The sequence below is a fragment of the Arachis stenosperma genome, chromosome 5 (genome assembly GCF_014773155.1).
Source record: "Arachis stenosperma cultivar V10309 chromosome 5, arast.V10309.gnm1.PFL2, whole genome shotgun sequence".
Taxonomy (NCBI): domain Eukaryota; kingdom Viridiplantae; phylum Streptophyta; class Magnoliopsida; order Fabales; family Fabaceae; genus Arachis; species Arachis stenosperma.
This window is the reverse complement of record NC_080381.1, coordinates 131688704-131759394: the sequence shown is the minus strand read 5'-3', so window position 1 is coordinate 131759394 and position 70691 is coordinate 131688704. Positions and strand designations below refer to the sequence as shown.

The following is a 70691-nucleotide window of genomic DNA, read 5'->3' as shown; positions in this document are numbered from 1 at the left end:
ATGAGCGGTTTAATTTGGATCGATTTGGATTTGAACACCCCTATTGTGAAGGATTAGAGCATCCGTCGTGGGGTTGAATACAAGATGTTAGAGTCTGATCATCTTAAGTACCATGAAAAATGCAAGGAATTTGGCAAAGGTTGCACGTAGTTGATTCACATCTCACTTCATGCACGAAAAGGTACCTGGGAGGTTGGAAGGTATAATGGACCGCACACTTGCTTATCTACATCGATTCAAGCAATCACTAACAGCTTGATTACGACGTTATTTGTGCGAGGACCTTTCCATTGGTTAGAGTGGATGCTGTGGTTACGATAAAGGTGTTGCATGAAGCAACAAAAGCAACTTATGGATTCAAGCCTACTTACAGGAAGGTTCAGCTGGAAAAGTAGAAGGTAATAGCACAGATTTATAGTGATTGGGAAGAGTTCTACGATGAGTTGCCACGTTGGATGCTTGGAGTCCAATCCACTATGGTCGACACAATTGCTATGTTGAAGACTTCTCCGATTAGAGTTGAAGATCAGGTTGATGAATCTACAGTGTATTTTCAACGTATTTTCTGGACATTTCCTCTTTGCATTGAAGCCTTTCGACATTGCAAGTCACTAGTGAGTATCGATAGTACTCACTTTTATGGCAAATATGGGGTACCTTGCTTCTGGCTATAATGCAAGATGGAAACTCGAACATCTTACTGGTTGTATTTGCACTTGGGAAGGAAGAAAATGCGGAGTCGTAGTCTTTTTTCTTGTCCAACCTACGACAGCATGTGACGCTATAAGAGGGTATTCTTGTTATCTCCGACAGGCATAATGGCATCAAGGCTAGCTGGAGGCCCCTGATAGAGGTTGGCTAGCTCCACGTGCTTATCGAGCATTCTACATCGTCATGTGGTGGCAAACTTTTCGTAGAGTTTCAAGGGTCAAGATGCAAAAAAGCTACTTGTGAATGCTTCATATGCGAAGACTGAGGTGGAGTTTGGTTATTGGTTTGATATTATACCGACTGAAAATCTAGTTATGTGTGATTGGGTCAACCGAATGAAATATGATAAGTGGACCTAGCATCAGGATAGTGGGAGATGCTTTTGCCACATGACCACCAACATCTCTGAATGCATTAATTTTGTCTTAAAGGATACAAGGAACCTCCCAGTCGCATCGTTGGTGAAGTCTATGTACAGAAGGCTTGCAAAGTTGTTTATTATGTGAGGACAAACAACAGAGGCGCAATTGAGAATTGAACAGGCTTTGGTGAAAGCAATAGACTGCAACTTGAGAGATTCGAGATACTTCACCATCACTTTGTTCGACAGGCATCGTTTTGGGTATACTATGGCTGAGACGACTCCTACTGGTAACTTCTTGTTTGGCATATATCGAGTTTCACTTAGAGATCATACATGTGATTGTGGGTATTTTCAGGCTTTGCATTACTCATATTGTCATGTCATCGCATGCTGCACTCACTCGCAGTTGAACTGGGTGACATATGTTCATGATGTATACAGTATGAGTAGTGTTCAATGTATATAAGATGGGGTTCACATTGCCCATTCCAGAAGGGCTTTGGCTGCAATATGATGGTCCTACTATTATTCCATATCCTAATATGAGATGTACAAGAGAAGGGCAACCAAGATCTACCAACTTGTCTTTGCCGCTTAACACGCCTGTTATTAGGCATGTCCAGAACTTGCACCCTGGCACGTGTCGCAGTTGTCCCTCAGCGATGAGCTTCTGCCGAGATTTCAATCGGCCTAGGATCATCAAATGTGGCATCTGGGAAAAGAACCCTATGCGCCACCCAATGCCACCAGTCAAGGTACTCTGCAGATGGACCTGGATCAACAACTCTCTAGATTCTAAGAATGGAATCAACCTTATTATTCCAATGTAGAAGCCACGTCTGATAATAAGTGGAAAACCATCGATCTCCACCTCTACCATCATTCGCATGGAGCCAGTCTATGTTCAGAGCTGGCTAAGGTATATGATGTATATCACCAAGCTGCAATGCCACTCTATCAACTCGATGCCACTCAATCATGGCAAAATAGATCAAGCTCGTGACCACCCGCTGTAACCTACAGTGCTCCTCGGCAAGTATCTTTGGATGAACCACAGCTACTACCTCAGCAGTAGAATAAGGCTCCCATAAAAATTGTTAAGGACAATATAAGATTAGAAAACACCATAAAAAGAACCTTGTAAACTGTGTATGCTACAAATGTCAAACCTAAATAACTTACGTGTTGATCACGCAATCTGTCCAAAGCAAGACGCATTTGAATAATTCTTTGCTCCTTGGCATCAGAGATTGGTAGATACGTTGCCCACCTACAATTCACTCGTTATTAGCAGTGCATAAAGAAGGATACTACATTAAAATAAACATGTATGACGTGCAAAACATTAAAATTACCTGGATGCCAGTGGAAAACTAAATATGTCAAATCCATTCGGCCTCAACATGGGGAACTGCCAAAAAATCCAATACTGCAGTAGATGAAGTGGTCTGGCTAAATTAGTAACATTTCTATTGGCAACCCGACACATGGATCTATACAACCAGGCCAGTGTAGTTGAGCCCCAGCCATGATTGCCCACCTCATCAAGCCTCACTACAAACGGCAACCACCAAAGGTGAACCCGATTCACATTCTTGTCACAAAAAAACTGAGTGGATAGTAGCATCATAATGTAAGCACGAGCATATATACGTATCGTTTCCTCATTCGCATCGGCTAGGAGCGCTCTGAACCTCTCATGGAACCATGTGAATGGATCGTCATCTGCTTGACCTTATTCGGCATCGGTAACTTGCCGAATAACTTTTGAAACCACTCCCACGTTGGTCTCTCATCATCCATGAACTGTTCGAAGTCAGTGAGGCACCCACTAACAGCCTCCTCATCAACAGGCAACCCCAACTAATATGCCACATTCTGCAACATGATGGTGCACTCTCCAAACGGCATGTGGAAGGTGTGCGTCTCAAGACACCACCTCTCAATAAATGTACTCACCAGAGGCTCATCCACATAAAACCAATGAGTGTTTAGCCTAGTCAAGTGATACAAGTGAGCGATTTCCAAATAAGATATGATCCGCTCATGTAGAGGCATATTTTGTTGTCTCCTAACACTATAAATACACTTAGTCGACTGCATCATACAAAAAAATTAAATTACTAATCAAATTTTAGCAGAAAAAAGACTAACACCTAAATTATTTATAAATGAAATAATTCACAGATAAAAGACTAACACATAAATTAACAAAAAAATTAAATTAGTACTAATCAAATTTTAACAGAAAATAGATTAGGACCTAAATTATTTATGAATTAAATAATTCACAGATGAAAGACTAACACATAAATTAACAAAAAAAAATAAAATAAAATAGTACTAATCAAATTTTAACAGAAAATAGACTAGGACCTAAATTATGTATGAATTATTTAATTAACAGACAAAAAATTGACACATAAATTAACCAAAAAAAGTTAAATTGGTACTAATTAATTTTTAACAGAAAGTAAACTAGGACCTAAATTATATGAATTAAATAATTTACATATAAAAGACTAACACATAAATTAACAAGAAAAAAATTAAATTGGTACTAATCAAAGTGGCAAAAGATATGAACGCGGAATACCATAAAAACAATTAACATATAGAGAGAACAACATATAAACAACTAACCTCTTCATTGATGCTTCTAGCCACGTGAGCAACGTCATTCAATCGATACAAACGATTTTGTTCTTCTATGACCCCACCTCGCCAGAGTGTCGCTGTCGCGTGATTCTCTCCCAAATCCTCAACCCCAAACTAAACTCACACACTCAAGTATGCAATCCGTCATTAGCTATCACGATTTTATAATTCCACTATACATAAACCGCGCTAGGGGTCTCGTAGATTAAGCAGAGTTCTTCTCCTTCCTAAATCGCTAAAGGGTGTCGCGGTATATATGCATTTGCTGTTATTCATAAACTGCTACAGGGGTTCCACGTTTTATGGCCAGTTTGTGTTATTCATAAACTGATACAAGGGTGCCGCGGTTTATGTTTAGTTGGTGTTCTTCGTAAATCGATGCAGGAGGGCCGCCGTTTATGTTCAAATGGTAAAACGTGGTAGGCAATAGCAATTTGTATAGAATAGAACTAAGACATGGATGTAACCAGTTTTAGATTATTGCATTTGTGTAAATATAATTTTCAATTGTTTTATTTGTGTTATTTGTTCCAAAATTAATTATTGTTCTTGTAGAGGTTGACCGATGTATAGCTCGTCTGCCGGTGAATACTTGTAAGCTTTCCGTTAGGATGAGGTATACATTGACAATGAGAGAACAAGGGGTGGGTACCTGCAAAAGACACTCCGACACTCAAGTAAGTAAGTGAGTAATAAGCTTTGCAGAATGCAATGTGTCAAATAAACGTTTTATCTCCCTTTTATATTTTGGGATGAAGCATCGACAGTTATACTCTCAATAATTCGCATTAATGGAGAGTAATAGCATATCAAGGTTATAATATTTCTTTTGGTGCCCAATATTGATAACTGATCTATAACTTATATTGCCGAGTTATAGCATTAAGGACGAGTTATAACAGTCATATCACATAACTGATCTATAACGTATACTGCCGAGTTATAACATTAAGGACGAGTTATAACAGCCATATCACAGCCCCCAAGCTTAGCCTGGCTATATTTTGATAAAGCGGGTTGAGCTTTTTTAGTTATAACTCGACGGTATGAGTTATCGGTATGGAACTCCTAAATCAACTTACTTTATTAAAATAAAGAATAAAATAATTTGAATTTCAGATGTGATTTGAAGTTAACGTATATTGAAAAGTGTAGTAGTCTTGTCATTGATTGTGCCTTTGGTTTTTCCAATATAATTTTGAACCGTTGATTTAATAGATGCAACGATTAGGGTTTTTCATGGAATTAAATAGTTTCATTAAATGTGGCATTTGCTTTATATTTGGAATCCTAAAAAGATTCATAAAGGCAACATTGCTTTCTTATTGAAACATTTTGGAGTCTTAAAGGCATGAATAAAAGAGGTTAGTTTGTGTTACTACCACTATTTCTTCTTCTTCTTTTCACTTTTCTGAAAGAATTGTAGGTAAGGGAAAAAAATATAAAGTTGAGGATCATGACTCTTATAACTAGGTAAGTGAGGATGTGAGGATTTGGGGTTCACTGTTTGTTAATGAGGGTAGTGTTGGTGAGATTTGATTTGGTTTGGACTGTTTGAATTCGACTTGACAGATATCTGAGTAATTGATAGATTGATATTTGATTTAGGCAATAGTTGCCGTTGACATGTTAGTCCCTTATGTTTGTTAGGGATGTAATAGTAGAGAGAGAATATCCCGTCTTTGTTGAATAACTGAGTTAGACAATGACTTGTTTTAGATTGCCATTGATGTATTGGTCCCTGTTGCTGAGACGGGTTTGATAGAAGTGAATTGGTTAGGCGAGAATATCGTATTAGTTCACCTTTGTTTGGTGATCTGCTTAATGATTGAGTTTGATTGCGCACGTATAAAGAATGCGACTTTGAATTGAACAGTCATCACGAATGGATAAGTGTTTGTGCTTGTTTGATATTTGATTGAATTTGTTGACTGTTGATAGTCATATTTTGGAAGATAGTTGATATAGATCTGATGATAGTTGATACAGATTTGACAATGATTGATATAAATCTGATAATAATTGATATAGATCCGATAATAATTTATATAGATCGGATAATGATGGATATAGATCCGAATAGATTTGATACTAATTGATATCGATCTGAATAGATTTGGTAATGATTGATATAGATTTGAAAATAGAAATAATAAATATAGATGGGAAAACAGGGATAATAGATATAGATCGAAAAATTGGATAATAGATATAGATCAGAAAACTAAAACAGGGATAATAGATATAGATCGGAAAATAGAGATAATAGATATAGATCGAAAGACAGAGATAATAGATATAGATCGGCCTTTTTTCGGGCCATAATGATTTATTATACGACCTTTGTTTATAAAGGTGCAGGTAGGCTTGCCTCATTAAAATCTCTCAAAGCAAAACTCTTTTTGAAAAAAATCTTGTAAGTAGGAAAAAGAGTACAAGTTTGTCTCTGTCTTTTAGCTATAATATTGCTTTAAAGAATAAATATTCCAAGACTTAGGTAGCATTGTACCATCTATAGATTCAAAGGGTTTCTTGTTGGCCCGAGCTTTGTTGTTGTCCTTACTGTTTTGATTCTTTTCGGATTTCCGAGCTTGGCGTAGCTCTTCAATTTCCATTTGGCCTTTAGCCTTTTCGCAGAACTTGGACAAGGTTTTAGGTTTGGCCACTGTGAGGGTTTCTTGGAAGTTTCCTGGGCGGAGTCCACTCTATATAGCATGCAGGTACACCTTGGGGTAGAGATTTGGAATTCTCATTGCCACTTTGGTGAAACGAGTGATATAGTCTTTTAAACTTTCGTGCTGCTGTTGCTTGATGGTATTTAAATAGTCGGAATCATGTAAATAGATGGAAGATGCAGTGAACTGATCTTCGAATTGCTTGGCGAGCTCCTGAAAGCGTGAAATTGAATCTGCAGGCAAAGATGAAAACCAATCAAGTGCAGGGTCGTCTAAAATGGTAGGAAAACAACGACATAAAATAGGATCAGAAGCACCGTTTACGATCATCAATTCATCATAGATCGGAATTTCTTGATGTGTTTTTTTGGGTCTCCCAAGCCATCGTAGGGAGTCAATGTGAGCGGTAAGGTGAAGTTTTTAGGCAGTTTGAAATTCATAACATCGGCCGTGAATGGACCAACAACGTTGTCCAATTCGTCCTTGTCATTATTTTGTTAGTTTTCCTCTGGTTGTTGAGTTTTCGAGATATGCGTTGGATTAGAATGTTCTTCTTCATCTTCTGGACGCTCATTGTCATTATTTTCAATCCGAACATTGGTTAGCTCGACTATTTGATTTGACATTCGTTGATTTTCTTCTGCCATGCGCTGAGTAGCCTATTGTAACTCCGTTACCATTCGAAGAAGCTCGGATGGCGTGGGAGGAGGTAGGTCAGCAACGAGCAAGTATGGGAGTTTTGGGACCTATAGAAAGAAGGGTTTTTATTTCGAGTCCCCATAAACGACGCCAATTGTTCTTGTAGAGGTTGACAGGTGTATAGCTTGTTCGCTGGTGAATACTTGTATGCTTTCCGTCAGGATGAGGTATACGTCGGCAATGAGAGAATAAGGGGGTGGATACCTGTAAAAGGCACTCCGACGCTCAAGTAAGTAAGTGAGTGATAAGCTTTGCAGAATGCAATGTGTAAAATAAACGTTTTACCTCCCTTTTATATTTTGGGATGAAGCATCGGCAGTTATACTCTCAAACATTCGCATTAATAGAGAGTAATAGCATATTAGGGCATTATAATATTTTTTTTGATGTCCATTATTGATAACTGATCTATAACGTATACTGCCGAGTTATAACATTAAAGACGAGTTATAACGGTCATATCACATAACTAATCTAATTTATAACGTATACTGCCGAGTTATAGCGTTAAGGACGAGTTATAACGGTCATATCAATTATTATTATTATTTTAAAAATATATATAAAAGCTCCTAAAAGTTCTCTATTTTTTTAAATTAGTTGATTTATGTATAAAAAAAGTTTAAGTAAATATCGATTTTCTGAGAAATAAAAATTTAAAAACTAGTTTGATAAATAAAAATTATTAAAAACTAAGTATTTAACAAATAAAAATTTTTGGGAGAGAGGATAAGGATAGTTTGAGGGGGAAAAAGTGTGACTAATGAGCACTGTAAAAGTAGATTGTTCATGAAAGGTTTATCGAAGAGAGACATGTTAATGAAATGAATTTAATTAAAGAGTTAATTCCTTTACTCAATAATATCAACAGATTTTTTAAATTATTTTTATCCTAAATTCTAAATTTTATATCCAAAATTAAAAATTCGTAATCCTAATTTTAGACACTAATTCTTTTAAAAGATCAAAATTTTTTAAGAAATAATTTTACAATAAAAAATTACTAATATTAACTAATTAAAATTTTATTTTTTAATTAAAAACTTGTTTCTATTTATTCATCACGCCCTTATCTCATTTATAGTATAAACGAGATACGTACACTCTTATCTTATTTATGAGATACCGTTTATTTTGATAAAAATACTACAAATTGTATATTTTGAAAAATAAAATATTTATTTTATTTATTTAAAAAATTATAATTTTTGTTTATTTTTTTAAAGCGAAATATGATATAAAATTAATTTATCTAAAAGTTCAAAAACTAATTTAATAATTAAATTTTGTTGCAACTAAAGTATTCAACAATAAATTTTTTAGAAATTGCATTGGAGTATTACTATTGATAAATAATAAATTAGAGAATTTGATAGAAATTACCAAAAATTCTAACCAAGATGCGCAGCACCCTCTTCGCCTCGAGAATGGATCCTCTTCAGTGAAAAAAAATTGGATGGTATCCAGCGGAGAATCTCACCCTTCATTATTCTCTCTCTTCTATTTAATTTTAGTTTCACTTGTAAAATTAAAGGTAAAAGATCACACTTTATTCTCTCAAGTTTTAAAAAAAATGGAGAGGATCCATTTCCTCTTGGCCTCTCCTCTCTCAGAGTCTCACTCAGCCACTCTCCTCCTTCCTGTCATCGAGCTCCCTCGCTCCCTCACTTCCCTCTTTCTGGCCTCTGAACGAACACACCGAAGAACGCAGAGAAGAGAACTCGATCGCAGCTTGGAGGAAGCCCCGAAGCAGCCCTCTCTCGTCGCCGTTCCTCAAAGTCCAGCCACCGCCGCCATCCGCATTGCTACAGCTTCGGCGCAACGTCGCCCTTGTTCGCCGCGTGTCCGCCTCCTTTTTGGCCAACCCTTGTTCTCCCCTTTTTGGCCAACCCTTGTTCGAGCTGCTTAGCCCTCTGTTCGGTCCTCTACGCCGCGTGTTCGAGCCTCTGTTCCACCGCCTTTCAGCCACTGTTCAGCTTCCGTTCAACCATTTCCGTCGCGTTTTAAAGCTCCTCCCTTCCCTGTTCTGCTTGAATTTCAGAACTGCTCCATCCTAGGGTGATTTTTTTTTCCTTCTTCTTGTTCTTTCTTGTATTAATTATTCCAGTTATTGTTTTAAATGTTGTTTTCATGATTAGTATGTTTTCTAGTTCTTATTTTGTTGTTGGTTTGCTGGAGTTTAAAATTTTAATTGTTCTTGTTATTTTGATTTTCAGTTTTAATTGATCTTATTAACTTGTTAATTTGATAAATTATTGTTTTGGTGTTGTTCTTTACCTTTTGATTGTTATATTGTGTTTTGCTGTTGTTGATTTAATAAATTGTTCATTGAGTGGAAGATGAAAACCTGCCATGTTAAAACTGCTCCTGCCATGTTAAACCTGCCATGTTAAAACTGCTCCTATTGGTTTAGTATGGCTAAATCCCTGCTTCCAAAGAGATTCTAGCACCATGCTTGGACCTTCTCTCTGAGGTTGGCCCTGTGATGATTAAGGATGTAAATCTTGTGACCCACTTTAGGAATTAACTTTTTAGTTTCTTTTTTAAATTGGATATCGAAATTTTGTTTGTTGATGATAGTAATTTTGTTTGTTGATGTGTGGATATATTCTTTCATATTCCTCACTAAGTCGTAGTAATCTGTATGCCTTTGATCCCATAGCCTTTGTATTGTTGCATATTGGTAGATAGAACTTTTTATTTTCTTTTTTAAATTGGATATCGAAATTTTGTTTGCTGATGTTAGTAATTTTGTTTGTTGATGTGTGGATATATTCTTTCATATTCCTCACTAAGTCGTAGTGATCTGTATGCCTTTGATCCCATAGCCTTTGTATTGTTGCATATTGGTAGATAGAAGGTATCAAATTTTGTGACATATGGTAGTAACTATTAAGTAGAGTAGTTTATTCTTTTCTTTTCTATTATAGATATGTCGAATAGAACAATGTATATACTTTTGAAAACTAAATTGTTTCTTTTGAACCAAAATTTGGGTGATTACTCTTTTCTAAATATGCAAGCAATTCTATCTAGTTGGCCATGAAAGCTTTCATTTTCTTTCTAGTATTAGTTCGTGAATGACTTTGTTTTGCAAATAAAACAGTTGTGAAGTTACTGTGAAACAGTGGCATGGAATAGTCTCTCGCTCTTTCTCTAATTTATTTTCTATTTTTTCCTTTGGAAAATAACATATTAGGTATTTTCTTTGATTGGAATGTAGAAGATAGTATATCTTTTTATGGTTTTATTCTTTATTGTAACAAATTTTGAATAATTGTTTGTTAGTTAATCTGGAACCCTGCTGTAAGTTATTTTATTTATTATTTTATTATAAAACGGTTATTTCGGTTGAACCACGGTTGAACCGGTTGGACCAATAAATTAGAGTGGTTCAATGACCAGTTCGGTTTTCAGAACCTTGCTCAGAACCCTTTTTCCTGTTGCCTCTTCTTAGCCGCCATTCCCTTCTCATTAACGAAGAGGTAGCAGCTGCAGTAGCTGCCAAAGTTCTTTACCCTCGCCAACGAAGAGGTGGACACCATACGCTGTTCCGTCTTTTGTCGTTTCATCTCTCTGCAAACGACAACAATGAACTCCGTTTTGTTTGCATCGCGTTTTGCGTTTTGCATTTTGTCCCTTTTTTAAACTCGGCTCAATGGGAAGGGTTAGTGGAGCCGAGAAGCAAGAGTTCAGTGAGATGGAGAACGCTGAATTCTCTGATTTGCAGCTAATTTGTCATGTTAGAGATGCACTTTCAGCAGTCACTTTGGTACGTAGAGCAAAATATCATTCTAGAATCTTTTTTTTTTATTGTTTTTCTGAAAATTAAAATGGTGGATTTTACTCATTCTTAGGGTGATAGAGAGAATTATGACGAGCTTGTTGGTTATTTGCACCGGAAAGAGAGTCTTAATCCCGATGATATTGCTCTACTTGAGGTCAGTTCTTACATTAGAGCACGTGGAGATTGTGACATACATTTTTTATTTGTGCTAATAGATAGTGCTGACAATGATGTTGTGATAATATTTGATTTGATGATGGTTACAGACAACTTTGAAGGCACTCTCTGGAACAGTCTCATGCATAGATTCTGTTCATCATGAATCTCTTCTTTCTGCAGTAAGTTCTTTTTCACATTGGACTTGTTGCTTGTGTTTATGTTTATCTTGTGCTTGAAGTGTGGAACTTGTTAATGTTGGAAGGAAATGGACAATTTATAAAGATATAGTTGTTCTCACTGAAATTGTTTTTGCCAGGTTTATAGAATGAGCCTGTGGAATTATGGAACTTCTATTATGAATGCACTGATTGAGCTGATTGTATCCTTGGTACGTGTTTCCTTTTTGTTTTTTCCCCTTTTATCTGTGTTATTAGGAGCCATTTGCAGAGTTTTAATGTTCTATAAAGCTTGTTTGACTTTTCTTTTCTTTTTTACCCTATTTGAAGGCTGCTTCGAATGGGAAATATATTGATTGGTCTTTGGAGTTGCTTGTGAATAACTTCACTCCCCCTTATCACCTCATGGATAGTTTGAAGCAGGAGAGTGGAATTGAAAAGAAGAATAAAGTTCTGTCTCGTGTGCATGCTGCTTTTGAAGCCATAGCTGTTTTGGTGCCTCTTGCGCCTTTGCGACTGTCTCCAATAGTTGTCCAGAGGATGCCCTTAATCTACAGTAAGGGACCGGTGAGTTCAAATTCCACTTCCATCCACTGCCATCGGAAGTGTTTAAGCAACTGCTTTATGCTAGTTGCTGCTCCATTTTGTGAATTTCTTGTGTTGTATGTGATGGACTGTCAACTTGGTTGATGGCAATTAGCATCCATCTAAGCTTCATTTTTGTTTTACAATGTGGAGGCATTATTTACTCTTGCACTCTGAAATATGTCGGGTTGCTCCAGTAATCATTTACATGCTTTTGTTGTATGCATTTTGATGCCAAAACAATATAAGGAAACCAATATATTAATTTGAGGAGCATTTCTAATTATCAGATTTCTTTTATTTAGCTTTTCAACATATGTAAGAAGAACTAATTCAATAATTGCAGTATTTTGTCGAAGTTTAACTTGCATCTTATGATACTTGTAGGAGATTCTCATGTACGTGGAGAACATGTTAAAGCTGGAAAGTGGTGCAATTGGAGAAATTGTTGGCGTTACGATGCTGCCTGCTATTGTAGATAGGTTGATAGAACTTGATGTATGTTGGTTAAGTCACCCTTTAAGTTTTCGTTAAAAGAAAAGTGAGGGCAGTTGACCATTAAATTAATCTCATTTGATCTTTTTTCAGGTTGAAATTGGATGGGATGGCCTCTTGCAGGAAGATGCCAAAGGCATATTTGAAATGGAATTAGAGGATGCCGAATTTGCGGATGGGGATGGGGATGATAATATGGTATGGTCCAAAATTTTTAATTTTGGGTTCATCTTGATGTCTCTTTTTTTGTAAAATAGTATTTTGAAAATTAAGAAGATGCTCCTCTTAATTGGTTAGATAAAAAAAATGAAATTAAGATTTCGGCAGGGGGAATCTCTTACTCTGTTTAACATGCATTGTCTATGATATAGAGTGTGCGTTTGTGCGTTATCTATTAGAGTTTTGATAATTTGCATTCCACCTCTTATGCTTTGTGAAATGAAAAGATTGAATGAGGTTGTTATTATTGCCTCATAGTTCCATAGTCATCCATTGATGCTAGTTCATGCTGCTGAAATGGTGCTTGCTAGAGTAATATGGAGGTGTGAAAGACACTTCTTTTTGCAAATTCTCTGTCTGAAGTTTGATATTTCATCTCCTGCCTCTTTTTATTGGTTTTATATGTTGTGTCATGGAACATGGACAATGATCTGCCTGTAAATTTAATTAGCCATATATTCTTCTGATTAATTCAATCATTTCACTATTGGATGACCTGAAACACAATTACCCACCAAATTTTGTCTTCTTCAATACATCTGTTAGCAATTTCTTAGCAAGAGATTTAAGATGGATGGTGATCGGAAACAGGAAGATTGAAGTTTATCATTCTGAAATGCAAGTTGTGGTCAATCTGACATAGGTTGGTGTTTCGATGGTGATTTTGTCAGAGCATCCCTGTATGTATGTTTATAAGGCTGTGGAAGCAGCCATTAGCCCTATCAAATTATGAAAAGCCTTATTCTGGTGTTTGCCTGTTTCAGGCTAACATGTCAAGCTGATTGTATTCAGGCTTGGCTTGATCAGGCTGTGGGTGTAGTTAAGTGGCTTTGTGAAGTGGCAAAACTTCATATGGTGAACTCAGGTACTCTAACTCTCTGTATATCATATACCAAGTTGGAATCGAGTTGTCCATGATGAGTAATTTTTTAACCATACTAGATATGTCCTATACATGTCTCAATTGCAATGTTTTGAGCTGTCAATATGGAAGACTGAAATTTGTTCTGGTCATTGTGATATTTTCTAGATTTGAGATACGTGTAAAGATGTTCTGCTTTCGATTTTTTGTGAATCTATATACCACTGTTTTTTCTCCCGTATTTGGGAGCGGGGAGATAAATACTTCGTAACTTCATGCATTGTCACTTTGAATGGATTCAAACTTCTGAACTTCTACTGCACCCAATGTTCAAAGTCTAACACAACTCTTAGGCTTTGTTTGTTTGAGAAGAAAATGGAAGGAAAGAAAAGGGAGGAAAGGAAATTGGAAGGAAAATGATTATTTTCTATTGTTTGGTTGAAGAGAAAAATTGGAAGGGAAAAGTTGAATAGGATAAAAAAGTTGATGGGACCTGCCAAATTTTTTCTCTCCAATATTGGATGGAAAAGTGATGGAAAACATATTATGTTTCTCTACTTTCAATATTACCCTTTCTCTTTTTTCAATATATTTTATAATACAAGGATAAAATTGTCTTTTTATAACATTTCTTTCCTTCTTATTTTCCTTTCATCCAACCATATCTTTAAAGCACAAAGGGTTATATTACTACTATCTTTAGGCAAGAGGCACCAATACTGTCTGCTTGCTTAAGAAAGGTGTTGATATTGTTTAAAGAAAAATAGAGCCTCGTAAATATTGGCAGTTGTATTCAGAAAGTGATTAGAATGATTGTTTATATAGGAAAGAGACCAAGAAAGCAGCTCATCTCTTCTGCCATAAACTACAATTCCCAAGAAGGGAAGTCTTTGTGCAGTAAACTTGTAGTGGACAGGTGTTAGTGCTAAATACGTAGTATACAATTTGGAATCACATTTCCGTATACAATTTAGAAAAGTTACGATATGATACTAATTAGAGTTTTGCCAGTTCATCATTTTTCCTTTAGCAGTGATCATTTGAGCTCTCCCTTTATAGTACTCCCTCAGCTTTAAAGTTCATTAACCTAAGATCATGGATGAAACTCCTTCCTGTCATGGCAATGCCATGCTCATGCATTAGATTTGAATCTTTGTTCTGCAGTCAGCTCACTGTTAATTTTTCAGCCAACTTCTGTGTGAATTGCAAGGTTTTGAAAGATGAATGTAGTTAGGTTCTATTAGGCTATTGGCTCATCTATGAGCAATATATTTCCAACTTTTATTCATTATGTACTTCCTCAAATTTACAACATATGTTAGTTGCCAGTCTATATATCATTTTATTAATGGAAATATGTGTCCAAGATTTTGTCTTCACTTGTGTGTGTTTCACAATATCATATATCTTATGTGCTGCCTTGTGGTTGTTTTTTATTTTATTTACAGCCTGCTGCAGAATATTTAAATAGGAAAACTTTGGAGGGAAACACAATTGCTGAGAAATTAGATAGCTTGATTGAGCTTACTTTTTTGCATCTCGAGTCCTGTCAAAGCAGTGGCCGTTTGTCTGAGGTATTTTCTGGACATTACATATAGTTGCTTTAATTACTTTGTATTATATACTTAACATCTAATCATCTATATGTTCATTAAATTATTAATTAGGTATTTGATGTTCTACTGAGATCATTTCAAAGGACTATTTTGAATGCCTACAAGTCAAAGTTCACCCAGGTACGCTCTCTCTCTCTCTCTCTCTCTCTCTCTCTCTCTGCTGTTTAAAGTTGGTAATGCTTTGTGAAATACATTATCAATGCCTTTATTTTGTTGCAGTTTGTGGTGTTCTATGCATGTGCACTGGATCCTGAAGATTGTGGTGTGAAGTTTGCCATGGTTCTTACAGATATGTTTCTTAGCAATGTTAATCCCCCCAATACTAGGTAAAATTGATTTTACATTGTGGCCGAAACTTGAAATTAAAGTTCAAGTGCCTGTCAGCACCAATTGATGAACTCTTAAATTTTTTGCGCCCCTTTATTGTGAAGTGTCGTAATTGATGATAGTGTCGTCATTTGTATTTTTTATTTTTGATTGATCATTTTTTAACTGTAAATGATCTAATGCTTATCAAATGGGGCCCCTTAGCAGCTTATTATATAATTTAATTATTTAATTGAACTTAAAAGATTGACTGTTCTCCTTTTTATTGAATTATTTGTTGTTTTAACATCATTTTGTGAAAGATGAGCATTGTATAGACTTCACATATTAGTATATGACATTGCTAGTTGTTTTCATTTATCGCAGGATGAGTGCTGTTGCTTATCTTGCTAGTTATTTGTCCCGTGCAAAGTTTGTTTCAGCTGCATTGGTTGCTAGCATCTTACAAAGGTTTGGGATCTTCTTGTTTCCTTGCATTGCCAAATTTTTCCTGTCTTATCATATAACATAGGAATTAGAGCTAACTTGATGTGATTATCTTTCAATGAGGTTTCAGATTGGTTGATTGGTGTCTTAACTATTGCCAGTCACATGATTCCGTTATGAACCCGCGAGCACATCAAGTTTTTTATTCTGGTTGTCAGGTATGCCGATTAGCATTTGACCTTCTATTCTTGCACGTGGTGATGGAAGGGCTATAAATCTGATGTCTTGACATTAATTGGGCAAGTAATGCAGCAGGAATTATGTTATAACATTCTAAAAATTCTCTTTAAAACTAGGTATAATTAATTTCTAGAAATATTTAAAAGAATTCTTAATTTAGGAATTAAGGGGATGCATGGCCGAAATTGTTAGGAAGATAAATCATTTGCCATGGTTTGAAAGCTTCCTGTTAGTGTATCCTTTGATATGTGCTTTTGAGCCCTCAATCCTCTGCTGTTTATTGTAAGCAATTGGTTTGGTTTGGCTACCTTACAAATTATTTTAACCTGGTTAGAAAACCTAAGTATTTCTGTGAACAATCATTCATGTTGTTGCTATCATGTTTTTTTATTTTTATGCTTAATTTCTTTTGGTAGATAATTTGGATTTTGGTGTTCATAAGCTTGTTTTTGTGAGCAGGCTCTCATGTACATGCTGTGTTTTCGAATGAGATCTCTGATGGATGCTCCAAGGCTCAAAATGCAACTTCTAAATATGCCCATGGAGCCAATCTTGCAACATAAATTGAATCCTTTGAAGGTAATGAACTTCTCAAAAGCTATCATGGTTTATAGAGAGTATAACATGCTAAGATTTTATGGATAGTGATATAGTCGCTGAAGACTGGAATGATTTTGGTTAATTATTGTTATTTTGCTCCGACCTTGATTATTCTATCTAAAATGTATAATTAAGCTGACATTTTTCCAACAGGTTTGTCTACCTACTGTAGTAGTGGAATTCCTAAGACAAGCAAAGGCTGCTAAGCTCTTCATGACATCAGAATCATTTGCCTTTGATGATATGCTCGAATCTGATCTTTCGAGGGCATTTGGTGGGATAGATAGGCTCGACGCGTTCTTTCCTTTTGATCCTTGTTTACTGAAGAAAAGTGAAAGGTTTGTAAGCTAGTTCTATGAAGGAAAAAAATCGACAGATTTGTCCAAACTTTTTTCCTAGTTTAGTTGTTGATGCTGCTTCGTCTGCCTTCCACTCTAAATTCCGTTGCTGTTTACAGTTATATACGGCCACATTTTGCTCGCTGGTCAAAGATCAAATGTGATGGTGCCAATGATGGCGACCTCAGTGAAAGTGGCAGTGATGCATCCGATGACGAATTTGTCGACATGAATGAGAATGATATGATTGAAGATGACATGACAGTGAGTGTACAAGCAGGTTTGGATTTCGACCCCGACTTGAATAGAATGTCTATCACGCCCAAGAACAAGTTTCTGTTACATTTTCAACAGCAAAACGCAAGAATGCCCGCAAGAATCAGACCATCCACTAGTCCAGAGTCTTTGTAATGAAATTCTTGCAATGTTTTGGCGTGGCAGGATTAGGAAGTCTATGTTGGTGTTCTTTATAGTGAAGAAAACGGGGGAGCATTGTGCAATGTTTTGGGGTATTTTTCCCCATATTCAGGGCAATTGTAAGTGTAGTTTTTAACTTATGTTCACTTTGTGCTGCCTATTAAGAAAATGAGCAGAGTAGCCAACATTTTTAGGATTCCGCTCGTCGTCACCATCTTGTAAATTGTAATAGTAGTGTTTCAAAATTAACTTTTTTTTTTTTGGACGGGAAAATTAACTACTTGAAAGTAATATTATTTATTTACTTCAAAATATATGGGCCTTTTGCCTTAGAAGTTGTGCCGTTCGTTGGGTTTCGTATTTTTGGTACCCACAATAAAATTCTAGTGAAAGGAAGGAATACGTCCTTCTTTGAGATGTGGAAGTTCTACCTTCTTTTATTTACATAGCCGTACTTAATTTATTTTCTTTAGACCATTGTAGTCTTGTATTTGTGAAATTTTTAGGGTGTTTTGTATTTTTTGTATTTTTTCGCTAAAATTTCACTCTATTTTTGTTACGTAACTCAACCGATGACTTTAAAATATGTGAAATGCTAGTGGAAAAAAAAGTTGATTAGAGCTCAAATGTAAAATGAAAAATATAAGTATTGGTGAAAATTTACATCCAGTTGTTATCATGTAAAGCTTTTAGGGGAGAATTAGATAATTTGATATATTTAACTAAATTATTATCTAACGGATTTTTAACTATCAATTTTACATAAAATCAATTGCATCCGAGTCTTTATCACAAGTAAAAGACATTAATTATTTACCATTTTATCTTATTTCAGTTGCAAATAAAAATATATATTTTCAAAAACTTCAAAAATAAAAATATATAAAACCTCAAATAATAAAAGAAGCAATATCGTGTTAAACCAAATCAATTACATTACAAAATGATTTTTTTTTAAAGAAGAAAAGAACAAAAAAATGTTAGTATAATTATCTAGAATTATAGGAACAATTATAGATAGAGAAGATGATTTTTTTTTTAAATAAAGAAGAGCATAAAAAAATTATTAATAAAATTAGAATGACTTTCTAACATTTATTTCGAGTGTTTTTGAATTTGAGCTCGTTTTAAAAATATAAAAACTTTTGTTGAAAATAAGTGAATACAAAATAATGAATTGGGGTAAATTTATAAATAATTTTGGCAATTCCATTGAATGGAGCTCTCCATGAGAGAGTTCCATCAAATACTTTACCAACTTTCCAATATGGTGAGGATCATGAAAGTTGGGGTCTTGGGGAAAAAGAGATTTAAAGACATGTGGTTCGGTACCACTGCATAATTGTGATAAAATGGAATAAACCTTTTTGAAGCTTCCAATATTATGTAAAGGGTCTTGTACGCTCTTTTCGTCTTTTCTCTCTCTCACGTTTTTTCAAAAAAATTTTCATAGAAAAATACTACTCTTCTATAAGTAAATTTACTATTTCATACTTAATATTTTATTATTATTAGATGAATTGTGTTATTTTGTTCCTATTTGACTTAAATGACTATGCATACTAACTCAAAATTCATTCATCATCATTGTCGAATGAAATTTTAATAAGATTATATCAACATTTGAATTAAACAATAAATGAATTATCAGTCGAATGCATGAATATTATTTTCTTCTTTTTCTTTTTTCTTTCTTTCTTTTAATTTTTTAATTTTTATCTCTAGAATGATTAAAGAAGACCACCCACATAAAATTATTAGACCGAATTAAAGATAAATAAAGGAACAATTACATATATAAAATTATTAAGTTATCCAAAAAATATTTTTAAAACACATCCAAAATCATAAACCTAAAATTTAAATTTAAATTTAAACATTAAAAATAAAATTAATTTTTTATATCTTATTTGATTAAAGTTCATCTAATATTTTTTTTAATAGTTAGAATTTTTTCTTACTTATTTGAATATTAATGCTTTAAAAATTATTAAAATGTACGTAAAAATTCGTTTTTGTTTTCAATTGTAACACATTTAAAATTATTAAGTGAAACACAAAATATTTTTAAAATACATCTAAAATTATAAATAAAAAATTTAAATTTAAACGTTAATTATAAAATTAATTTTTTATATCTTATTCGATAAAAACTCATCTAATATTTCTTTTTTTTATTATTAGTTGGATTTTATCTTTACTTATTTGAACATTAACGCTTTTAAAATTATTAAAATGTATATTTGTAAAAATTGGTTATTTTTTTCAATTATTACACATATAAAATTATTAACTTATCTATAAAATATGTTTGAAACACATCCAAAATCATAAATCTAAAATTTAAATTTAAACGTTAAAAATAAAATTAATTTTTTTATATCTTATTCGATAAAAACGTATCCAATATTTTTTATTTTTTATTAACGTTTTTAAAATTATTAAAATGAATAATTAAGCTAAGTTTTTTAGATCTTATTCAATAAAAGTATATCTAACATATTAGTTTAAAATATGATCTCTTGTAGTGTGGGTTAATAATTAAAACCCTTAAAGATTTACTTTTTGGATTTTAACTTTTAAAAATGTTTTCACACCAAAACGGTATTTTTTGTTTTGAGACAAAAGTTTGAATCTTTCCTACTCGTTTATATATGTTTTTTTCTCATCTACATTCACCCAATGTATTTCTCTCGTTTTTGCCCGTTTTCTCTTCCTTTTTCCATATGTTTTGTTGTTAGAATATCTATTATTTACCTCCAATTTATACATACATCTCTTGAAAAGGTAATTTTTTTTTATTTTTTATTTCATCTGACCATTTCGATTTTTTATCTTAGGTTTAATTTTTGTATCTTTGAGTATATATACAAGGTAATTAAGGAAAAAATAGAACTTTAATTAAAATTAAAATATGTATTTATCAAGGTTCTGAAAACCGAATTGGATCGGTCGGTTGAATCGGTTTAACTGCGAACCGGTAGTTTAGGCGATTCGATTTATTAGTAGAAACCGCTATTTTAAAAACTGGATACAAACCGCTGAACCGGTCGAGAACCGGTCGGTCAAACCGGACCGAGACCCGGCCGGTTTTCAGGAAACGGCGCCGTTTTCATTTGTTGAAAGGAAAAAAGGGATTTCACGCGTTTGGCTCCCTTCTCCAACAGTCCAACTCCTTCCTTAGTCATCAGCAAAATGCCCTAGCGTCAACCAATCTTGTCGCCGTCTGGCGGAGTGAGAGACTGCTGCTGCCGCCTCCGTCACACTCAAGAACTTTCGTCTTCATGCTATCGGCGTTCGTTACTTCTCTCTCACCATCCCCTGTTCGCTCTCATCAGTCACCTGTTCGCTCTCCATCCCCTGTTCGCTCTCATCAGTCGCCTGTTCGCCGTCGTCCGTTGCGCTCAACCGCTCTCCGTCGTCCGTCGCGCTCAACCGCTCTCCGTCGTCCGTCGCGCTCAACCGCTCTCCGTCGTCCGTCGAAGGTCAATGTTCACTGCTAGTGCTTGTTCCTCGTGTTTTTTTTTTTATTGTCTGTTCAGAAACCAAACCCTCTTCATGCTTGTTCTTTGATGGTTAGTGATCGTCGTTTTTTAATACTCACTATTGGTGTTTTGTTTTTCATTTGTTGATGATTATTGATTAAGTGATGTGTTGCTGTTTTGTTTTTTTACTTTGTGCTTGAGTTAATTGGATGCTCTGTCAGTGCTTAGTGCTTGTTCTTGGTTGATTGGCTTTGCTCACTACTCTGGCTTGTTCTAGCCTATTCTTGATTAATTAACTCTGTTAGTGGCTTATTGATTGATGCCAAATTGGTACTGGTAAAAAGTTACTGGCTTGTTCTTGGCTTTTTTGTCTGTTGTTAAGTTTCTTGATTTTGTGCTCATTACCTCATTCAGTGCCTTTTTTTATTGTTAATCATTGTGCTGAGCTTGTTAATCAGTGGCTTATTGATTGATGCTAAATTGGCACTGATAAACTGTTACTGGCTTGTTCTTGGCTTTTTTATCTGTTGTTAAATTTTGTTAAAGTTTCTTGATTTTGTGCTCATTACCTCATTTAGGGCTTTTTTTTGTTGTTAATCATTGTGCTGAGCTTGTTAAAATTGGGTTAAAAACTTTGTTGCTAATGGTGGAAATTTGTATATTGTTGAATGCTGTAGGCAGAATTTGAATGTCTCTGAAGTACTTGGATTATTGAATTTGAATGTCTCTGAAGTCTGAAGTAGTGATTTGTGATTTTGAATATCTCTGATTACTTGATTATTGATTTGTGTTTTGAATCTGAAATTTGTGATAATGTTTATTGAAATTTTGTACATTTTCATTGCTAAACTCTTCAACTATGGATTGTATTATATGCTGCTAGATTTGAACTCATCAAAGTTCCCTGAATTTAAGTTCTCCTTCGGAGGCACATATTCAATTACCAGTGGATTGATAAACAATCCTGCATCACTTGGTAAACATGCATCTGCCTCTAGCTAATTCAATATAAATAGTGAATTTATTTATTTTTTTAATTCTTTACTAATTCTTTTGTGCTATAAGTGATTTGTACATATCATAGTAAAATAAAAAATAACATTAGTTACAATTGTTTATTGAAAATGTGCAAACTTAAGTCATGAAAGTTGTTTGTATAATGTGAGATCTCAATGAATAAGCAGCTTTGCATTGTATTCAATGATTATTTGAACCTTCAGTGTTGTCTTCTTATCTATTTTTATGCTATTAATTCATCTCTACATGTTGCTTGACGTATTCTAAAATCGATCGAAAGGTACTGTTATATCATGTCTTACCTATTTGTCAAATATATTAGTATATTATTGTAATATTAATGTATTTATGTGATTAATTCCTATATTAAGGAGATGGATTCACCATTAGTATTACAAGGTTTGTTCAATTTGTTTGATCTTTTTTAATTCTTTACATTAGGAAAGAGATGAAAGATATATTCTTGGCTGAATGACATAGTTGTTATGAGACAAAAAATAGGTTGAGTTATATTTTAGGATGTTTATTTATAATTTATTTATTATTATATTCTAAAATGGTTTTTTCGGTTGAACCATCGGTTGGACCGGTTGGACCAGTGAACCAGTAAACCAATGACTAGAGTGGTTTGATGACCGGTCCGGTTTTCTGAACCTTGATTACTATTGATAAATAATAAATTAGAGAATTTGATAGAAATTACCAAAAATTCTATTACTGCTTGATTTTGTTTTCATATCAGTGGTGTGCTTCAAAATAGTCGCGTTCTCTTCACTGCGGCAAGAAGCACAATTTCCATTTGTCCGTGTTCGTTCAAAAGTGCTGTGAAAAAAATGCGCCATTCATATTTCTCCTATGTTAGAAATCTAACCCGATTCCGTTCACGTTCACGTTCTGCTGCATACTCTTCCTTCTTTTCGGAATTCGATGGAGATTCTACACTCGCAAGCCTCAAGCTTAAACAATCCCCTGCTTCAGGTAATTCTGCACTCTTTTGTTTTTCGGGGTGTTGTGTTTTCTGAAGCTGAATGAGCTAAATTTAGAGTTTTGTTGCGGATTTCGTTTATGGGTAGTGTTTTTTCAGTCTCAAATTTGTTTTTTGTGTTTGTGAATATTTTGGTGCAGATGATTCTTCTAATGTGGCGTTTAAGAAGATTTCTTCTATTTACTACGGTAAGTGTTTGATGAAATTCCTGGAAGAAACTGAGAATGTATGTTATCGGTTAATTGGTGTATTGTTCAAGTGCTGAGCTTGTCTTCTCTTTTTCCCTTTCCTAAAAGGTTATTTGTTGTATTGTTTCGTACTGTCAGGTGATAGTATCTCGGTGAAGAAACCCATGTCTAAGAGAAATGATAATGCAAAAGAGTCCCAAAGTCAGCCAGGTATATCATGGCTCTCAAACATATATAACAATAATTTATTGTTACAACGGAAAGGACATTCTCGCAAAAAGAAACAGAGACACTTGTTTGAATTTTCCCAAGAGAACCGTTTTAATAAGTTGGTTAGAATTTGTGCAAAGGTACTTGGGCCGGAGGCTACCATTGCATTGTTTGGTAAAGTTGGACGAGATCCAGGGATCAAAGGGTACAACGCACTGATAGAAATGTGCATAGAAAAGGCTAGGGAAAGTAGTGACGAAGACATAGTGATAGAAGAGTTGGGGAAGGTTTTCCATCTTTTTAAATTGATGGGTGAACGAGGATTTCGGCTAGAAGAGCAATCATATCGTCCACTTCTTTTGTATACTATTGACATGTGTATGGTTGAAGAGTTTCATTTTTTCTGTGATGCTATCAAAGACCAGAATGCCAGTTTAATTACCAGACTCGGTTACTACGAAATGATGTTGTGGTTAAGAGTTAATAATGAAGAAAAGATTCAAGAAATCTGTAATCTCATTGCAGAGAATGATGGTGAAGAAATTTCTGATTTACGAGGTGGGTGCATATGCTTTTCTCCCTCATAGCATTGGTTTGTCATAATTTGTTTCATAGAAGTTGTGTTCAAACATCTAGCTTTGGATTATCCGTAGCAGATGTTGACATATGCAGTTTCATTTAATGAGACTGTGAATTTTAAGTGACATGGTCAGTGGTCAATTACTGCAGAAATGAATGTTAAGTGACAAGTTGTCGCTGCTGGTTCTGCACATCGTTGTTCAATAATGATAGAAAATTCTGTTTTGTGTAGTACCTTAAAATGGAAACTTACTTTATTCAACTTATGTTGCAGAAAATTATTTATTGGCTCTTTGTGAGAGTGAGCGGAAGAAGGAGATATTGGAGCTATTGGAAATCATAAACATAAAAAAGCTTTCATCTGTAGAATCTGTAGAAAAGATATTTCAGGCATTAGGAAGGCATCAATTGGAACCTGTTGCGGAGAACTTCCTTTTGGACTTCAAAACAAGTGGTATGATTACAATATTTATCTTCTCATCACCTATTTGGATTTTGCTAGACATCAAACAATGTTTCTGCTTGCAAAAAAGGAAAACTAATTGCATATGATATAGCTGTTGTATCTCTTGAATTATGTTACTTAAGTCTTTCGAATTTGGCTCCTCTAAAGTATAGGGGATCAAAACTGCAGAACTATAGCCTCTTAAGTCTTTCATACATTCTGCATTTTACCCTTTATATTACACAAAGTACTCTAGAGGAACAAAATCCCAAGCATTATATGTATAAATGGACATATATTAAGATTGCAGGTTTCTTTTTTCTTTGTCAATTATTAATGTACTGAATTCGGGTTTTTTTAATATAACACCAATTATCTAAGTCATATTGTGATTCTGCTGAAGAATTGAGGATTGAATTCCTCTATAAATCTTAATTGGTGTATATCTTGTACTGAGATTCTTATGCATTGCAGATTATGAAACAAATAATATTACAAACTTCATTGCAAGTTATGCTGTTAGCATCCCAAATTTATCGGTAAGAAAATTCTTGCATATGTCATTGATAATTTCCTCAAGTCCATGATACCATCAAGCGCTTTCCTTCATCCATTTTTCTTTCTCTAAAAATATATCGCCAGTTTTACATTTTCATGATACTTCAGATTGCAGTGATGATAGAACTTTTATGAAACCCATTTAAATTTCTTTTAGCATACCTAAGTTATGATTTTTTTTGTCAACTTATTTTTAATTGTCAATAAAAATGGAACTCCACACAGAGGCATTTACAGGCTTTTAGCCTATTATACACTGCTATAAGTAGAATTTGTATGTTTTTGAACTAACAAAGATTATGATTGAGAGTTGATACTCACACCTCAGCTATGGTTAGAAGCCAATATGGTATTTACAATAAATCAGTAATTGTAGCTCTTCATTTACTTTGCTGGACATGGTTCTTTATCTTTTTCCTTTCATTCTTGTTAATTTTTTTATTTCATTCTAGGTTGATTTTATGCAAATTTGGTGTATGGAATAAACTTCTTCAAAGTGGCTTTTACTGTAGATTTATTTTGGAGACATTCGAGACTGCATTTTATTTAATAATTCCCCCCTGTTCTATTTAGCAATTCCTTCGTAACTGTTGTGAGATTTTACTTCATTGTGTTTGTATATTAAACACTCCATAATTGCATGTGCATTTTTGAACACAATGATAAGGTGGTACTAGTGCTTTTTTGTGAACATTTGGCATAATAATTGTACGTGTAGTTATTGTTATGGACTTTTATGTGTGTTTGTGTGCATTCTCATATTTATTGTTGGTATTGTGAAGGTTGAGAATGTCATTACAAAATTCAAGGATTTGCACCAAACACTTGAAGTGTCACCTTCATCCTCATCATATGAGAAGCTAATTTTACATAGCTGTACGTTGCGCGAGGTATGACCATATGATTTTTGCACTTTCTGTAAGAGGAAATTAGAAAGTCCAGAATGAAATAAAAAATAAGAAAAGTGTCAATATGTCATCTCCAAAAACACAAGCCATTGAAAGTGCACCCATCCCATATCTTTACCATTTAGAGGTTGACAAACATAGTGTGGCCATGTTACTTATCTTAAAATATATATTTTTATTTAATGGAAAGAAACATATATTCACAGAAACAAGTAAATTCTTAAGCACTTTTTTCTATTATAGTGATCACAATGACATTGCTGGTACTTTCCTCTTCTGTGATTGGCATAATTCCTCTTTTCATTATCTTATCCAATATGCAAATTCACAATAAAAGTCCATGATGTGTCAATTTCTCTCGAGTGAATTTTGGAGATTAGTGATTTTTGTTTCTAATGCAGGTGCGTGTAGCTCTTGATATTGTTGATGAAATGTGTGAAGGGGGCTTGACTTTATCAAATGAGATGTTACAGTCCATATTACAAACTTGTGAGGAAACATCTGAATATAATTTGGTATGACCCATCATCCATGTAATCACTCTCTTCTTTCTTCATTCTCTCATAATTTGTGTTTTTATATGTTCCATCAATTTTCTCCGATGGATGTAAACTTTTGACCTTTAAGCTTATTGTTTTGTTGTGTTATGTCTATATCTTTGACTTAGAAAGTTTTGATGTTACTGTAAAGTGAAGATCCAGTAAAGATCATAATAATAAGTAATTACTCTATCTTCTTCCGGTCCTGCAGTATATGTTCTTATTCAAGCTTGAAGGAAAGGTGAAATATAGCCTCTTCAGTCTTCACCATTTTATCTTAAAATTTATATTGGCATTAATTGGATTCTTTTCCTCTTGGCCATGAAGTTCTAATATCATGTCAAGGAATCAGTAGACTTAAAAGCTTAGTATATTAGGTGAAGATCCAAGAATACTTTTGTCTCTATGCTCTATATCACAAATTTTGTCTTTCTTGCAATTTTCTAGTGCAGAGGGGTTGCTTAGAATTGACCAGCTCATCTTTTGGATGACATAGCTTGCTCTACCCGCCTTTACCTTTTGGAAAAAAACAGTGACGTAATTTTTCTTTTGTTCTCTTGCCATTAAGTAAGGATGCTTCAATTTGAAATTATTTTGCACCTCCATTCTTTTTGCATTCATCTCTTCTCATTAATTTTTCTCTTTTTTAATAAAAATGAAAGGTAAGTGATAGAAACAGGTTTGTTTGTCCCTTTTAAACTAGTTTAGCAGGTTTAGGAGCAGTAGTGCTAGGCCTAGCTGCTGCCTATGAAATACTAGGGGTTAGTTAATTTTTAGTCAATTAGAAAATTCTGTTCAGTTTGTTAGTTCAGGAGAAGAAAATTCTCTCCAGAGTTGGTTAGACCCAACAGTGTATTTCAGTAAGGGGTTGTGATTTACAATCCCTAGTTCATCAATAAAATCCCCTATTTTCTGCTAGATCTCAGTTCCTGTCAGTAAGCAATATATGTAGAGCTGGAATCAATTATTCTATAACATCTTGGATAGTTTACTGTTCTCACATGTAGTTTGTTTTATTCTTTGGTGTATTCTCAAATAAAGGTTCATCGGATCTTCTCTACAATATGCCAGTACAATCTGGAGACAAATGATAAGACATTCAGATGTATGATAGACTTGTTCTTGAAGATGAAAGACGTAAGTTGTACCCATTCATTTTCATTCTTGTGCTTATTGTTCACCAGTCTTTTACTGATTTTAGCTTCATCTTGCTAAGTATCCACTGTAGCTGTATTTTAGTGAGTTGCAGTGAAATTTAGAACGCCGTTGATGTTATTTTATTTCATAATACAGCTTGAAGGTGCATATAGAATGCTCGATGAAATGGGGGAACTGAATTTGAAACCATCAGCTAGCATGTACAATACCATAATGGCAGAATGTTTTAGAGAGGTGATGTTTCTTTAATGCCTCTGTTCTATAGTTAATATGCTTTTTGTGGTTTTGCAATGAGATTGGAATGCTTTCGTTGAACCTAAAAAAATGGTTCCATTGAACCTTTGTTGTTATTTTTTCGTTTCGTCTTTTTAAATAGTTATAGGTTATGGACATGAGTATATGACACAAATCTTTGAGCAGGGTCATTCCGACTCTTGGGCTTTGGGCAAAGAGAAATTTTACCAAACTACACTCTAGAAATCAATAGTTGCATTAAGGGATAACTCCTTGTATCTGTAAAATAGTACGGTTATCTGGGCAATCCTTTGCATACAAATGATTTCTCATGAGTTGAAATATGGCTGCTGATAATGGATATAGTTTTGACAAGTTTTGAAATGCTGAGAAGTCCTTCCAAAATGTATTTGAATCACATCTATCCTACTTCAGCATTAATGCATTCCTTTTCTCACCATTTTGCTGAAAATTTTCAGAAAAACACGAGTGATGGGGTCAGGGTCCTTGAGCACATGCAGAATGCTGATGTAATGCCTGATTCAGAGACTTTTAGCTACCTGATTAGCAACTCTGAAACTGAAGAGGATATAGTTATGGTAAGTTGGGATTTATAACATCATAATAAACCCATTTCAGTCATTTTTTGATCTTCAATTCTGTGTGTGTTCAGAAGTTTCTAATATTTCTTATGTTCTTTCTTCTAATATTAACTCAGACTATAAGATTGATTGCTTCAACATTTTTATCTAAGAAATTTACTATCTTAGTATTTCCATTGCATTATCATGAACCAACTCTTAAATTTTTCGATAGACACATGAATGCTCTTTATATGAAATATGTTTTCTAATGCATGCATCTCTTTTGGGTTTGATGTGTGAATATTGCATAGGCTTATCTTGCATTTCGCATGTATAACTTTTGTCTGCATGATTTTTTTTTTTTTTTTTGGGGGGGGGGGGGGGGGGGACAATGATTTAACTCTAGACGGTTTTGGTCATTTGAAGCTCTTATTATGTCACGGATCCAGAAATTTGATAGAGGAGGGGACGAAAATTAAAATATTATATAATCAAATATAATATTATATATTCATTAATATATATAATTATAATTAATATTTTTTTGATTAAAAAAATACTAATAAGTGCTTGTTATATAAAAAAATTATTTTTTATTTTGGATTCGATAAAATATAAAAATTATCTAATTTTTATTAGCTTACTTTGTTAAGTATTATTGTGACAGTATGTTATATTTTTATGCTTCATATCATAAAAAAATATACTATAAAATAATATAAATAAGTTATTCTAATAACTTTGTTATATGCATTTAAAACATATTCATGAATAAAATATATAAAATATAATTGTTTTAATGAATTTACTTAATATGTTATTAATATAATATCATGAGAAAAATAAATAAATTTTAAAATAATTTACTTTCATGTATGTACTATAAAGAATTGTTTAGTCATTATAAATATTAAAGTATTTTTATATGATAATAGGTGTGAAAATTAAGAGAAAAAATATTTAAAAAGAGAAAAAAAGTTTAAATGTTTAAAGATTTGGAAATTTATTTAATCGAAAAGTGATTAGCAATAATATTTTTCTCAATTTAAGGATTGTTACTTGTTTTTGAGTTTAATAATTTAATTATTTATCTAAGATAATTACTTACTCTATTTTTCGAATAAAATTATATAATATATAATAACTTTATATACTTAAAGTTGTTAACTTTGTTCAAAAAAGTTGGGGGGGCCAAGGCCTATGCTCTCCCCCCGCGCCCGGGGGGCGCGGATCCATCCCTGATACTGTCTTCAATCATCTCCACCAACAGCTTAAGCTCTTGTGTTGAGGCACGAGTGTTTTTTATATTTTTAACGGGGTTTAGTTTGATTTCTATGTTAGAAAATAATTGCACCACAGAAAATAATCTGTTTGGATATGCCTACATCAACGGAGCTACATAAAATTAGTTTTAACTTAGGTATGCCATTTTGATAAGCTGTCTATGGATGAATGCTTACAAATGTATGTTCAACTTTATGCTTGTAGTATTATAAAGAACTGAAGGAATCTGGAATCAAACCTACAAAGCAAATTTTCATGGCCCTTATAAATGCTTATGCTGCTTGTGGACAGTTGGAGAAAGCAAAACAGGTACGGGTGCAAGCAGCATATGCTGCTGCTTGAGCTATCTATCATTTGCTTGAAAGACAAGTAACCTTTATTGTGACTAACTAATCCTCCATTGTAGGTAGTGTTAGATCCATTGATACCACAGAAGAACTTGAACCAAATCAAGTATGTGCTTGTTTCAGTTCTTGCAGCACATGGGCAACTGTCTGAAGCTATTCATTATTACGAGGAAATCAAGAAAGCTGGACATAATTTGGAGCCAAAAGATGTTATGAATCTCATTGTAAGGTTTTGAGCATATTATCGGCTTTTATAAAATTTTTAACTTAATATGATTCATAATCAACGAATTCAACATCCATAGGAGAAGACTCGGTCCGATGTAGAGCTGGACAGGTTGCTTCTTCTACTTGAGGAATTAAATGATACAGATTATTGGAATGGAGCTTGCTGCAGAATCATCTTGTATTGTATTTGGAACAAGGATATAAGGTTCCATCTTTCTATTCCCACTTTATTGAAACTTTTTTTCACCAGAAATGCATTCTATAGTTTACTTATGCTCACTATATTTCGTGTCAGTTCTGCTGTCAACTTGTGTAAGCTCCTCAAGAATAAGTACCAAAGCGACGAACTGGTTACAGAAGTTCTCTGCGATAAGCACCACAGCAATGAATTGGTTATGAAAGTTCTCTTTGATAAGGTTCGCCTTTGCTTCCTTCCCGAAAAATATTCCTAATCATACTCCTATTACTATAAAATAAAGTATTAAAAACAGTAGATTTTTTTTTTGTCTTGGAATCTCAAAAAAAACAACCAATACTTCCCTTATTTAGTGTTTAGGAGGATTTTTAGGAGAATCTATTAGTAAAGTAAATCATTTATCTATCTCTATTGTATGTCATTATTGGTTTCACAACAATTGTGTCTGTATTTGTATAGGTGTTCTCTCTCATCAACGGGTCAGAGTCGAGCCATTTGCAAGCGAGCCTTGAACTGCTTTCTGAAATCAAGGATAAGCTAGGCCTTGTGCCTCCAAAGGAATATCATGATTCTCTGCTAAGTGCTCATGCCAAAACCTCTGAATTACATAATGCTAACTGAACAAAACATTGAGCTAAACTAAGAAGGGTGAGTAGGTGAAGTACTCTTCAGTCTTCACTTGACTTCCTATTAATAGGGGCATTATATCCAAATGTGTACAAATAACTCACAAAATTTGGGGTTGAGGTGATAGATAGGTAGGTCTTTTCTAAAAGGGCTGTTCGAGAATTCAAACATCTGATATTGCAGCTAAAGTAGGCATGAAGTTGCGGTGTACTAACATTTTTCTCTCTTTTCTTTGTTAATATAATATCAGAAAAATATTAATCATACTATGTTTATTTTTGATGATGTACGTATGAGTAATTTTGAAACTTGCACTGAATATGCAAGCTGATAGGGGGCACCTATAACAACAGTCGGATAAAGTGGAAACTGGAAACTGGAAAGTGGGCTGCATTTTGAAGAAAAGAATTGCAGTTAAAATCTTAAAAGAAAATCATTGTTCATTGTTATGATCATTTGTTACTGCGACAATGCTCAGGTGCAGTAGATTTTTATAAAAACCAAAATTTGCACAACAAATTTGGCCATCAAAATTGTTACACTCAGCTATAAAATTTTCACAATTTTTTAATCCATAGCTAAGCATGCTGTTATATTTTCCAATTGAGGCTACATGTATCTTCTTCTATATGAGGCAGTTTTGTTTGAGTCAAACATCTACTAGGAGCTAGTTTTGTTAACAGAATTTTTTTTCCATCCATATTATTCAAAATCGAGACTTTTGCTCAAGGGGAATTAAGTTTGTATCACTTGAATCAGATAACTAAATATATGCTAAACAAAGAAAAAGAAAAACATTTTAAGAGTGTGAAAACTATGTGTATACCTAAAGAACGATAAAATCGTAATACAGTTATGCACAAGTTTATATTAGGATCTTCAGCAGTATTTTGCTTCTTTTAAGTGCTAATATCCAGTAATCTATAGGACTCGCACCAATATATATCAGAAAATTATATTAGATGTTTTCAATGATCATCTAAAATTTAATTTGGTCCAGAGTTTAAAAAGTTTTAATTTTGTCACTTACATTTCTAAAGCATTTCAAATTTCTAAGATAAGAATATCAAATGAGTACTTCAAAAAAAAAAAAAGTCAGTCAAGAATTTATCTACATCAATTTCATGTAAACCTTAATAATTACACCAACAAAGTTACATTCCCATCATGAAAGAATCTGAATCTGATTCAAAATGAGTAAGCAACAAGAATGGCTTGCCTGCACCTAGCCTTAGCCTGTTTGAGCCTCTCATCCAATGTCTCTTCCTTCACAGAAGCCTTCACCATTGCCAAATCCATTTCCATCAGCTTCAACACTCTGAACAACTCAGTCACCATTCTCTCTTCCACTTTCCCTTCATCCATCAGTATCTCTGCCTCCTCCCTCGCCCTCTCGGCCACAATCTCCCCGGCCTTTGCTAGCAACTCCGTCGACCCGAATTCCTTCCCCATTAGCTCCTCTAGCTTCTCCAAGAAGTCAGCTATGACATAACCTATTGGCAGCTCTAAATTAATCTCTTTTGTCCTCTTCCAACCAACCTCAAAATTCGGTGGCTCGGCCTGTGATATTTCAGTTTTAGGCCTTCTTTGCCTCACTATTTCTGATCTTCTTCTCTTCTCTATGGGAAATGTCTCTGGACTGTTGACTGTGCTAGAATTAGGATCTTGGGTTGGAAATTCTTCATTAGAATCATCATTGGAATAATCACTAGCTGCATAATTGGTGCTTAAGGCATTATTGTTATTATTATTAGTGATGCAGTTGATGGAGAAGTGTTTTCTTGGGTGGATTTGAATATTGGAAATCTCTATAAATGGTCTATGTGAATAGAGATGGTTCTGGTTTTGGTTTGGATGATGAGAATGAGAAGTAGAATATGATGAGAGAAACTGGAGGATTGTGGAAGCCATTGCTACTAGTTTCTTAATGCAGCAAAGTGAAATAAAGTTTAAAGATAAGGCTCTTTTGGCTTTTATATCTGGTTGGTTTGGTTTCTATGATGATTTTGTTGTAGCTTTTCATTTGTGTCAGATAATACAGTTAAATTTTGTAGTCCAATAAGCATAGAGTACTATGCTAAAATATCCCATGAGGAAGGAACATTTCACTTTTAAGTTCAGATTCATTGCAGTGATAACTGATAACAATAGACATGATTTACATAAAGATTAATAAATTTTCCATTAGTTGCTTTTTTGTTCCTAATTTCTTTTTATATTTTGAGTAATATCCAAATCAATTTAAAGGATAACAAATTTTAATTATTAAATTAGTCTCTAATATTTTATTTTGTTAGATAAATTAATCTTTGCATTAAATTTTGGAAAAATATCGACAAATGAATCATTATCATTTTAATAAAAATATAATAGTCTCTAAAAATTTTTAAAATTTTTATATCATTCTTTTTATAAGAATTTGATGTGAATATTAATTTGTCTAATAAAATAAAAATTAAAATATTTGCCTAAAAATTTTTCAGAGACTAATTCTAAAAATTATTCTTATGTTTTTTACTTTTTACATTCTTTTTATCTGACTTTTATATATTTCTACCACATATATAATCATTTAATATATTTATATTTATATAATTTATGATATAATAAATAATGTCATCTAAATCTACTATTTTATGCATATAGCGTTACTAAATTAAAGTCCAAATCTACTATTTCATGCATTAACGTTACTAAATTAGATATTTGTATAGTAAATATAGTTGGAAAATGCATGAACTAATACACTTTTAGTGTAAAAAAGAGAAGAGTTTATTGATTTAAGTAAAGCAAAAATAAAAAAATATTAATCACCTAAAAATCTCTTAAAAAATAACTTACAAAGTATATAAAACAAATTTATAAAATAGTTTCTAAATACTAAAGAAAATATAATATCTCTAAGATATGATAAGATTGTACTAAGTGGCAAAACTGAAAAAAAAAAAGTCTTATGCAAAAAAATGTTAAAAGTTAAAACTAATAAAAAACATATTATTTTAAATTTAATTTTTATATACTAATAATATAAAATATTTTATTAATGTATTATATCTATTTTTTAAGATAATCAGTCATATAATTAATAAAAAATAATTATTTTATTAATTTAATATTATTTAATTAAATATATATTAAAATTAATTTAAACTGTGCATCAAAATTAAATTTTTATTATAAATATAAAGAAATTAGAACAAAGGAAAGAAATTATAAAACAAAAGTAAAAGCTGTTAATTTTTACAGTGACGGAGAGTGGAAAAGAAACAAAAGATGAAAAGAAGCGAATTTTGGTGTTTGAAGAGAAGAAGAAAAAATGGCGAAGGTTTTTGGTTTGGGGAGTGAGCCAGTGGTGGGTTCACTAACTCCATCGAAGAAGAGAGATTACAGAGTCACCAACCGCCTCCAAGAGGGTAAACGCCCTCTATACGCCGTCGTTTTCAACTTCATCGATTCTCGCTACCTCAACGTTTTTGCCACTGTTGGCGGCAATAGGGTTTTCTTCTCTCACTCTCTATCTTCTACTCTTTTTTTTTTCGTTTAATTGTTATTTTCTAAAAGAAAAAATTTGAATCAGCGGTTCAAGATTAAGACTAGGTCTTTTAACTTGTATTCTTGTCATTGCTGTTAGATTCTGTAAAATTTTGTAACTTTTCACTTTGTTATACTAATTATGGTTGAAACCATAGCTTGAGCTTATTATCTTAATCTTCATTTTGTTTATTCATTTATTTATTTATTTTGTGCAGATTACGGTTTATCAGTGTCTTGAAGGAGGAGTTATTGCTGTTTTGCAATCTTATGTTGATGAGGATGTAAGTCCAACACTGGTTTTTTTTCCTGACATTTTATTATTTGTTTTGAAGAATTTAATTGTGTTTCAGCTTTGAGGTTTGTTTTTTAAAAATTAAATTTTAAGGAAGTTTGAAATTGTTATTGGAAAAATGCTTCAAATTTCATCTGTTATGTTGACCAGAAGGATGAATCCTTTTACACAGTGAGCTGGGCAAGCAATGTTGATGGTGCCCCATTTCTGGTGGCTGGAGGAATCAATGGCGTAATCCGAGTCATAGATACTGGTTCTGAGAGGATATACAAGGTATACCACACCTTTCAGGGGTTGGTTTATTCTTTTTTACATACAATAGACCAAAATAATGATGGTTGTTTGATTTTATATTTAGTGTTAGTTGTTAGTTCACAGTTATGTAGGAAGCATTGGGATGCTGAATGTCTTGAAAATGATTTCTTTTATTCATATGATTCTTGACGCAGTGCTGTTTTTTCATTAGAGCTTTGTTGGGCATGGAGACTCCATAAACGAAATCAGGACCCAAGCATTGAAGTCATCGCTTGTGATCTCTGCAAGCAAAGTGAGTAGCTTTCTTTTGTATGAAATTTTGATGGTAAGAGTAATGGTTTCCTTTCAACCATTAACATCTAAATTTGATTAGGATGAATCTGTCCGGTTATGGAATGTTCATACTGGAATATGCATTCTGATATTTGCCGGGGCTGGAGGGCATCGTAATGAAGTTTTGAGTGTTGTAAGTGCATTCATATCTATGCAATGTATTTCTCTATACTTTCTTGCTTAATTAGTAGTTCTCTATCTTAATTCTTTATTGTAGTTCTTTATCTTTTTGCTTTTTATAGGACTTTCATCCATCAGATATATACAAAATTGCTAGCTGTGGCATGGATAATACTGTAAAGATATGGTCAATGAAGGGTAAGAATATATTTTCATGCCATTATTTTATTAAACCTGGATATATACGATCTGTGTAAAACAATCTCTCATCTATTCTTGTCAGCAAAACAGAATGGTGTGTACCAATTGTAATTAAATATTATTGTCTTTCTCATTTAAGTGATCCTGGCTTTTATTCTGGTGCAGAGTTCTGGACCTACGTGGAAAAGTCATTCACATGGACAGATCTTCCATCTAAGTTTCCCACAAAATATGTGCAGTTTCCTGTAAGTAAAATTTTATTTGTAGAAGTACATACATATATGAGATCTTTTCTAATAGTAATTCTTTTCAGGTATTCAACGCTTCAGTTCATTCAAATTATGTCGACTGTAATAGGTGGCTGGGTGATTTTATCCTTTCAAAGGTGACACACTTTCCAGAGTTATTCTACTTCCCTGTGGCAACCAATGGTTGCATTTTGGCTTCCTTCACATGTTATAAAATGATCTTTGTGAAACCAAATACTAGTAAAAGAAAATGTTCAACGGTATTTCTGAAACTCCTTACCAAATCCTAGAAAACTTGGTATTCAACTGAACCACACTGCTCAAGAGTCTTATAATATTCTTCGAACTCAACTACATTTCATATTAACTAATATTATTCCCTTTATATTACATAAATTTATCTGCCGATTCTGAAATTAATGGATTATATTGCATTTCCAGAGTGTTGACAATGAAATTGTCTTGTGGGAGCCTAAAGTGAAGGACCAAACTCCAGGAGAGGTTTGTTAGAATTATTATCTTGTTTTATTTCATTTTAATTTAGACTTTTCTTTTTTTAATTTCAGTAATTATTTGCAGATACGGTTTCAATTTTTTAAGTTGAAAGCATTTGTGTTTGTTATTTAGGGTGTAGTTGACATTCTCCAGAAATACCCTGTTCCTGAGTGTGATATCTGGTTCATCAAGTTTTCTTGTGATTTCCATTACAATCAAGCTGCAATAGGTAATAACTAACTGCAATTTCTTCTTAAGTCGTATTTTGTTTTCTTCTTGTAACTGTGTATTACACAATTTGTTCATTGTGGTTTGCTGCCACTTCGTCTTTTGATACAACATCTGCTACATTTTATTTACAATTTTCATTTCCTTTTGGCTTTGCCAGGTAACAGGGAAGGGAAGATTTTTGTTTGGGAATTGCAGTCAAGTCCGCCGGTTCTTATCGCAAGGTTTGTTTATCATGTTATAATGATGAGACATGTTTTTATCTTAGAAAGTTTTTTTTATGCTCAATTCGTCACCTTTTCCAGGTTGTCGCATCCTCAATCGAAATCTCCAATCCGGCAAACTGCCGTGTCTTTTGATGGAAGGTAAATGCCATATTCTTATGTTGCCCTTTTGATGGAAGGTATTATCTTCTTCCCTATGTTTCTTTTCTCAAGCAGTTCCTTCTGTTATGCTGCAGTATTATTTTGAGTTGCTGTGAGGACGGCACGATATGGCGCTGGGACGATGTTACAAACGTGCCACCAGCTTAGCTTAGCCTCCATGACTGGTTTGGCCAGTCGTTGGAAAATAATTATTTTAGGAACATTGTTATTATTTGTATTCTATTTATTTTATTATTGAAATAGTTTGGTAAGTATTGAATGCTGTTTCAAAAAATGCAAGAAATGTTTCAAATATTAGGTTGACCATATGAATCAAATGATATTAAGTATTTTATTATGAATTGTCCTTTAATAACTCCTCTTATTATTCTTCTTTGCTGTGCACTACACACCTGGTTGTTGTAAGTTTGTAACTGTGGTATCTATTAGCATTGAACATCGTTAAAAAATTGTGTATATAACGTTCAAATCTGGAATTTTCTCCTGCCTCGTTAAACTGCCAAGGCCTTTGAGAACTACCTTTTTTACGTTGAATTTTTTGCTACATTTTCAAGGGGGACAAAATTTTTATACCAATGAGACAAAACTTTGTTATACCAACGAGACGAAGCTTAATTTCTGCCTCACTGATACAACACCCAACAAGAGTTTGCAATTTTGTATACTATATACACAAGAATCATATCCTATGTAAATTAAATCTCGTAACTTAAAATTGTACATCAACAAAAGGTATAGGGCCTTTAAAGTTGATTCCTCGACTGCATCAATAGGCCCTGCATGGTCTCAATCTTTTGACTTAGTTTGACAATGGTACGGTGCTGAGTGGAAGAAGAGTCCGAAGTACCAACATGAGTGATTAGTTCACTGAGTTTAGCCTGTGACTCTACAACCACTTCCTCAAGCTGAGTTAATGTCTCTTCCATGGTTTTGTGTGGTCCTTCATTAACCCCGCTTGGTAAGGGAGAATGTCCTCTATTACCAACAACACTACCATCTCTGGTAACCTTTTCAGAAGAGAAAATCTTGTCAATGCCCTCGCTTCCTGCAAGTCACCCTACCATGTTTAGAATATTAGAAAACTACTACAAATAACTATACCATTGTTGGTACCATTACTAGAAACAGTAGAAACTACCTGCAAATCATCATAACATTATTGGTTATAATTTGTCCAAGTATACAGTTATTTAGTTAGAAACAAAGGGAGTAGGAAAAGTAAGCACAAATGTATAGCCAAAGGATCAATAAGCTATACTATCAACCAAAGCTAGAAGGCCTAGAGAGTGATAGCGTTGCATCATAGTTTTCCATTGATTTGCCGAGCATTCTAAGTATCATACATGACATGATCACTAGTTGTCATCAATGAACCAACCACTTGGATTCATTAAACCTTGCTTCAAATCACTATCCATTACCTATATATTTAGTTTACTGAAGGCTATAACATAACAATAATAAATAGAAATTAAAAGAACAAGATATGTCCGATGAAAATTAATTCAGAAACATTAGAAACTGGAAAGCATACCTAGGTTACCAAGTTGATCTATTACAGCCAGACCAACAGAACCTTCCAGCTTAAGCAGCCGCAAAACTCCAGCAGTGATTCGGCCAATTGAATCAATTTCAGATTTGCACAGCAAAGTGAGGTGCTGAAGCTCATCCTTGGTTACTGCTGCTTCAATCTGCAAGGTACAATCATCATCAAACGCAACATTCATGAGACAATGACCTATATCTAACTATGAAATTCCCATTACCGGTTGTTTAACAGTGAACTTTATGTCTTCCACTTCCCAATTCACTATGTCATCAGTGTTGTCCTCACATAATATCAAGCGAACTTCAAGACCAACTCCCTCAGTTGTGTTACTATTTTCTTTATCCCCGTTTGCAATTAACATTGATGGAGGATTGCCCTTTTGGATATGAGGCTTTAATATTCGTAGCCCTTCAATTCCTACCTGTAAGTGCAAGCTCAATAAGGTAAGGTGTATGAAAGGGGTAAGACATATCTGGATGATAGACAAGAAACAGAAAAGAGATACACGTAGAAAACCAATCAGTAAGGATATTGAATTTTATCATTCTCAAAGGAGAAAGAAAATTCTTAATTCTGCAGTAATTTGGAGAAAAATTTACACAAACAGATTGCAATAAATCTTTGAAACTCAGAAGGAAGCTTTTTCTACCGTAACAAGCTCTATTGGATTTTGTTTTATCCGATGCAATTGTGCTTTGCCATCCAGAACCTTCTTTGGGCTACTTTTTGCATTTACTCGTAACCCACGGAAAGTTGTGTGCCAACACCTCTCTTCTCTGTCTACAACCTCAAGACTGGAGAACCACCACTGTTCAGCCATCTGATCTGCACCTTCAAGAGCAAATAACCAGTCTCTCAATTCTATAGTTACATCCACGTCATCTGGCTTCTTCAGGTGTGGAAAACTGGTTTCCTCCCCTTGTCTCATACTTTCAGCTAGCAAAAAGTTCAGCAAGTAAGAAATGTATACTTAGCAAATAAGTCTATGCAACACAAAACAAATCTATTTTATGTAATAAGCAAATATAGCAACTAGAAAAAATCAGGTGAAATTGCTTCATACCATCTTCTGAATTATCAACCATGAGAGGTGTTGTCTTAAAAAGTTTTGATAAGGGTCCTTTTTGTAAGTTTTCCAACCCTTTTGAAAGGCCTGTCCCAGGGCCTCCATCAGGTCCAAGTATTCCAAATCTATGCAGGAGGGCTTCAGCATAGTTCATTCCTCCACCCAGTCGAACACCAGAAACAGAAGCTGACACATTTAAACTATGAGACTCCATATCTTGCTCGTTTAGTGGAATGACATGAACCATACTGATGTCTAGAAAAGGGATTGAATGAGCATTTCCATTCATTGGATGTTTCTTATTCTTATCTACCCAAAAAACAGCTCTAAGATGAGGATATCCATTATCACTTGGTGAGGGAACATTTTCGCTAGGACTCAAGAATGATCCATTTTCACATGGTAAGTGCCCCTCAGCATCCACACAATCTATCTGGACACTCTCCCACCGTAAAGTAGATGAAACAACAATAGCCCCTCCAAGGGTTTTATGGGCGGCATTAATGAATAGATCATCTCCGATAAACTGTACTAAAGGCATTCCCTCAACATTCACCGAAGACTCTAGAAATCTAAGTTGGAGGTCCTTTACTGTTAAACTCACAGCAGTATCACTGGGAACCTTGTCCATCAGCTTTCCACTAAAAGACTTGTCTCTAATGTCCTCTAGTTGTTTCCTTTTCCCGACCATAGCTTTTCTCACTAACTCGCCCAAAATAACCATAGACGTCCAGGACAAAAAATAATTGTTCAACAGAAGTGTTGGATAGATACTGTCCACAAGCAACTCCAACCCTGACAATACCCCCTGAAGGAGGAATATGTAACAGTGGACTGCCATCAGCAGTTGCCATAGCTACTTCAATGCAAGAATCTTTGAGATCAACACATCTCAACAGTCCTCCAGTTTGTCCAAGGTAATTTTGAAGTTTGATTTTGTCATTACATGCCTCCAGGGACAAAGTAAGCTGCGATGCTCTGGCAGTCCACTTCTTCTGGCTAGCATCGATCGGTTGACCTTCCCAAAGACTAAAACAAGCAGGATCCTTTTCCAGGTTCAGCATTCTTAGTTTCAATGAGGGTGAATCAGAAAAGAAAAGGTTTTCAATTTGGAGTCTTGCTCCAGTGAAGGAGGTCTGAACTGTATTATTATCCATATAGATTTTAGAAATATCAGTTTCAATGTTGTCTAGTGGAACTGTAAGGTCAAGCCCCTTGAGACTGAAAATAAAAGATTTTATTGAGAAGTCCGGTAGAATGTCACCAGGACTGACAACAATACCATCAGCTAAGAATGAGGATATCCTCAGGCATGTTTCCTCCTGAAGATGAACCTGCACAAATATACAAAGATCATCAAACATATAATTAACAAAAAAAAAAAAAAAGACAAAAAAGATGCACTATACGTCTGTAACAAGATATTTATTGAAAGATGATGCACATACCATAAGAGGCTGACAATCAATAACTGTCTGAGAAGCAAAGGATGGTGGAAGTGGTGAAGGCATGACTTGAAGTGCATGGAGGCATATTAGAGGGATTCCCTCAATCACTTGCCACTGCTGTTCTCCTAGAGGGTATATTGGAGGGCAAAAGCTTCTAGCTGCCAAAAGAAAGGATTTAAAAACCAGTTGTTAAGCATTGGTAAAGTGATATATTATTTTCAAGAAACGTGTTCATAACTTAATACCAAATTCAGGCACATGGAAAGCATCTTTTGTGACAGCTTGCATCGATGGTTGCACTAGTGTACACTGCGGAGATGAATAGATGTCCCTGCATTCCAATGATAACAAGCAACCTAGTTACATTGTTACGATATAGTGATTAGCACAGTCAACTTAGGAAGGTAAACAGATTATTGTGCCATTAAAACTATCAAAAGCCACCAAAATGATTGATCAACTAGAGCATATGAGAAACCCTTTTTTTTTTCTCTCCTCTTGTCAATTTGCATTAACTGCTCAGGATTTAATGCAGGATCTAACCATGAAAGTGGTTTTATGGACAGAGCACAGAGGCACAAACCTTAAAATTATTCCACCAATTGTAATCTTGGTCAAGTTATTGTCATTCTCTCCTTCAGAAAGACTGGCCTGCAAAAGTACATGAAACAGTATAACTCACTGATAGCCTGATAACATTGCACAATAAGGGGGAATAACATGGCAATATGACATCTTAAAAGCACATTTGTTAAAAGCACGTGACATCTTAACCTTTGCACCATACATTCAACCATAGCATGAATCATCCAGATAATATAAGGAGCTTTCTTTTCTTACCTTTCTCCAAGATTGATTAGCTTAGTTATAAGAAATAAACTTATCACACTAAAATCACATTGGCAAAACAAATATAGCAGCTACAATTTTGTATTCCTTTTGTTTACTTGTTTGTTTCTGCATAGTGCATATCTTGTTACTAATGGAGCCTCCAAAGACCCCCTCCCCACCAAAAAAAAAAAAAAAACACACACAAAAAAAAAGGAAAAAAAAGCACAGATATAAATTAAAAAATAATATCGAAGGGAAATATTCTGTCCTATGTTTTTATATTTGCTTTTGATATATCCAATTCTATCCTTCCCTCTAGACAAGGCTAAGGTGTTGTCAGTTTATCACCAACACTCATAAGTAATATGGGACAAGTACCAAAGAAAGAATAATGGGGGAAAGAATAGTAAGATTATGTAAAGAAAAATAAAATGAATATGAAAATAAAGCATTACCCGAGAGAAAAAGAGGGACTGCAGCAAAAGCTCAAGCCGGAATTCTGCAAGTTATTGTCATTGGTTGGATCATTTATTAACTCTATGAATTTGACTATATAATTGAAAGAGGTTTAAATTTATCTAAAAAGAAAGCTATGTGGCTAGCAACAAACCAGTATCTTTAATGCAAAGAAATATATGATCTACAACAATCGAGACCAGAGAACGCCCAGCAGCTTCAGTTGATCGCTGCTATGATTCAATTACAGAAACACTCAAAGGATGTCAAAATGAAACAATATTTTTATTCAAAGGAAACTACTGAGGATGGGTATTCTGAAAAACTGAAAAGTTAAAAAACAGTGTGAAACCTGCTGAGTCTTTAAATCAACATCACCCCTGTTTAGACAGACATATAATCCTGTCATAAAGCAGAGAAGTGCGCGTAGCCCTGCTCATACATGTTGTAGTAACTCATGTCAGTGATGTCACAATGATGCCATGTGTATCAATTCAATGTGGATACAAGAAACATTACATGTGCCCTTTTACTTACCAGGTTCACTTAGTGCAGGGCAAACAGCTTCATTGATGTGCAACTGAACCTCAAGCCCAAGTGGACTGTTCAAGTCAGTTCTCTGAACTGTTATCTGGCAGTTATAAATTCCAGCTATATTTCATGACTCAAACATTCAAACATAAAACAGATGTTTATAAGATTAGTTGTAGGACTATATTTACATATGCTTCTCCTGATATTCCTTCAATAAAACGCTCTCCTCCAAAGAATACTCGCTTTGCACCATCATCATCTCTCAGGTTTGATCCCTCTTCAGAGAAGCCTAATGCAGCATCCGCGAACATGTCAGGATGAGGCAAAAGATCAATAGACAAAGATTCCCATTCTAGTTTCTGAGAAAGAAAAAAGAAAAACATGTATGAATTATTAGATGGTAATGCCAATAAAAGCAACATAACATCCACAACCTTGAGAGTATAGCTAAAAGTATAATTGCTTTTTATGAACCATTCTTTTTATTTTTCAATAAAACTTATCGGAACTATGTATTCTAATCATATAACTAAATGACAACTGTAAAATAAGCAAAATGAAAGAAATAAAAGCAAATCAATACAGATTACACATATAAGCATATTAAAACTAGAGAATGGATGAGATATTGAGATGCATATTTATATATATGTAAAAAAAGGCCACTTTATGTTTATCACCTCAATTATTTTTCATATTAATAAGATGTTATTAATTTTAGTTTGGTAAGTAATATAGCTTTTTCCCGGTTACATAAGGGGAAAAAGGGGGAATCTAGGAGCCATTTAAACTACAATTTATTTTCGTAAATATTAATTAAGTAGGGAGTGTTAAATAAGACATAGAATATTTAAACACAATGAACAAAAAGAAAGCAAAACTAAACAAAGTTGGTCAGAAATTATAAACTTTGAATAAAAAATTAAAAATAAAATAAAATTTCGCAATTTCTTTTAAATTTGATTCTCGGCCCGTATATATTCTCTTTAAGGAAGCCCTTAACAAAAATAAAAATAAAAAGCTGCAGCAAATAAAGAAACCGGGACGCACTCAACACTCAACAGTCAAAACTCTATCTCTACATTTTTTCCTTCCCTCTCTTTCTCTCTCTCGACTCCCGGCGGTATCACCACCACCCCCACCACGGCAGATGGCGGAGCAACACAGCTGCTGCTCATGCTGCTTCAGCTTCATAATAACCATGGGCCTCACCGCCCTCTTCTTCTGGCTCTCCCTCCGTGTTGACCAACCAAAATTCTATCTCGAGTCAATTTACGTTCCTGCCCTCAACAGATCCCTTCCGTCAACAACAAAAAACGACACCGTTTTATTCAAAATAAAGTTCACGAACCCTAACAAAGACAAAGGGATCAAATACGACGCCGTTCGGGTCAACATCTCCGTCTTCCTCTCCCAAAATACCACGCGCCTACTCTCCAACTCCACCGCCGTCGCTCCTTTCTACCAGGGCCGCCAGAAGAAGGCGCATAAGCCTAGCTCTGCCTCCTTCGTCGGAAACCTTACGCCGGCGGCGGGGATGGACGGGAAGGTGTATTTCCGGGTGGATTTTGCGACCGCGGTGAAGTACAAGATCTTGTTTTGGTACACGAAGCGACACGGTATGTGGGGAGGGGCAAATGTGGAAATTAACAATGGGGGTGTGAAGGTGTATCCGAAACCGGTGAGGCTTGGCAACGAGCCACCGAGGATCGTGAACGGCGCACCGGAGTTCCGTGGAGGCTATCGTGCGCTTCTTCCGCTATTCCTAGTTGCGTGGATAATGCGCACTCATTGACTTGACTTGACTTGACTTCACTTCACTTCACTAGTCTGTATTTTTATTGGAGGAATTATTTAAATTAATTTAATTTAGTTATTTATTTATTTATTTTTAAAAAGCAGTGAAACACTGAAACTTAAAGTTCACTGCCATTTTTTCCCCTCACGTAGACTCTATTGTTTTATTCAAGTTTCAGAAAATCGGACCGGTCATCAAACCGTTCTAGTCACTGGTTTATTGGTTTATTGGTCTAACCGGTTCAACCGATGGTTCAACCGAAAAAACCGTTTTAGAGTAGAATAGTAAATAAATTATAAATACACATCCTAAAATATAATTATAGTCTGATACAAATCTTAAAATATCTTTGAAATTAAAAACACTACATAAAATATCATCAACCAAATACATATGATCTTATCAAAATCCAAACTCAAAAGTTAAATAGTAATAAAAGCATATGTAAATATTAAATCCCAACATCATGGTTTATCAATTATCAAAATCCGCAAGAACTTGTTGCAAATCTGCTTCGGTGGGATGATCTTCACCTTCATTCCCACCCTGATCAGCAGAAGAAAGAGATGCAGCATAAAGACCACTACTACCACCGCCACTTTGATATAAATCAGCATCAATTTCACCTAATAAAATAGAAATGTTATCATTATATTATAAACTAACAAGATTCTAATAAATCATTAGAAATGTTATCTAATAAATGGAATTTTACAATCCAAAAGCCACCGAGCAAATCGTTTATCAACCTCGTGTATCGCCTCTTTGTTTTGCATAACACTTTTAATACTTGGTTGAGCTCCTGGAGTTGTTCTTGGTGCAAAAATAGGAGGAATGACTTTGGCTTTTTTCTTTGGATCGCCTCCAACTCCTTGCTGACTCGAGGTACGCTGCTGTTCCTGTTCTTCTTGAGCTATTGCCTCATCAATTGCATCCTCTACCTCATCACCACCCTCTTCACCAAAACTTACTTTTCTTTTCTTTTTGCTGGCCTGAATATCTTTCAACAAACTTTCCATCTGTTTTTCCACATCATATGGAACTTTAGGACATTTTTTCACGTCTCCAGTAATCTTTGCTAGATGCTTCTTCATCCTGTGAATTCCACCTCCATTGAAAACTTGTAGACAAAATAAACATTGATATTGTGGTTTTCCATTCACGTGTTGTAGAGCAACATATTTCCAAGCTAAATCTGTTTTTCCCCTAAGGTTAGAAGAACCTTGTGAATGACTATCGTTAGCACTAGGATTAGCAGCATCATTCGGAATAGGAGTATCGGCAGACATATTATTCACAGAAGCATTGTTATCAGCAGTTGCTTCTTGATTAATACTATCTTCCATAACTGGAATTAATAAAACATGTATGAAATTAAACAACACAACACAATACAGAAAATGCAGTTCAGTTCAGTTCAGTTCACAGAAAATGAAATCAGAAATTGACAACACAACACAATGCAGTTCAGTTAACAGAAAATGAAAATGAAATCAGAAATCGAAATCAGAAATTGACAACACAACACATTCGAAATCAGAAATTGACAACACAACACAATGCAGTTCAGTTCACAAAAAATGAAATCAGAAATTGAAATCAGAAATTGACAACATAACACAATGCAGTTCAGTTCAGCAACTAAAATTGAGTCCGATGCAACGATAAGCCAAAACAACATTTGTTTAAAAGGAAGAAAAATACAAATCAGTAAAAGAAACAAAAAATAAAATGAAACCCCAACTATAATCAAATACAAGACCTAAAGCAAGCTAAAACTCATGCTATTAATCAAACCTCAACTATGCTATAAACAAATTTAGGCAATGAATTAAGCATGCATATAGACCAAACCCAAAGGTTCAATTCATGCAAGAAACAAGTTTTTCTAATTTCTAGGAGCTACTGGGCAAATTGCTCAGATGATTTGGATTTATTCAACAATAGCATGGGGAAAAATTACCACTGATGAACTAAAACAAGCTTAGAAATGAGAAATTAAGTAAAAGCAAAGGATCAACAACAACAATAGTAAGAATAAGAAAATTGGTACCCTGCTAGTAACTTTCTTATTCTCCAGAGGTAGAATAGCGAGATAAATGCAACCTTTGATCTTAAATCTGTGACTAAAATTGAAGAAAAAAAGAATCAAATCAAATCAATACCGAAAAATTAGAAATTCAAAATCAAAGTAGCAACTAATTATGTCAAATACTCAAGCTACAAACAAATTCAGTTCAGTTCAGTTCAGTTCACAACACAGTTGACAAAGAGCAAGTTCACAGGAATTGAAATCAGAATTTGAAATCAGAAAATTGAAAGAGCAAGTCCACCGAACACAAATTGAGCTGCACAGTTCAGTTCACAAAATAGAGCAGAAAATAGAGCAGAGGACCAAACACCAAGTTGACCAACAAATAGAAATTGTGCAACAAAGAGGAATTAAGCTACAAGACAGAGCAGAAAATGCACAGTTCAGTTCACAAAATAGAGCAGAAAATGGAAAAATGCAGTTCAGTTCAGTTCAGTTCACAGCATAGTTGACAAAGAGCAAGTTCACAGGAATTGAAATCAGAAATTGAACATTGAGGACGAGGAGAAACAGAATATGAGGACAAAGAGAAACAGAATATGAGCAGAGGTCTAACTTGAGTAACTTCAGTTCAGTTTACAGAGGACGAGGCGAAGGACAAAAAGAAATGAGCAGAGGACGAGTCACTCACCTGGGGTCGATGGAGGGCTCCCGGTGTTGACCGTTGAGGACCGCCGATGAGAGGCTACTGCGTGCTGGTGAAGATGAAGACGATCGAAATTGAGGGCACCAGGCGACGAGAAGATGAAGATGAGCAGGAACCAGGCGACGCCGGAGATTGGAGGGTTGCTGGAGCTGAGGATGGCGAGTGGCGACACCACGAGGGCGAGGGATGGCGACAGGGCTTCAGGCAGCGCCGCTAGGGTTCTTCTTCTCCATTGGAGATGATGATTGCTGAATGAATGGGGTCGAGGCTCGGGGGAAGAAAGGGGGGGTGCTCCACGGGAGGGTCGGGTCGGGTTTGGTTTTTTTTATTTTTTTTAAAACGCAAAACGACGTCGTTTAGTGAAAGATGCATAACCGGCCGGTCACCGGTTCGGTCCAACCGGCCGGTTTTTGACCGGTTCATCGGTTCTTGAACGGTTCTTCCCTCTGCGGTTTTCAGATAAGGATCGGACCGCTTGCAGCGCCGGTTCGCGGTTAAACCGGCCGGTCCGGTCCGATTTTCAGAACATTGGTTTTATTCATTCATCATTGTGTCATGTAAACCCAAAAAATGGAACATTAATTATTTTACTTTAGCGGTTAGTATTCATTTCACTGCCATTAGTTCTGTTCCCAATCTGCATTCATTGTCAACTATTACCTTATGCACTTGTATATTGCTATACATTAATGCGTGCAGTTTGACTAATCAATGATGGAGTGAAAATAGGAACTCTGGCATTAATCAATGGTGCTAAATCCCAAGGAAGATTGTTGGCGTATGTTTTGTTGATACTTGATACTCAGTTGTAAGATGATTTGATAATGGTGACTTTGGTGTTATTTGTAAGGCCCACATCGGTTGGAGAGGGGAACGAAGCATGCCTTATAAGGGTGTGGATACCTCTCCCTAGCATGACGCGTTTTGACGAGTGAGTGTGGGGGGCTTTGGCTAGCATCCCTATCGTCAAAGGTAAAACCGTGAGGCCTTGTGTGCCAAAACGGACAATATCGTGCTAGCGGGTGGTCTGGGCTGTTACAGATGGTATCAGAGCCAGAACCCGGATCAATGTGCCAGCGAGGACGCCGGACTCCCTTAGGGGGGTGGATTGTAAGGCCCACATCGGTTGGAGAGGGGAACGAAGCATGCCTTATAAGGGTGTGGATACCTCTCCCTAGCATGACGCGTTTTGACGAGTGAGTGTGGGGGGCTTTGGCTAGCATCCCTATCGTCAAAGGTAAAACCGTGAGGCCTTGTGTGCCAAAACGGACAATATCGTGCTAGCGGGTGGTCTGGGCTGTTACATTATTCTCATCAAAGTTGTTGATGAGAATGCCAAAGTCATTCGATGAGTAAGAGGGTGGATAGTATATTGTGTTTGTAGTGTGATCACATTTTTGGTGATGCTGCTGCTGGATATTTCATTATTTTGGATGCCGTTACATTCATTATTAAATGTTGGAGTTCATCATTCACTAGCAATCAAGGAATTGTAGGCCGTGATGCATAGTTGTAAGAACCGAACCGGTGATCAAACCAGTCATGTTATTGATTTATTGGTTTATCGGTTCAATTGATAAATCACTGGTTGAATCGATAAAATCGGTTCTATATAAATAAAAAAATATAAAAATAACTTCCCTTTTTTCATTATAATAAAATGTTTATTTAAACATATTCTAGTGTTAATGCATATGTTTAGTTGTGTATCACAAATAATATCAAAGGTAGATCAATTTCAACTTACAAGAATTCGTCTCATATGTACCAATATGTACCAAAGGGTATACAATATGATTGACGAATATCATGTTATGAAAGAGTTTAATTAAAGTTAAAATTCAAACCCAGCAGCCAAGCTTCTAATCTACAAAATGCTAAAAACTTTGATGATAATTTGCATGGTAATAGAAATACCATAACGGTAAATAACACAATACCTATAACTAAATCTAAGTAGGGCAACTTATTAAGCAACTGGTATATCGCTTCTATGGAGTAACAACCTCAAGCCTTGTTTGGTGCTTCTTCAACTTTCTGCAGCAAGACATGACAAGATGAGTCCTAAGCAAGTTGATATGATGCACAGAAAATCCAAAAGTAAAATTTGTGAATGATATATGAATGCTAGAATATGCATTTAGCCTAATCATGCCAGTCACATTTAGCATATCTAACTGAAATTCGAAACCTCATAAACTAGGTTGGTAATTTCATGAATTGAAGCAAGAGAACCCAAACTTAGAAACCATGCCAATTACAATTCAGTAATGATATATCTTCCTGAACATCTTCCTAAATATTCTCCTGATTTCTAAATAGTGAGAACATAAAAAGCACTCGTTAGTTTCTTTGTTTATAAATTAGAAGGATAAATAATTTCTCATTAAGTTTTTGTAGAATTAAATGTAACAAGCAACCATAGAAACTTGATCAAGTAAAATCATGAGAAGAAAATAAATTGCCACGCAAATTCAGAGTGTAAGAAGTAGCCACAAAATTGAATTCGGACTTCCAATGAAGGTAAAATTATGTACCACTTCTTTGTTGCCCTTGCCTCTAGTGAAGAACTTGTAATTCCCATAGATGAATGCGCCCCACCCAGCCAACGAAACAAGCACAAACTGCAATGGCAGAAGATTCAGAAATACTTAAAATATTACCATAAACAAATATCAGGGAAACAAGACAATAAAGTAACTAAAAATATAACATAAATATAACACCAATAAACAGAATTTCATGATCAAGAATTAACAAATATATCATAAACAGAATAATTAAAAAATCAGAGATAATGCAGAACGCAAAGAAGTGAAGAATGAGCAATGAGGAGACCACCAACCTGTCCGATAGTCCGAGAGAGGACGCAAAGGATGGAGAGGACACGATGACGGCGACGACGACGACGTGGAGCCGCGGAACAAGGAGCCGCGACGAAGGGGACAGCTTGTGACCCAAAACGCGACGGTGAGGTGAGGTTGAGATGTCATTGGAGGCGCACCATCTCCGGCGAGATGAAGAAGACGACAGGCCAGCGGTGAGTTGATGTGAGGTGAGGTTTTCTTCAACTACGGTGTGATGAGCAGATGAGGTGAGAAAGACTTGAAGGAGGGTTACTGCCGTTTGCCCATTTAGGGGATTTGGGTTACGGGGAAGGGGGTTAGTTCGAGTGTTTTCTTTTTTTTTTAAATCCAAAACGACGTCGCGTTTGGAAAAGGGGAAAAAATTCCCGAACCGGCCGGTTACACAAAACTACCGGTTCTCCGATTTTTGTCAAAACCAGACGGTTCAAACTGGTTTTCTCCGGTTTTATTCCTTATTCGATCAGAATGACCAATCGGATCGGCCAGATGATCGGTTCACCGATTTTTCAGTCGAACCGACCGGTTCGGTCCGATTTTTACAACTATGGATAAAGCATGAAACACTAGACGTGTTTATTTGGTTTACAGTGTAAACGAAATATGTGCACTTTTATTTGGTTTATACTACTGTAAACGGGATATGTGAATAATTATGACATTTACAGTATAAACGAGATACATTATAACAAATTTTCAGCAGCTATAAAAGGATGTACAACCTTTTGTATTCTTCACAAACATCTCACTTCTTCCTCTCTTCCGTTTTTCTTCAGAAAAATAAGCCAAAATGTCTAGTGGTGGTGAATGTGTGATCGTAATAGTGGACGCATGTTTAGCACCAACCATGTCTCAGACAGTTGGACAGCAGTCTCATCTGTCGTGTCATCCTGCCATTGATACAATCCAACATATCGGTGTCAACATCCCTGTACCACAAGGTGCAGTTAGGCAAAGCTATCACTTTAAACCCTTGTATAGAAAGGTCTGGATGGCGAAGCAAAAGGCAATTGCACAAATATATGGTGATTGGGAGGAGTCATACAATAAGGTGCCTAGGTTGCTGCAAGCACTGCAGAGTTGTTGTATTGGAACAAAATGTGAGTTCAAGGTCGTACCGTACTATGATGGACACCTTATGGTGCACGACTGTAGCATGTTTGATAAGGTATTATAGGCCTTCCCTGCCTGTGTGGAGGCATTCAAGCATTGCAAGCTATTCGTCTCCGTCGATGGCACGCACCTGTATGGCAAATATGGTAGTGTTTTGCTTATTACAGTGACACAAGACGGCAACAGCAACATTCTTCCTGTTGCTTTTGCAGTTGTTGAGTCTGAGAGCATCGAGTTCTGGTATTTCTTCCTTACAAATTTGAGACAACATGTCACCCCATCAGATGGCCTGTTGATTATTTCCGACAGATCCAGGCGATCAATGCTGCATTGAGAGCCGACAACAGTGGCTGGCAGCCTCCTAGAGCATTTCATGCTTATTGTGTCTGGCACATGGTCGCAACCTTTATGTCTCGTTTCAAGTCTGCTAAGGACAAACGATATTTAATAAACGCTGTTTATAGTCCAAGCAAAGCTGGGTATGATTGGTAATGGATGCCTTGAGGGGTTTGTCGCGAGAGATGGCAGACTGAGCTGGTAGGTTCAACAAAGAGATCTAGCTACAACACTACGATGGTGGTCGCCAGTTTGGGCACATGACAATGAACCTGTCCAAGTGCATGAATGCGGCACTTATGGGTACCCGTTATTTGCCCATTTCGGCCATCGTGTGATGCACTTAGAAGAGACTACAATAGTTGTTCGTCAGGAAGAGCAGGAAAGCACAGACACAAATGGTGGCAGGGAATCAATTTTTTCAATGGCTGATAGCTGCTACTAAAAAAACAGAGAAGGAATCTCAAAGATGTGCATTACTCACTATGATGGACGGGCTTCAGTGTTTGTGGTTGAGAAGTTAGAACCTTTTGAAGGTTGGTCACAAGGCTCGTTCTATGTTTTCTTGACGGCAGGTACGTGTGACTGTGACATTTTTCAATCACTTCATTTTCCATGTTATCATGCGCTTGCCGCTTGTGCCACTGCTAGTGTCGGATAGGGTCCATACGTGAATCTGGTGTACTTGCAATCCATTGTGTTCAAGGTGTATGAGACGGAGTTTCCACTGATACTAAAACGATAAGTTTTGGCCGAAGTGGTTCGGGACACGGTTGCGTCCTAATCCAGCCATGAGTAGGAAGGCTACTAGCAGACATGTTTTTACCAGGTTTCGTAATAAGATGGACGAGGGTGATCATCGAGAGAAAAGGTGTGGTTTATACAAACAAGTCGGGCATATCCTAGAGGTTGTCCGGTGCTGATCACCATGGTAATGCAGGTGGTGTCCGGTGCCATAGGGCGGAGGCCGTGCCTATCAATGAGGTTTGCTAGTGCGTGGGTCTGGAGGAAGCTGTGGGTGACCTACAGATGGATCTGTGACTAAGGTGGTCGCTGTAATGGAAGTGGATGAGTAGGGCCATAGTAATTGTTTAGGTAAGGCACCTGTACATTTGGATGGGGCTAATACTACTGTTGACCAGGTGAAGGACAAAGTGGTGTCGACCTCGGTTAGGATGTTGTCATGAGAAGCCCATAGTCCAACGATGGCGGTGTTGCATACTGTGCACTATTCAGCCATGTGTACCATAGGAGGAGCTAGGTCCCGGTGAAATGTACGGTGCCCAGACTGAGGTAGACATAGGATTAGATGACTGTTGATGGACATGCCCCATGCTCTGCTCTCTACCCGTGCAAAACTGCTCCGTGATGCGCTGCATCGTGTCCTGGTCGGTGGTGTGAATATGGAATGCCTCCTCGAACTGGATCTCATCTACGTCCAATGCCTCGTGACGACTGCTGGACGCCCCGACGTCATGGCATCCAGGTGGGCCAGTATCCCAATCGTCCCAAGATCCCTGTGAATGTGAACCAGGTGGCTAATGTGGTGGTGGTGATGGTGGAGAAGGTGGTGGTGGTGGGGGTGAGTCATCGAACTTGCCTGGCATATCCCTGTGCTCCTCCTGTCGATGATACTCAGCCTCCTCCTCGGACTCAACGTCAAAGTGCTTCCTGCGAAGCCTAACCCTATACCTCCGAGGTCCTGCAACTCCTCCGCGCTCTCTTTCTTGGTAGGCCTCTAGGTGTCCGGTTGAACCTCCTTGGCCAGTCAACGACGGTCAGGCACGTTCCGAGGAAGGTGTAGGACGTCCCTCGACTAGCTGGCAAAAGGCTACACGTCTCTCGGTAAGTCCAACAGCCTAGGGTCATCATGCACATTTTGCCCTGACAAGTGTCTAACATGGTAAGCTTGATGATACCAATCCACATATTCCCGCATTAGTCGATAGTTTGTGCACGGTTAAATGGATATCTAGTATCCCTCCCCAAATCGAGCCCTCCACCGATCGTACCACTCCCGAAGCTTAGTAGGCCACCAAACGTCCTTGCCTCGTCCTATGGTAGTTAAGAACCTATCAACGTTGACTGCGTCCCCTAGTACTGGATACTCACCATCAAATTGGCACTTCACCTGGTCGACATGGTATAATTCAACTATGTTGAAGTAGACGAGCGGAACAACAGACATCCATGTCCCTCACTTTGCCTCTTCCTTCAGCCATAGTGGGCAGATGTCCTGCAGTGCAGGGTCATCGTAGGGAGTGCGCAGGAACTACAATGTACGTTGTAAAATAATAATCAGTGACATGTACTAAAAAAGTATAAGTAATTTATGCATATGTAACCGAATAAAAGGGTAACTCACTTACCTCATCCAACTGTAACTGATCTAACGTCCGACGCCATCGCAGGACTCTCAGTTCGTGTTGGTCCCTGCTCTACTGTGTCATACCTATCAACTTGTGGATATTTTCGAGAATAACCACAATTCAATTAATTGCACATCATATTGAATTATATAAACGAAGAATAATAAAATCGTAGTGAACAATTACCTCGCACCATGGTTACATGTAAACATGTCACTCAGGTGGACACTACTGGAGAAATCTCTGATATAGTCAAGATTCTAACAGAGGAGTGCATCGTATGATGTCTGTGATGGAGTGGTGTGCTGCAGAGCATAGAAAACAGTACGTCCATGCTAGCACAGTAAGACAGAGAACGGCACCTCTGAAAGCCATCTAGTAGTGGGAGCCACCGGAGATGGACTTAATTATTTGACTTATCAGTCATCAAGTAACCCCTAATCATTAACAGTATGTAACACCTCACGTACTATCGAAGGGTGGCTGGATCATCAATATCGAACATCTGTCGGAGTTGCTCCCGAAGCCATGCCAGCTTGAGGGAGAAAGACTCCTTTGCCTGCGCACCCTGCTGCCGGACTGCAGGAGGCTTGGCACCAAGTAGCCGCTCCACCAACTCCCAAGCCTCGGTCCGGTAACATGTGTGGAAATCATGGAAGCACCCACCCACTGGCTCTTCATGCGCGCGTAGCCAGAGGTGGTATGCAATGTTCTGTAGGGTGATGGTGCACTCATCCCACGACAGGTGAAAGGTGTGGGTCTCAGGCCGCCAACACTCCACTAATGTCGTAATTAGGGCATTGTCAAATGCAAAATTTCTAAGTAGCACTGCGTCGCCGAAGCCAGCTTGCCTCAAGTAGGGGACAATGGCGGCCAGTGGTAGACGTGTGTGACTCTCTTTCTTGGGAAGAAGTAGGTGAAGCCTCTAGTAAACAATAAAAAATCCGAATAAAAAATGTGTAACCCTATAAAGCTATAAAAATTTCACAATAAAAAATTCTCCCAAAAAATGTTTACACAACAAATTAATTTAAATTATAAGTCAACTAGTTTAACAAATAACTACAAATATTTACCTTACAAATTAATTTAAATAAAATTAATTTAAATAAAAATATTTACTTAAATAATTAATAACTAAATTAATAAACATCCATATCATTTAATTTAAATAAAAATATTTAATTAAATAATTAATAACAACATTAATAAAACATCTCCCTCACAACTTACATTAACTAAAAATATTTACTTAAATAACTTACAACAAATAAACCATCAACTTAATAACTTAATTTAATAACAAATTTAAATAAAACCATTTACTTAAATATTTAATAACTAGAAATGTAAACATCTTGTTAATTAAGTTAACTAAGAAATATTTAGTTAAATAATCAATAGCTAAATTAATAAACATATGCTTAATAACTTAGTTTAAAGAATAACAAACCTAAATAAATATTTAAATAACAAATCCGTTTTAAAGTATGCCTAAAATCATAACCTATCATTTAAACCATAACTAACAATATATTCATTCGCCTAACATATACTGCATACTACTTCTATAAAAGTACTCTAAGTATGGCCACACGTGGATGCTTTAACATAAACATAAAATAAAAAATAACACCAACCTCAAAGTTGGCTGCCCCAACAAAGTGTCATGTCGCGTTCACTCAGTTGATGTCCGCATTATGTGTATTGGCGCGCATCATAATCTCGTAGTAATTCAAAAATTTGATTAGAAAAGGGTAGAAGTGGAAGAAAAGTTGAAGAAACGGATGTAATAAGGACTCAACAGGCACTGTAGACAAAATATATATATATATATATATATATATATATATATATATATATATAGCCATGTTGTTTCGTGCCTACGTGCACTCTAAATGAGATAAGAGATACGATGTATTTTGGTAAAAATGTTACAAATTATTTATTTTGATTAATAAAAATATTTATTTTATTTATTTAAAAAAATCCACAAAAATTAAGGACAAATGACATGAATAAAATAATTGGGATTCATATTTACACAAATATAACAATCTAGAACTTATTACATCCATGTCTTAGTTCTACTCTATATAAATCGCTAGTGGCTACCATGTTTTTACAATTTGTGCATAAACTGCGCCATCTCTGTAACGGTTTATGAAGACTAAAAATTGGCCATAAACCGCGACAACCTTGTAGCGGTTTATGTGGAGTGACAATTCATTGGGACCAGTAGCAGATTATGAATAGTTCGAGCATCTATATATACCAACTGAAGGTAATTGTTAAGGAGAGTGTCATTTCCACAATGTCTAGTGGGGATAGTTTCTTAGCATTAGTTTATTGCTCTGGAAAAATCCATAAAAGTCAAAGAGAGGGTGTGAAGTTCACCGACAAGGATCCCTTGAGTGTATTTATCCGTTCATCGAATACCTTGTTAGATCTAAAAACCAGTATATTGCAGAAGTTTAGGGTGTTTGGGACTAAGTGAGCAAAGAAGTTATTTTATAAGATCCCTATTGCAGTTGTCTCAACCGGTTTAAAGTATGATACATTTGTGATAGGGTCTGATGAAGATCTGTAGGTTCTGTTTCATTGTCAGAGAAGTCTTTCAGAGGTCAGAACACACGAGTTGTATGCAAAGTTAGAGGATGGTGTCGGCACTTAGGGGGTATCAGCTCTGAATCCTTAGTCGACTGCCTTGGGGGTGCTTCTAGTTCGATTCCTGTGGTTGCACCAGCTTGTTTGTTCGTTGCATTTCCATCCTTTGCGATTGATTTGAACCATGCGGATGAAGATGGTTGTGGAGTATTGGAGAACCGTTCATTCCGCCGGCTGGCAATTGAGATGACTAATTCTCTGTCATGATTTCTGATTGTGTAGGCGACAGTGAACCTAATAGAGTTGAGAATACAATGTGAGAGGATAATTCAGACGAAGAGCTTGTCGATATAGTTGGGGGCAGTGATGAGGATACAATGAGCAATCCACGTACACAGTAGGGCCTATCAAGTTCCGGCACAACAATATCCTCCGCACTTTTCAACCCTAAACTTGGAGGTTATGGGGTAAAAGCCAGACGTATATGCTGTCTTTGGGGGTCAAGGATTGTATCATAGAACCGCTCCTACAGAATTTCAAATTGAGAAAAGAAGTTCTGTTGATTGTGAAGTAGGGGTGTTCGCGGTGCGGTTTGGTTCGGTTTTAAGGGAAAAAGTCATCCGATCCGAATGCTTAATTTATGTACAATGCGGTTTGGATTGGATGAATATTTTTTTTGGAAATTCGATCCGATCTGATCCGATTACAAGCGGTTTAGATCGGTTTGGATTTGCGGTTTTTTAAATAAAAAAAATTAAATACATATAACAAGTCTTAACATCAAATTTTAAATAATCAACAATGACATAACAAGTCTTAACAATATCTTAAAAAGCTAACGATAACATAACAATAGAAATAAAATTATAGGTTAGTTAAAATAAATAAATAAATAACATTTTGAACATAAAATATTTATTAAATAATAATAATACATGAATAATAGAAAAATGTATAACAAATTGAACATGTTATAAGTATAATTATAAATATACTAATAAAATAATAATATTATAGCACATTGTACGGTTTGGATTGGATTGGATCGATTATGAAAAGTAGATCCGAAATCCGATCCAATACAGTGGCTGAGACGACTCCTACTGGTAACTTCTTGCTTGGCATATATCGAGTTTCACTTAGAGCTCATACATGTGATTGTGGGTATTTTCAGGCTTTGCATTACTCATATTGTCATGTCATCGCATGCTGCACTCACTCGCAGTTGAACTGGGCGACATATGTTCATGATGTATACAGTATGAGTAGTGTTCAATGTATATAAGATGGGGTTCACATTGCCCATTCCAGAAGGGCTTTGGCTGCAATATGATGGTTCCACTGTCATTCCATATCCTAATATGAGATGTACAAGAGAAGGGCAACCAAGATCTACCAACTTGTCTTTGCCGCTCAACACGCCTGTTATTAGGCATGTCCAGAACTTGCACCCTGGCACGTGTCGCAGTTGTCCCTCAGCGATGAGCTTCTGCCGAGATTTCAATCGGCCTAGGATCATCAAATGTGGCATCTGGGAAAAGAACCCTATGCGCCACCCTATGCCACCAGTCAAGGTACTCTGCGGATAGACCTGGATCAACAACTCTCTAGATTCTAAGAATGGAATCAACCCTATTATTCCAATGTAGAAGCCACGTCTGATAATAAGTGGAAAATCATCGATCTCCACCTCTACCATCCTTCGCATGGAGCCAGTTTATGTTCAGAGCTGGCTAAGGTATATGATGTATGTCACCAAGCTGCAATGCCACTCTATCAACTCGATGCCACTCAATCATGGCAAAATAGATCAAGCTCGTGACCACCCGCCGTAACCTACAGTATTCCTTGGCAAGTATCTTTGGATGAACCACAGCTACTACCTCAACAGTAGAATAAGGCTCCCACAAAAATTGTTAAGGACAATATAAGATTAGAAAACACCATAAAAAGAACCTTGTAAACTGTGTATGCTACAAATGTCAAACCTAAATAACTTACATGTCGATCACGCAATCTGTCCAAAGCAAGACGCATTTGAATAATTCTTTGCTCCTTGGCATCAGAGGTTAGTAGATACGTTGCCCACCTACAATTCACTCGTTATTAGCAGTGCATATAAAAGGATACTACATTGAAATAAACATGTATGACGTGCAAAACATTAAAATTACCTGGATGCCAGTGGAAAACTAAATATGTCAAATCCGTTCGGCCTCAACATGGGGAACTGCCAGAAAATCCAATACTACAATAGATGAAGTGGTCTGGCTAAATTAGTAACATTTCTATTGGCGACCCAACACATGGATCTATACAACCAGGCTAGTGTAGTTGAGCCCCAGCCATGATTGCCCAACTCATCAAGCCTCACTACAAACGGCAACCACCAAAGGTGAACCCGATTCACATTCTTGTCACCAAAAAACTGAGTGGATAGTAGCATCATAATGTAAGCACAAGCGTATATACGTATCGTTTCCTCATTCGTATTGGCTGGGAGCGCTCTGAACCTCTCATGGAACCATGTGAAATGGATCGTCATCTGCTTGACCTTATTCGGCATCGGTAGCTTGCTGAATAACTTTTGAAACCACTCCCACGCTGGTCTCCCATCGTCCATGAACTGTTCGAAGTCAGTGAGGCACCCACTAACAGCCTCCTCATCAACGGGCAACCCCAACTAATATGCCACATTCTGCAACATGATGGTGCACTCTCCAAACGGCATGTGGAAGGTGTGCGTCTCAAGACACCACCTCTCAATAAACACACTCACCAGAGGCTCATCCACATAAAACCAATGAGTGTTCAGCCTAGTCAAGTGATACAAGCGAGCGATTTCCAAATAAGATGTGATCCGCTCATGTAGAGGCATATTTTGTTGTCTCCTAATACTATAAATACACTTAGTCGACTGCATCATACAAAAAAATTAAATTAGTACTAATCAAATTTTAGCAGAAAAAAGACTAACACCTAAATTATTTATAAATGAAATAATTCACAGATAAAAGACTAACACATAAATTAACAAAAAAATTAAATTAGTACTAATCAAATTTTAACAGAAAATAGATTAGGACCTAAATTATTTATGAATTAAATAATTCACAAATGAAAGACTAACACATAAATTAAAAAATAAAAAATAAAAAGCATTCCAATCTCATTGCAAAACCACAAAAAGCATATTAAGTATAGAACAGAGGCATTAAAGAAACATCACCTCTCTAAAACATTCTGCCATTATGGTATTGTACATGCTAGCTGATGGTTTCAAATTCAGTTCCCCCATTTCATCGAGCATTCTATATGCACCTTCAAGCTGTATTATGAAATAAAATAACATCAACGGCATTCTAAATTTCACTGCAACTCACTAAAATACAGCTACAATGGATACTTAGCAAGATGAAGCTAAAATCAGTAAAAGACTGGTGAACAATAAGCACAAGAATGAAAATGAATGGGTACAACTTACGTCTTTCATCTTCAAGAACAAGTTTATCATACATCTGAATGTCTTATCATTTGTCTCCAGATTGTACTGGCGTATTGTAGAGAAGATCCGATGAACCTTTATTTGAGAATACACCAAAGAATAAAACAAACTACATGTGAGAACAGTAAACTATCCAAGATGTTATAGAATAATTGATTCCAGCTCTACATATATTGCTTACTGACAGGAACTGAGATCTAGCAGAAAATAGGGGATTTTATTGATGAACTAGGGATTGTAAATCACAACCCCTTATTGAAATACACTGTTGGGTCTAACCAACTCTGGAGAGAATTTTCTTCTCCTGAACTAACAAACTGAACAGAATTTTCTAATTGACTAAAAATTAACTAAACCCTAGTATTTCATAGGCAGCAACTAGGCCTAGCACTACTGCTCCTAAACCTGCTAAACTAGTTTAAAAGGGACAAACAAACCTGTTTCTATCACTTACCTTTCATTTTTATTAAAAAAGAGAAAAATTAATGAGAAGAGATGAATGCAAAAAGAATGGAGGTGCAAAATAATTTCAAATTGAAGCATCCTTACTTAATGGCAAGAGAACAAAAGAAAAATTACGTCACTGTTTTTTTCCAAAAGGTAAAGGCGGGTAGAGCAAGCTATGTCATCCAAAAGGTGAGCTGGTCAATTCTAAGCAACCTCTCTGCACTAGACAATTGCAAGAAAGACAAAATTTGTGATATAGAGCATAGAGACAAAAGTATTCTTGGATCTTCACCTAATATACTAAGCTTTTAAGTCTACTGATTCCTTGACATGATATTAGAACTTCATGGCCAAGAGGAAAAGAATCCAATTAATGCCAATATAAATTTTAAGATAAAATGGTGAAGACTGAAGAGGCTATATTTCACCTTTCCTTCAAGCTTGAATAAGAACATATACTGCAGGACCGGAAGAAGATAGAGTAATTACTTATTATTATGATCTTTACTGGATCTTCACTTTACAGTAACATCAAAACTTTCTAAGTCAAAGATATAGACATAACACAACAAAACAATAAGCTTAAAGGTCAAAAGTTTACATCCATCGGAGAAAATCGATGGAACATGTAAAAACACAAATTATGAGAGAATGAAGAAAGAAGAGAGTGATTACATGGATGATGGGTCATACCAAGTTATATTCAGATGTTTTCTCACAAGTTTGTAATATGGACTGTAACATCTCATTTGATAAAGTCAAGCCCCCTTCACACATTTCATCAACAATATCAAGAGCTACACGCACCTGCATTAGAAACAAAAATCACTAATCTCCAAAATTCACTCGAGAGAAATTGACACATCATGGACTTTTATTGTGAATTTGCATATTCGATAAGATAATGAAAAGAGGAATTATGCCAATCACAGAAGAGGAAAGTACTAGCAATGTCATTGTGATCACTATAATAGAAAAAAGTGCTTAAGAATTTACTTGTTTCTGTGAATATATGTTTCTTTCCATTAAATAAAAATATATATTTTAAGATAAGTAACATGGCCACACTATGTTTGTCAACCTCTAAATGGTAAAGATATGGGATGGGTGCACTTTCAATGGCTTGTGTTTTTGGAGATGACATATTGACACTTTTCTTATTTTTTATTTCATTCTGGACTTTCTAATTTCCTCTTACAGAAAGTGCAAAAATCATATGGTCATACCTCGCACAACGTACATCTATGTAAAATTAGCTTCTCATGTGATGAGGATGAAGGTGACACTTCAAGTGTTTGGTGCAAATCCTTGAATTTTGTAATGACATTCTCAACCTTCACAATACCAACAATAAATATGAGAATGCACACAAACACACATAAAAGTCCATAACAATAACTACAACATACAATTATTATGCCAAATGTTCACAAAAAAGCACTAGTACCACCTTATCATTGTGTTCAAAAATGCACATGCAATTATGGACTGTTTAATATACAAATACAATGAAGTAAAATCTCACAACAGTTACGAAGGAATTGCTAAATAGAACAAGGGGGAATTATTAAATAAAATGCAGCCTCGAATGTCTCCAAAATAAATCTACAGTAAAAGCCACTTTGAAGAAGTTTATTCCATACACCAAATTTGCATAAAATCAACCTAGAATGAAAAAATTAACAAGAATTAACAAGAATGAAAGGAAAAAGATAAAGAACCATGTCCAGCAAAGTAAATGAAGAGCTACAATTACTGATTTATTGTAAATACCATATTGGCTTCTAACCATAGCTGAGGTGTGAGTATCAACTCTCAATCATAATCTTTGTTAGTTCAAAAACATACAAATTCTACTTATAGTAGTGTATAATAGGCTAAAAGCCTGTAAATGCCTCTGTGTGGAGTTCCATTTTTATTGACAATTAAAAATAAGTTGACAAAAAAAATCACAACTTAGGTATGCTAAAAGAAATTTAAATGGGTTTCATAAAAGTTCTATCATCACTGCAATCTGAAGTATCATGAAAATGTAAAACTGGCGATATATTTTTAGAGAAAGAAAAATGGATGAAGGAAAGCTCTTGATGGTATCATGGACTTGAGGAAATTATCAATGACATATGCAAGAATTTTCTTACCGATAAATTTGGGATGCTAACAGCATAACTTGCAATGAAGTTTGTAATATTATTTGTTTCATAATCTGCAATGCATAAGAATCTCAGTACAAGATATACACCAATTAAGATTTATAGAGGAATTCAATCCTCAATTCTTCAGCAGAATCACAATATGACTTAGATAATTGGTGTTATATTAAAAAAACCCGATATTCAGTACATTAATAATTGACAAAGAAAAAAGAAACCTGCAATCTTAATATATGTCCATTTATACATATAATGCTTGGGATTTTGTTCCTCTAGAGTACCTTGTGTAATATAAAGGGTAAAATGCAGAATGTATGAAAGACTTAAGAGGCTATAGTTCTGCAGTTTTGACCCCCTATACTTTAGAGGAGCCAAATTCGAAAGACTTAAGTAACATAATTCAAGAGATACAACAGCTATATCATATGCAATTTGTTTTCCTTTTTTGCAAGCAGAAACATTGTTTGATGTCTAGCAAAATCCAAATAGGTGATGAGAAGATAAATATTGTAATCATACCACTTGTTTTGAAGTCCAAAAGGAAGTTCTCCGCAACAGGTTCCAATTGATGCCTTCCTAATGCCTGAAATATCTTTTCTACAGATTCTACAGATGAAAGCTTTTTTATGTTTATGATTTCCAATAGCTCCAATATCTCCTTCTTCCGCTCACTCTCACAAAGAGCCAATAAATAATTTTCTGCAACATAAGTTGAATAAAGTAAGTTTCCATTTTAAGGTGCTACACAAAACAGAATTTTCTATCATTATTGAACAACAATGTGCAGAACCAGCAGCGTCACCTTGTAACTTAACATTCATTTCTGCAGTAATTGACCACTGACCATGTCACTTAAAATTCACAGTCTCATTAAATGAAACTGCATATGTCAACATCTGCTACGGATAATCCAAAGCTAGATGTTTGAACACAACTTCTATGAAACAAATTATGACAAACCAATGCTATGAGGGAGAAAAGCATATGCACCCACCTCGTAAATTAGAAATTTCTTCACCATCATTCTCTGCAATGAGATTACAGATTTCTTGAATCTTTTCTTCATTATTAACTCTTAACCACAACATCATTTCGTAGTAACCGATTCTAGTAATTAAACTGGCATTCTGGTCTTTGATAGCATCACAGAAAAAATGAAACTCTTCAACCATACACATGTCAATAGTATACAAAAGAAGTGGACGATATGATTGCTCTTCTAGCCGAAATCCTCGTTCACCCATCAATTTTAAAAGATGGAAAACCTTCCCCAACTCTTCTATCACTATGTCTTCGTCACTACTTTCCCTAGCCTTTTCTATGCACATTTCTATCAGTGCGTTGTACCCTTTGATCCCTGGATCTCGTCCAACTTTACCAAACAATGCAATGGTAGCCTCCGGCCCAAGTACCTTTGCACAAATTCTAACCAACTTATTAAAACAGTTCTCTTGGGAAAATTCAAACAAGTGTCTCTGTTTCTTTTTGCGAGAATGTCCTTTCCGTTGTAACAATAAATTATTGTTATGTATGTTCGAGAGCCATGATATACCTGGCTGACTTTGGGACTCTTTTGCATTATCATTTCTCTTCGACATGGGTTTCTTCACCGAGATACTATCACCTGACAGTAAAAAACAATACAACAAATAACCTTTTAGGAAAGGGAAAAAGAGAAGACAAGCTCAGTACTTGAACAATACACCAATTAATCGATAACATACATTCTCAGTTTCTCCCAGGAATTTCATCAAACACTTACCGTAGTAAATAGAAGAAATCTTCTTAAACGCCACATTAGAAGAATCATATGCACCAAAAAATTCACAAACACAAAAAACAAATTTGAGACTGAAAAAACACTACCCATAAACGAAATCCGCAACAAAACTCTAAATTTAGCTCATTCAGCTTCAGAAAACACAACACCCCGAAAAACAAAAGAGTGCAGAATTACCTGAAGCAGGGGATTGTTTAAGCTTGAGGCTTGCGAGTGTAGAATCTCCATCGAATTCCGAAAAGAAGGAAGAGTATGCAGCAGAACGTGAACGTGAACGTGAACGGAATCGGGTTAGATTTCTAACGTAGGAGAAATATGAATGGCGCATTTTTTTCACAGCACTTTTGAACGAACACGGACAAATGGAAATTGTGCTTCTTGCCGCAGTGAAGAGAACGTGACTATTTTGAAGCACACCACTGATATGAAAACAAAATCAAGCAGTAATAGAATTTTTGGTAATTTCTATCAAATTCTCTAATTTATTATTTATCAATAGTAATACTCCAATGCAATTTCTAAAAAATTTATTGTTGAATACTTTAGTTGCAATAAAATTTAATTATTAAATTAGTTTTTGAACTTTTAGATTAATTAATTTTATATCATATTTTGATTTAAAAAAATAAACAAAATTATAATTTTTTAAATAAATAAAATAAATATTTTATTTTTCAAAATATACAATTTGTAGCATTTTTATCAAAATGGACGGTATCTCTTATCTCATTTACAGTATAAATGAAATAAGAGTGTACGTATCTCGTTTATACTATAAATGAGACAGGGGCGTGATGAATAAATAGAAACAAGTTTTTAATTAAAAAATAAAATTTTAATTAGTTAATATTAGTAATTTTTTATTGTAAAAATATTTCTTAAAAAATTTTGATCATTTAAAAGAATTAGTGTCTAAAATTAGGATTACGAATTTTTAATTTTGGATATAAAATTTAGAATTTAGGATAAAAAATAATTTAAAAAATTTGTTGATATTATTGAGTAAAAGAATTAACTCTTTAATTAAATTCATTTCATTAACATGTCTCTCTTCGATAAACCTTTCATGAACAATCTACTCTTACAATGCTCATTAGTCACACTTTTTCCCCCTCAAACTATCCTTATCCTCTCTCCGAAAAATTTTTATTTCTCAGAAAATCGATATTTACTTAAATTTTTTTTATACATAAATCAACTAATTTAAAAAAATAGAGAACTTTTAGGAGCTTTTATATATATTTTTAAAATAATAATAATAATTGATATGACCGTTATAACTCGTCCTTAACGCTATAACTCGGCAGTATACGTTATAAATTAGATTAGTTATGTGATATGGCCGTTATAACCCGTCTTTAATGTTATAACTCGGCAGTATACATTATAGATCAGTTATCAATAATGGACATAAAAAAAATATTATAATGCCCTAATATGCTATTACTTTCTATTAATGCGAATGTTTGAGAGTATAACTGCCGATGCTTCATCCCAAAATATAAAAGGGAGGTAAAACGTTTATTTTACACATTGCATTCTGCAAAGCTTATCACTCACTTACTTACTTGAGCGTCGGAGTGCCTTTTACAGGTATCCACCCCCTTATTCTCTCATTGCTGACGTATACCTCATCCTGACGGAAAGCATACAAGTATTCACCAGCGAACAAGCTATACACCTGTCAACCTCTACAAGAACAATTGGCGCCGTTTATGGGGACTCGAAATAAAAACCCTTCTTTCTATAGGTCCCAAAACTCCCATACTTGCTCGTTGCTGACCTACCTCCTCCCACACCATCCGAGCTTCTTCGAATGGTAACGGAGTTACAATAGGCTACTCAGCGCATGGCAAAAGAAAATCAACGAATGTCAAATCAAATAGTCGAGCTAACCAATGTTCGGATTGAAAATAATGACAATGAGCGTCCAGAAGATGAAGAAGAACATTCTAATCCAACGCATATCTCGAAAACTCAACAACCAGAGGAAAACCAACAAAATAATGACAAGGACGAATTGGACAACGTTGTTGGTCCATTCACGGCCGATGTTATGAATTTCAAACTGCCTAAGAACTTCACCTTACCGCTCACATTGACTCCCTACGATGGCTTGGGAGACCCAAAAAAACACATCAAGAAATTTCGATCTATGATGAATTGATGATCGTAAACAGTGCTTCTGATCCTATTTTATGTCGTTGTTTTCCTACCATTTTAGACGACCCTGCACTTGATTGGTTTTTATCTTTGCCTACAGATTCAATTTCACGCTTTCAAGAGCTCGCCAAGCAATTCGAAGATCAGTTCACTGCATCTTCCATCTATTTACATGATTCCGACTATTTAAATACCATCAAGGAATAGCAGCACGAAAGATTAAAGGACTATATCACTCGTTTCACCAAAGTGGCAATGAGAATTCCAAATCTCTACCCCAAGGTGTACCTGCATGCTATATAGAGTGGACTCCTCTCAGGAAACTTCCAAGAAACCCTCACAGTGGCCAAACCTAAAACCTTGTCCAAGTTCTGTGAAAAGGCTAAAGGCCAAATGGAAATTGAAGAGCTACGCCAAGCTCGGAAATTCGAGAAGAATCAAAACAGTAAGGACAACAACAAAGCTCGAGCCAACAAGAAACCCTTTGAATCTATAGATGGTACAATGCTACCTAAGTCTTGGAATATTTATTCTTTAAAGCAATATTATAGCTAAAAGACAGGGACAAACTTGTACTCTTTTTCCTACTCACAAGATTTTTTTCAAAAAGAGTTTTGCTTTGAGAGATTTTAACGAGGCAAGCCTACCTGCACCTTTATAAACAAAGGTCGTATAATAAATCATTATGGCCCGAAAAAAGGCCGATCTATATCTATTATCTCTGTTTTTCGATCTATATTTATTATCTCTATTTTCCGATCTATATCTATTATCCCTGTTTTAGTTTTCTGATCTATATCTATTATCCAATTTTTCGATCTATATCTATTATCCTTGTTTTCCAATCTATATTTATTATTTCTATTTTCAAATCTATATCAATCATTACCAAATCTATTCAGATCGATATCAATTATTATCAAATCTATTCAGATCTATATCCATCATTATCCGATCTATATAAATTATTATCGGATCTATATCAATTATTATCAGATTTATATCAATCATTGTCAAATCTGTATCAACTATCATCAGATCTATATCAACTATCTTCCAAAATATGACTATCAACAGTCAACAAATTCAATCAAATATCAAACAAGCATAAACACTTATCCATTCGTGATGACTGTTCAATTCAAAGTCGCATCCTTTATACAAGCGCAATCAAACTCAATCATTAAGCAGATCACCAAACAAAGGTGAACTAATACGATATTCTCGCCTAACCAATTCACTTCTATCAAACCCGTCTTAGCAACGGGGACCAATACATCAATGGCAATCTAAAACAAGTCATTGTCTAACTCAGTTATTCAACAAAGACGAGATATTCTCTCTCTACTATTACATCCCTAACAAACATAAGGGACTAACATATCAACGATAACTATTGCCTAAATCAAATATCAATCTATCAATTACTCAGATATCTGTCAAGTCGAATTCAAACAGTCCAAACCAAATAAAATCTCACCAACACTACCCTCATCAACAAACAGTGAACCCCGAATCCTCACATCCTCACTTACCTAGTTATAAGAGTCATGATCCTCAACTTTATATTTTTTTCCCTTACCTACAATTCTTTCAGAAAAGTGAAAAGAAGAAGAAGAAACAGTGGTAGTAACACAAACTAACCTCTTTTATTCATGCCTTTAAGACTCCAAAATGCTTCAATAAGAAAGCAATGTTGCCTTTATGAATCTTTTTAGGATTCCAAACATAAAGCAAATGCCACATTTAATGAAACTATTTAATTCCATGAAAAACCCTAATCATTGCATCTATTAAATCAACGATTCAAAATTATATTGGAAAAACCAAAGGCACAATCAATGACAAGACTACTACACTTTTCAATATACGTTAACTTTAAATCACATCTGAATTCAAATTATTTTATTCTTTATTTTAATAAAGTAAGTTGATTTAGGAGTTCCATACCGATAACTCATACCGTCGAGTTATAACTAAAAAAGCTCAACCCGCTTTATCAAAATATAGCCAGGCTAAGCTTGGGGGCTGTGATATGGCTGTTATAACTCGTCCTTAATGTTATAACTCGGCAGTATACGTTATAGATCAGTTATGTGATATGACTGTTATAACTCGTCCTTAATGCTATAACTCGGCAATATAAGTTATAGATCAGTTATCAATAATGGGCACCAAAAGAAATATTGTAACCCTGATATGCTATTACTCTCCATTAATGCGAATTATTGAGAGTATAACTGTCGATGCTTCATCCCAAAATATAAAAGGGAGATAAAACGTTTATTTGACATATTGCATTCTGCAAAGCTTATTACTCACTTACTTACTTGAGTGTCGGAGTGTCTTTTGCAGGTACCCACCCATTGTTCTCTCATTGTCGATGTATACCTCATCCTAACGGAAAGCTTACAAGTATTCACCGGCAGACGAGCTATACATCGGTCAACCTCTACAAGAACAATAATTAATTTTGGAACAAATAACACAAATAAAACAATTGAAAATTATATTTACACAAATGCAATAATCTAAAACTGGTTACATCCATGTCTTAGTTCTATTCTATACAAATTGCTATTGCCTACCACGTTTTACCATTTGAACATAAACGGCGGCCCTCCTGCATTGATTTACGAAGAACACCAACTAAACATAAACCGCGGTACCCTTGTATCAGTTTATGAATAACACAAACTGGCCATAAAACGTGGAACCCCTGTAGCAGTTTATGAATAACAGCAAATGCATATATACCGCGACACCCTTTAGAGATTTAGGAAGGAGAAGAACTCTGCTTAATCTGCGAGACCCCTAGCGCGGTTTATGTATAGTGGGATTATAAAATCGTGATAGCTAATGACAGATTGCATACTTGAGTGTGTGAGTTTAGTTTGGGGTTGAGGATTTGGGAGAGAATCACGCGACAGCGACACTCTGGCGAGGTAGGGTCATAGAAGAAAAAAATCGTTTGTATCGATTGAACGACGTTGCTCACGTGGCTAGAAGCATCAATGAAGAGGTTACTGGTTAGTTGTTTATATGTTGTTCTCTCTATATGTTAATTGTTTTTATGGTATTCCACGTTCATATCTTTTGCCACTTTGATTAGTACCAATTTAATTTTTTTTCTTGTTAATTTATGTGTTAGTCTTTTATATGTGAATTATTTAATTCATATAACTTAGATCCTAGTTTATTTTCTGTTAAAAATTAATTAGTACCAATTTAACTTTTTTTGGTTAATTTATGTGTCAATTTTTTGTCTGTTAATTAAATAATTCATACATAATTTAGGTCCTAGTCTATTTTCTGTTAAAATTTGATTAGTACTATTTTATTTTTTTTTTTGTTAATTTATGTGTTAGTCTTTCATCTGTGAATTACTTAATTCATAAATAATTTAGGTCCTAATCTATTTTCTGTTAAAATTTGATTAGTACTAATTTAATTTTTTTGTTAATTTATGTGTTAGTCTTTTATCTGTGAATTATTTCATTTATAAATAATTTAGGTGTTAGTCTTTTTTCTACTAAAATTTGATTAGTACTAATTTAATTTTTTTGTATGATGCAGTCGACTAAGTGTATTTATAGTGTTAGGAGACAACAAAATATGCCTCTACATGAGCGGATCATATCTTATTTGGAAATCGCTCGCTTGTATCACTTGACTACGTTGAACACTCATTGGTTTTATATGGATGAGCCTCTGGTGAGTGCATTTATTGAGAGGTGGTGTCTTAAGACGCACACCTTCCATATGCCGTTTGGAGAGTGCACCATCATGTTGCAGAATGTGGTATATTAGTTGGGGTTGTCCGTTGATGAGGAGGCTATTAGTGGGTGCCTCACTGACTTCGAACAGTTCATGGACGATGGGAGACCAGCGTGGGAGTGGTTTCAAAAGTTATTCG

The 70691-nt window shown here is 35.3% G+C and overlaps 6 protein-coding genes and 1 pseudogene across 21 annotated transcripts; 4 read left to right on the top strand and 3 right to left on the bottom strand.

Annotated features, from left to right (window-relative positions):
• Positions 1–8721: 8721 nt before the first annotated feature.
• LOC130982800 (uncharacterized) lies at positions 8722–17795 on the top strand. 4 transcript variants are annotated; one of them, XM_057906897.1, is made up of 16 exons: positions 8722–9165; positions 10565–10879; positions 10965–11048; positions 11161–11232; positions 11370–11441; positions 11560–11796; positions 12202–12312; positions 12403–12507; positions 14839–14964; positions 15058–15126; positions 15226–15332; positions 15700–15783; positions 15890–15977; positions 16459–16578; positions 16753–16937; positions 17057–17795. In XM_057906897.1, exons 2-16 carry the CDS (start codon positions 10766–10768, stop codon positions 17346–17348), a joined length of 1866 nt encoding a protein of 621 aa, XP_057762880.1. In that variant the 5' UTR covers positions 8722–9165; positions 10565–10765; the 3' UTR covers positions 17349–17795. The 4 variants fall into 4 exon arrangements, with proteins under 4 accessions (XP_057762880.1, XP_057762879.1, XP_057762881.1 ...); XM_057906896.1 differs by having other exon boundaries at positions 10525–10879; XM_057906898.1 differs by having other exon boundaries at positions 10513–10879.
• Positions 17796–20528: 2733 nt separating this feature from the next.
• On the top strand, positions 20529–31195 carry LOC130983224 (pentatricopeptide repeat-containing protein At4g04790, mitochondrial-like). 5 transcript variants are annotated; one of them, XM_057907420.1, is made up of 16 exons: positions 20529–20839; positions 22599–22834; positions 22982–23029; positions 23168–23797; positions 24093–24272; positions 24738–24802; positions 25604–25711; positions 26131–26244; positions 27310–27405; positions 27562–27660; positions 28140–28259; positions 29733–29837; positions 29935–30099; positions 30181–30308; positions 30399–30519; positions 30759–31195. In XM_057907420.1, exons 2-16 carry the CDS (start codon positions 22690–22692, stop codon positions 30918–30920), a joined length of 2286 nt encoding a protein of 761 aa, XP_057763403.1. In that variant the 5' UTR covers positions 20529–20839; positions 22599–22689; the 3' UTR covers positions 30921–31195. The 5 variants fall into 5 exon arrangements, with proteins under 5 accessions (XP_057763403.1, XP_057763402.1, XP_057763401.1 ...); XM_057907419.1 differs by having other exon boundaries at positions 21723–22834; XM_057907421.1 differs by lacking the exon at positions 20529–20839 and having other exon boundaries at positions 20855–22834; positions 23168–23239; positions 23380–23797.
• Positions 31196–31980: 785 nt separating this feature from the next.
• LOC130982854 (protein CHLORORESPIRATORY REDUCTION 41, chloroplastic-like) lies at positions 31981–32902 on the bottom strand. The gene has a single exon (XM_057906973.1). The coding sequence runs from the start codon at positions 32835–32837 to the stop codon at positions 32115–32117; it is 723 nt and encodes a 240-aa protein (XP_057762956.1). The 5' UTR covers positions 32838–32902; the 3' UTR covers positions 31981–32114.
• Positions 32903–34181: 1279 nt separating this feature from the next.
• On the top strand, positions 34182–37344 carry LOC130982047 (polycomb group protein FIE1-like). Its single transcript, XM_057905892.1, has 13 exons — positions 34182–34422; positions 34676–34741; positions 34903–35025; positions 35219–35299; positions 35381–35473; positions 35583–35658; positions 35827–35906; positions 35975–36046; positions 36351–36410; positions 36537–36633; positions 36793–36856; positions 36938–36997; positions 37093–37344. Exons 1-13 carry the CDS (start codon positions 34243–34245, stop codon positions 37163–37165), a joined length of 1125 nt encoding a protein of 374 aa, XP_057761875.1. The 5' UTR covers positions 34182–34242; the 3' UTR covers positions 37166–37344.
• A 186-nt stretch (positions 37345–37530) lies between these two features.
• Positions 37531–43285, bottom strand: LOC130981426 (uncharacterized; annotated as a pseudogene).
• A 620-nt stretch (positions 43286–43905) lies between these two features.
• Positions 43906–45055, top strand: LOC130979344 (protein NDR1-like). Its single transcript, XM_057902765.1, has one exon. It carries the CDS (start codon positions 44053–44055, stop codon positions 44695–44697), a length of 645 nt encoding a protein of 214 aa, XP_057758748.1. The 5' UTR covers positions 43906–44052; the 3' UTR covers positions 44698–45055.
• Positions 45056–49286: 4231 nt separating this feature from the next.
• LOC130981992 (pentatricopeptide repeat-containing protein At4g04790, mitochondrial-like) lies at positions 49287–65014 on the bottom strand. Of its 9 annotated transcripts, XM_057905783.1 has the most exons (13): positions 64790–65014; positions 63827–64456; positions 63352–63531; positions 62821–62885; positions 61906–62013; positions 61373–61486; positions 60212–60307; positions 59957–60055; positions 58902–59644; positions 58729–58816; positions 55761–55844; positions 49976–50062; positions 49287–49475 (listed from the first exon to the last, which is right to left on the bottom strand). In XM_057905783.1, exons 1-9 carry the CDS (start codon positions 64938–64940, stop codon positions 59411–59413), a joined length of 1677 nt encoding a protein of 558 aa, XP_057761766.1. In that variant the 5' UTR covers positions 64941–65014; the 3' UTR covers positions 49287–49475; positions 49976–50062; positions 55761–55844; positions 58729–58816; positions 58902–59410. The 9 variants fall into 9 exon arrangements, with proteins under 9 accessions (XP_057761766.1, XP_057761767.1, XP_057761765.1 ...); XM_057905784.1 differs by lacking the exons at positions 49287–49475; positions 49976–50062 and adding an exon at positions 54348–55045; XM_057905788.1 differs by lacking the exons at positions 49287–49475; positions 49976–50062; positions 55761–55844 and adding an exon at positions 64595–64613 and having other exon boundaries at positions 57675–58816; positions 63827–64244; positions 64385–64456; positions 64790–64990.
• Positions 65015–70691: the final 5677 nt, after the last annotated feature.

What these genes read in the sequence shown, in the direction of transcription:
- LOC130982854 (XM_057906973.1), bottom strand. Translation starts at nt 32,837, where the DNA reads ATGGCTTCCACAATCCTCCAGTTTCTCTCATCATATTCTACTTCTCAT.
- LOC130983224 (XM_057907420.1), top strand. Translation starts at nt 22,690, where the DNA reads ATGCGCCATTCATATTTCTCCTATGTTAGAAATCTAACCCGATTCCGT. An exon ending in GATTTCTTCTATTTACTACG is followed by an intron (nt 23,030 to 23,167) that starts GTAAGTGTTTGA and finishes TCGTACTGTCAG; the next exon opens with GTGATAGTATCTCGGTGAAG. An exon ending in AAGATGTTATGAATCTCATT is followed by an intron (nt 30,100 to 30,180) that starts GTAAGGTTTTGA and finishes CAACATCCATAG; the next exon opens with GAGAAGACTCGGTCCGATGT.
- LOC130982800 (XM_057906897.1), top strand. Translation starts at nt 10,766, where the DNA reads ATGGGAAGGGTTAGTGGAGCCGAGAAGCAAGAGTTCAGTGAGATGGAG. An exon ending in ATAGGTTGATAGAACTTGAT is followed by an intron (nt 12,313 to 12,402) that starts GTATGTTGGTTA and finishes ATCTTTTTTCAG; the next exon opens with GTTGAAATTGGATGGGATGG. An exon ending in GGGATGGGGATGATAATATG is followed by an intron (nt 12,508 to 14,838) that starts GTATGGTCCAAA and finishes TTTTATTTACAG; the next exon opens with CCTGCTGCAGAATATTTAAA.
- LOC130981992 (XM_057905783.1), bottom strand. Translation starts at nt 64,940, where the DNA reads ATGCGCCATTCATATTTCTCCTACGTTAGAAATCTAACCCGATTCCGT. An exon ending in TTTGGACTTCAAAACAAGTG is followed by an intron (nt 62,886 to 63,351) that starts GTATGATTACAA and finishes TATGCATTGCAG; the next exon opens with ATTATGAAACAAATAATATT. An exon ending in TTAGCATCCCAAATTTATCG is followed by an intron (nt 62,014 to 62,820) that starts GTAAGAAAATTC and finishes GGTATTGTGAAG; the next exon opens with GTTGAGAATGTCATTACAAA.
- LOC130982047 (XM_057905892.1), top strand. Translation starts at nt 34,243, where the DNA reads ATGGCGAAGGTTTTTGGTTTGGGGAGTGAGCCAGTGGTGGGTTCACTA. An exon ending in AATCTTATGTTGATGAGGAT is followed by an intron (nt 34,742 to 34,902) that starts GTAAGTCCAACA and finishes TATGTTGACCAG; the next exon opens with AAGGATGAATCCTTTTACAC. An exon ending in GTGATTTTATCCTTTCAAAG is followed by an intron (nt 36,047 to 36,350) that starts GTGACACACTTT and finishes TTGCATTTCCAG; the next exon opens with AGTGTTGACAATGAAATTGT.
- LOC130979344 (XM_057902765.1), top strand. Translation starts at nt 44,053, where the DNA reads ATGGCGGAGCAACACAGCTGCTGCTCATGCTGCTTCAGCTTCATAATA.